Consider the following 60,948-nt stretch of genomic DNA (forward strand, 5'->3'; position numbering starts at 1 on the left):
TTCGTGTCTTTGTGTTTTTGTCTTTGTGTTTATGTCAGTACGTTATCTGTTTGTGTGTCGGAGTGACTGAGCCGTTGTTTGTCTGTGTGTTTGTTGTGCGGTGGTCGTGTGAGTTTTGCCGTTGTCTGTGTGTTTTACGGCTCTCTGTATGTTATTGTGTGTATGGGAGACGGCGTTTGCAGCTGCTGAGTGAGTGTTGTGTTATTTTGCCGTGGTTTGTGCTTATATACTATTTGAGAACTAATTATAAGAATGATACTCTCTAATATTAATAATACTGATGATATAATTTTTATCAGGCTATGTGCTTATATGGCGGTTGATTTTAATAATAACGTGTTAGCTTGTTAGTCTGCTTCTGTCTCGTGGCTTACGGTACAGGCGCATGTACGGAGCTACATTAGCATTTAATTCAGCAGTTGGCTTGTTACGTTTGATGTGACTCCGGCTCGCTTTACAGTTCTCATGGCAGATGTAGTTCGTCAATAAAGTGATGTTGTCATTTTGATTGTCTGTTACACGTAGACAGGTCGTTGGTTTTTACACACTGTGTCTGCAGAACAACTGCAGGCTGATTTTTTCCCTGGACAGCTGCGTCTGTGAGTTTACAGGAGGCGACACAGGACAGAAAGTTGTGGACCCGTTTTGGTGAGTTGGCCAGACATTGAACACTTCTTTATACAATGATTGTTATCTGTGACTTTTTATGGGGAACCGGTGAGTTTTAGTAATAATGCTAAATTAAAAGCGGTGTCTGAGGTTTTGTCGCACCTCAGTCTACTCCATTCTCTGCAGTGCTGGCCTCTATTTTGGTTGTTGATTAGAGTTTAGAACCACTTTGCAGGGTCATTTTTGTTTTGTTTTTTTTTTGTTTTTTGTTTTTTCTCTCTCCTGCATAAATGTTTGCTAAGTAAATGTGTTGTTGGTAGCTTTTCTATGGTGATTAGAATTAAGCCTGTTGATTTGTATAGATCGGATTACAAGTGTTTTGCCTAGTTCCACCTCTTAACAGAAAAAAAAACAGGGAGGTGTGATTGTCTGTGGATAGGATTGGATTACATTACACCAGTATTAAAATCCCTTCACTGGCTCCCTGTGGCTCAAAGAATATATTTTACAATACTGTTGTTAGTTTACAAATCACTGACCGGTTTAGCACCACAATACATCTGAAGATCTGCTGTTGTTGTATCAACTTTCCAGACTCTTAGGTCTTATGGCTCTGATTCTGGTTCTGATTTTGCAGAGCCAGAACCAAGAGAGGGAAGCAGCTTTCAGCATCTGTGCACAAACAATTTGAAGTTAAATTAGTGGGTGGCCTAGTTTCACACGTCATAGTCTGGTGCGGTGTCATATTGCAAATCTAATGAATGAGAAATATATAAAAGTAATTGTATAATGACTAAAATATTAGACTCTTGTGAGCAGAAGGCTGTCCCGTTTCTTAGACGTGTCTCCTTTGTCACACTGATTATCAGTCGCACCTCTAGAGAACAGATGTGAAACTTTGTTTTTGGTGTTGTTCCGTTCAAATAAGAAAGTTTGTCTTTTTGGACTTTAATACTGGTGCTGTGTTGTGGATTAATGTCTTTTATTTACTTATGAGGGATTTAAATTTGATTTGGGGGAATTTCAGATTTTTAGGTTCACCTCCAACTAAATATTTATGATTTTGTATTAAGCGCTAAACCTTCCATTTTTTTCACTGACCACACACATTTTTACTTGGTTTTGGCTGTTTTGGATGCGGACCAGGGGGGAAATTATTTTTCTTTTTTTTTTGCCGCGCTTTCAGTGTGTTTTACAGTTATGTGGGATTTTGAGGAACATCCCAAGGTATTTTTTGATAAGGCTGTGGATATGTGGCACAGGAAATCTGGTATACATCCGGCACGGATTTCCAAGATGCAGGAGCATTTTCTGCAAACTGTGTTGGCCGCCGTTCCTCCTCCTGTGGCTGGTTTGATGTCACAAAATCCTGTGTTGACCGGATGTGATCATGCAAAATGGGAAACATATTTGTTGCACAGTTTGCACATGTTTCAGGATATGAAGAGAAAAAAGGTGGACGATCAAGAAGAGTTGTCGCAGCACTTCCTTGGGCTGCAGTTGGAAGATGCTCAGTTCTCAGTGAATACACATAATAAACGGGTGACTATAGTTCCTGCTGCCCCTCCGAGGGCTACTTTTTTGGCTCAGGCTCCTGTTGCAGGAACACGGTTTGGTCCACACATCTATGATGCTCCAAATTTGCAGACTGAGGTTTCAGCTTGGCATGGTGGTCACAGGCAGGGGCTCAGATGGTCTGGTGTTAGGAGAAAGGGTGGACGACGAAATGCCTGTCGTCGCTGTGGCGAAATGGGACATTGGGCTCTGCAGTGTCCTCATAGGTCGCCGTCATCTGCGGACGATCCTGTCCAACGGACTTCCCCTGCTGAGCAACCTCCGAATGCTGCAGTGATCCCTGGCGGTGCTGGACGCCACCCTCACCATGGAGAATGCTGACATGCCCCACAGAGGCCTTTTGATCAGGAGCGTTGGCAGATCCCCTGATTAGCGGAACAGTTGATGGACATTTATTGTCATTTTTGGTGGAAACTGGAGCTCTTTTTTTTTCTTTCCACTATGAACACTGCCATGCTTTTTACAAGACTCTGATATGAATGCACAAGGGCTGAGGTTCTCTGAGGTGAAACAGACTCTGTCAGTGAATACATCTTTGGACACGGTGGGGGCAGATGGACTGATGGATCATGTCATGTCTGCTCTGTCATTTGCCTTCCTGGACAGTTTTTTGCTGCTGCTATAGGAGGAGCATATGGCTGATATGTATGGGGTCTAATTCAGCCAGAAAACACCTGACAGTGCCGGAAACCCTGGATTCTGACACTTGCACCGGATGAGTAGAAGTCTGTTTCCTCATGTCACGCTGTCTAAAAAATCTGAATGAAATCAAGAGCAATTGGTTGTAAATTTAGCGGGTTGGGACTGAATAGTAATTTTTTAGAATTTTGTGGACCCAGAAGTGTTGCTGCCGCAGTTTGTCTGACTGTGGTACAATTGGTTTAACATGCAGGACGAAGCAGTAACACATGTTTCTTTGGTTCTGTAACACAGCAATACAGTTCAGGACTTAGATGCTGTGGTAAAATGCCTTTTATATGTTTTGAATTTGAACATTATAGTTTCTCCTCCTCTATTTTTTCTCTCCATCGACTGACACGTATAAAATATAACAAACAAGAATTGTCTGTGTAAACACTGGTTTTGGGACGTCTTTTGCTCCCTGGTTATCACGGTCTGTTTGACATCACACCAATCACATTTGGTTTTACAACCTCTCCTCCCATTTGATTTACAGCAATTTCTGGAGACAGGAAGATAGGACAACTGGCAGAACACATGATTTGTAGAAGACTGTTTTGACTTTGGTAACCTTGTAGTGCCGGTCAGTACTTCTAGGTTCCTCTATGACTTATATTTTTATGTTGATTTTAATAGCGCTTTATTTAGTTTTTCTCTTGCTGGGGTTGTAGAGATGTTTTCTTTTCCTTACACAAGGTGACCGTTCGTGGTATGTACTTCTCCCACAGACGTTTGTTTTCTTTTTTATTTAGGAATGTTTAATTGGGTTTTGTAATGGTACTTGGCTAGTTGTCTATTTTTCAGTAGATGTGAATTTGGTTTAGTATGTTGATAATCTCCTGCTATCTGCTGCTGCATATTTGGCTGCACCTCATTATAATTTGCCGTTTAATTTGGATTTTTCTATAACAGAACTGATGTTCTTTGCAGTTCTGTTTCAGAAAAAGGGGGAGAGCAGATAATTCTCCAGTAAAACATGAGATTGAAATGAGAGAGCTGCAGAAAGCATTGCTTCTGTGGTGATTCATGCGAGGACTGTTGATGCTTAGATATAAAAGTTTGTAAATGGTAAGTATTGCGATTGAATAGGTGGAGCAGAACCACTTGGTGAAATCATTTAACATCAACAGAGTGTCGCCAGAAGAACTATCTATGGGGAAGGCAAGCAGAGCCATCATGAGATGACATCTAATTAAAGAGTATGTGCCATCCAGCCCGCACATATATACAAATATGCACAATCAATAACTTATTTTTGCAGCTTAAACGGAGACGGTTCATTGTGGGTGCACATGTGTGTTTCTCGTCTAGGTTGGCATGCTTTCAAATCTATTTTCAGTCAGACATTTTCCCAGGATTTCTTTTGGAGTGTATTTTAATTACAACTTTATTTATTATATTCTTGTATTATACTTTAATAGTTTATTTGAGTTAGAAGGAAGTGCTTAATTGCTTAATTTTTTGATACACTGAACAGATAGAAAATAAATGTCACTATAGTAATCTCTGGCCTTGGCCCATCATTTTTGGGTGTGGTGGCCCGAGTCATAAGAGAAACCGTCACAGGTCAGGTTGATAAGGTGATTCTCCCCGTAAATATGAGAATTAATGTTTTTCCAGGTAACACAGGGAACGACACAGGTAGGTTTTCACAGGTAGGTATTGAGGGGTTTTTGAAGCCATTTCTCAGGATTTTTTATATACAAGGAGTACAATTAACTGTCACAAGGATTTGATTACTTATTAGATTCCAGTGATGGATTCCAGGAACTTATGAGGTAGGTTGATGCTACATTTCAGGTATCAGGATCTCCAGGAAGTGGAACAAAATCCTGGGTTTGAATCATTTTATTTTTGGTACAATATATTATCCATAAGTTGCAGGCAAACGTGGGGATTGAATGGAACAAAATACAAAATTGGCTAAAATCTGTGTACAGACAAAATTTTAATGGGGTAGTTGCAGTGCCTGTTATATTGCCTGTTGCTTTGTTGTCTGTTAGGATGTCCATTAATAAATTTACAGGGCTTTTCTCTTCGTACGAGCATGAGATCAGAAGAAGATTTCCAGGGCCAGCCGTCAGAACTCCCAGATGGACAGGTAACCCTGTACATTTATCTCATAAAATTTTTTTGATGAGTTACAGTTAATAGCAGCGGAGTTTGTGGAGTACCAGGGGTCACAGGAGAGGTCGGAGAAGTGATCTGCATCAGGATACACCTGGGTGAGGCTGAAGGTCATCAAAACGGCAGTGGTCTGAATCCTGCTTCACTGAGCTCTACCAAGTCATGGAGAGGACGTCCGAGCCCTCCGACTGACGGTGTGATGAGAGACCTGGTTCTGATGGGGCCAGCAGAGGATCTTCACTTCACATCAGACCCAGAGGAGGAGCAACACTCTGGGCCAGAAGGATAGCAGATTTATTCCTGCTATAGGTTCTGGTTCCTGGAGTTCAACGTTTTGAGGCCCAAAACAGGCATAATAATCCTTTTTGGGTTTCTCTGATTGAATGAGAGGATGAAATCCCTCAATTACACTCACGGTGTTGGCATAATAATCCAATATTCAGTGAGCTTCGCATATTCAGGATGGACGCCTGCTAAAACTGTCGGGATCAAGAAGAAAGGAGTTGCCGATTATTGCGAACTCTTGCGAACTGTTGCGAACATTTCTTCCTATTTTTTCTCCAGTCTTTTTAATTTTTCTTCACCAAAGATTTTATATCTTTCAGGAACAATCGATGGACACGAAGCAACATAAAGAAGTAAAGACATTATTGTTTAATATAAGTGTGTGACTGTATGTATTTGTGTTATTTTTCTCTTCACAGCATTGTTGTGTTTTTACTGTTGAGTTTTACTGTTTTTATTTTACTATACTATTTTACTGTTGTGTTTTATTGTTTTTAATTTGGTGTGTTTTTCCTGCTGTTATTTTACAGGAATATTTGACTGTAAGGTTAGTTGTTGTACTGAGGTTAATTTTTATTATCTTTTGATCACCAGTGGATTCGATTTTCGATGGGCTTGTGATAGAGTGGTGTGAGGTATTTTTTAAATTTTTATTTTTTTTAGTCTTTAATTTCTTATTATATAAGAATATTGTTGTAAGACTAGTGGATCTCTACAGTGTTTCATGTTCTATTTTACTGTAGTTCTTTTGTTCAGGAATCATTTTTGGGAGTTGGTGTATATTCACGGGGTGACACGATGGCATTTGGTTTGCGTTATGTACACTGGAAGTTACAAATTCTAGTGTGTGTGGTATTTGGCCCCGTCTTGTTCGGAATCTGGTTTTTTTGGCGCTCTGCTGATGTGAGTGTCCCCTCTGACCCTTTTGTGCCCTCAGCGGGTTCAGTAAGGGAACTGGGGTTCCGGGGAAACATGACCTCCAGATATAGGCGTTCTTTAGGGTTTCTTCCTGACGCATGCCTCACTAAATACGGAGGTCTGGAATTTAATTATACTCTGGGTGCTACTGCTTCTTTTCATTTTGATTTGTGTGAAGTGATTGGTTGTTGGTCATCCCCTCGTTCATGGCAGACATATTCTGTGTATTTGTGTGGGGATCCTTTTTTCCAGCGCCATTGCATGAAGCAGGAGGACGGTTTTCACTCCCTGTGTCCAGGCTGGCAATCAGTTTTTCAGTGGTTGGGTCCAGACTGGAGACCACTCTACGGGTATAAATCTGTCACTGCCTACAACAAGGTTGATTTAAGGAGGGGTGTTCTTGGAGTTTCTCAAAGGCTGGGTTTGAATCCTCTCGTATTAACCATTGATACATTGTACAGTCCCTTTTTCAATAAGTTTCCCCGGGATTCTGCTGTGTATTTGGTTTTGGGGATTTCCCTGCGGGGGAGAGATCCTTTGGGGGTGATTAAGATAAATTTGGTAGTGCCTGATTATGTGAGAGAGGTTGCTCATCGGCCGGTTGATGTATATGCAGCGTCTTTTGATTTCACTGCGGTGACTCCTCTGGACATGGTTCGGGCTGAGACTGGTTTTATGGAAAATAATTTGTGGTTAACTTGGTTGGCACAGGTTGTTCAGGATGCTAATTTTGGGAATTGTGTAGCGTGCGCGACTGCTAGGCCCCGTCTTTATACGGAACCTGCCCCTTTGCACTTGGATGATGTGTGGGGTTTGAATTGCATGATTGCTCTAACCAGAGAGGCCACCCCAGTGAATTGTACTTTTCTTGCCGGTTTGTATCCACCCATTAGTAATCACACTAGGACTGGACACTTCGTGCCAGTGAAGGGTGCAGGTTCATATGTTTGTTTTAAGTTTACTCCCGTCGTTCCTCATTTGCTGGTGGGGGACATTCCCAGTGATTGGTGTAATCATACTCTGCCAGGTTCTTTGATTGGACATTGGGCAAGGTCCGGTTTGTACTATTATTGCGGGATTGATATGCTGTTTGTGCGTCTTCCTCCTCATGTTTTGGGTCTGTGCGCTATGGTTCGTCTTGCTGCACCGATCATGGTTGTGGGGGAGAAGCTTGACCCTGCTGACCGCGGGGTTGTGTCCACTCTTTTGACAAGAAGGAAGAGGCGGCTTGGTCGCTCAGCTCATTCTTTTGATTTAACAGCGGACTCTTTGACCTATATTGATGCGGTGGGTGTCCCGAGGGGAGTTCCGGATAGATATAAATTGGCTGATCAGATTGCTGCGGGTTTTGAGAATCTTCCTGTTATTTCAGCTCTGTTTCCTGTCACCCCGAATAAGAATGTTGATAGGATTAATTATGTTCATTATAATGTTTTGCGATTGGCTAATTTGACCAGGGATGCTGTTGAAGGTCTGCGGGATCAGTTGGCTCCCACTTCCTTAATGACGATACAAAATAGGATGGCGTTGGACATGCTGCTGGCAGAAAAAGGTGGTGTGTGTTATATGTTTCAGGAGACTTGTTGTACTTTTATTCCCAATAATACGGCGCCAGATGGTTCGGTGACGAGAGCATTGGAAGGGTTGAAAATTTTGAGTAAGACCATGCATGAACATTCTGGTGTTGATGGCGGTTTGGATCGATGGTTCACAACCATGTTTGGGAAATGGAAGGGCATCGTCATCTCGCTGATGGTGTCAGTGGCCACGTTTTTGGCAATTCTAGTTACGTGTGGCTGTTGCTGTATTCCGTGCATACGTTCATTGTTGATCAGGTTTATTGCTGTCTCCGTTGAAAAGGGGAGCGGCGCTACGCCGGGGCCGCCTCCTTATCAGATGCTTTTCCGTGGGGTTTTGGTACGTAGGCAGTAGTATTTTGGGTAATGCGGGTGAGGATATTTTTTGGTTGTTTTTTATTTCTCTCGGCTTCTTTCTTATGTATTTACTCCCAGCTACATATGGTCGAATATTTTAAGTGATCTCTTTTTGTTTCTAAAGAGATCAAAAGGGGGAATGTTGACATAGAATTTTAAGTTAGCACAATACTGCACAGGATAGCTTTGACACATATAAAATATAACATAGAAAGTTAAAGTACACTCTAGGTTCTAGGTTCATATAAATTTAGATGAAACTAAAAACAACGGCTCAATCTCTGAAACGCAGATAAATTCTTAAAAGGAGGATCAGACAGAAGAAACAGAAAACGTAGGCCTAGACTCCTTGGATCTCTTGAGATAAGGAGCCTATATGCCAGGCAATTAACAAATTCCTTAGCATGGTTCAAAAGTTCACTAGGATCTTAAAACTTTTTATAAATAATTTTATCTATATTAGAATTAACTATATTTCTTTAAGCATGTTTTTAAATAGTTACTTATTAGATCCAAACTTATAGTCATTATTTAGCATTACATTGTGTGCAAGCTTGGTTAAAATACAAACGACTTTTTTGTGAAAAACAGCTTGGGGAAGAGATAGCGCTGCAGCTGCACTCTATATCAAACTGGACAGCGGCAGGTACGAAAAGAGCCGGGCCATATATCTGCTTTTGGGGCTCTTTAGCAGGAGGTTTTAAAATTAACATTGAGACAGCCCACACAAAGGAAAAGAACACACCTCCTAATGCATATATTTAAATGAGGAGAATATGCAGTCTATAAAAAATGGTTTGTTTCACAGCAGAAGTTGGAATCTCTTTGTGCTGAGTGAGAGTTTCCCGGAGGATGCATCTTCTGTTAATCTGTTGTCTTTTTTACTCAGTTCTTTGTCTCTGTTTTGTAATATCTTGGACTTTTGCTCTAGGTGAGAGGCTTATTGTAAAGTTCTTCTTGGATTGATTTTCTCTGGATAAAACTCTGAATATCTGAAGTCTGACGTCGTACGATTGCTCTTTTCTCTCTGCACACTTACACAGACACAGGAATTTGGGACTAAGAATTAATTAACGAGCTAAGATCAAGTTCTTCATCTTTTTAATTCTTAACAGGTCCAAAGTTTTTCTAGAAACTTTCTGACATTAACCACAAAATTTATTTTCTTGCTGATTTTTATTTTTTCAAACTCAGGAAGTTTCCTCCTCCTTTCATGTTTTTTATCCACAAGGCCCTGAAACGCCGTCGCAGTGACAAACTGATAGATTTCAGAAGGTTTCAGTGGATGGAGGCCGTTTCCATCCACTGCTGACATCACAAACTGGAGAGGAACTAAAGTCATACACCGATCGCGTCACCGATCCTCAGCTGAATCACAAAAACCAAACCTTAAAAATAATCATGGAAAAGTTTGAGCTGCAGACATTTCTGAGGCAGGAAGTGATGAGAGCTGCTGCCGGTCTGACCTGGTGCTGAGCTGGAACGGCAGCCTGCCGGGGATCAGCGTCTCCGTCAGGTTGGAGCTCGGCTTGTTTCCAGGCCCGGCGAACACGAACGCGTCGAGAGGCTGCGTCTGCCTCAGCGGACTCCCCACCGGGAAGTCTGCAGCGCCGCCGCTGTAAATAGCCACAGCGCCAGACTCATCGCCTGAAGAGAAGCACAAACAGAAATGACAAAAACAGAAACAGATAAACAGTTTCCGTCTGTTTCTGAGGCTGAAAGTCATTTAATTAAGAAACCAGAGAAAATGCTGGAGTGATCTGAGCGTTTTTGGTCCAGAATGTCACTGCCCCTCCCCAACCTGCTGCTGCTCACGGGAAATGTCGCAGTTTGGAGATATTTTCAGCCACTGAGGATGTGAAAATGAAAACAGCGCCACCTACCTTTGTTAAAGCTGCAGTAACTTTGATAAAACTTTTTTTTTTTTACGTATTTGTTAAAACTGTCACAGATAAAAGCTACACAGCTACTAATTTTGCTAGTGACATTTGTCTGGCTGGAGTCCTCAGAAATTGTAATAGTTGTGATGTAATGATCATAAGATCATTAGAGGTGAGAGCTAATACTGGGCTTCTTTATTGTTGTCATAGTAACTCCATAGCCAGTGCCTGCCAAGATGGCCGTCAGTTAGAAAGTTTCAGGAAGTGTGACGTCACATGTACGTATTCAGGAATCTAACCTTTCATGAATTTCTTGTTGACGGTCATGAAGTTGAGTCCATTCCTGGAGGTGTCCACGTCCATGCTAACGCTAACCTTGTCTGTTTTCCCGTCCCACACCACCAGCACAACGGGCCCTGCAGCCGAGGCGTCCGTCAGCTCCACCGACCCGTCCACCTGTCCGCTGCCCAGCTTCAGCTCGTTAATAAAGGGGGTGGTCAGCGGCGCGGCCGGCGGGGTGCAGTTGTTCCGCTGACCTGGAGATGGCAGCGACACCCGGAAGCCCCATTGGTCGTCCGACAGCAGACACCTTTCCATCGACTCGTCCGCCTCGTGCGCCGCTTCGTCTTCAACAAACGCCGGCTCCCCGGGCGTCAGGACCTCCGCCAGGAACTCGGCTCCTCCGGAGCGCCGCGTCATGTAGACCACGGCGTCCACCAGCCCCACCGCCGTGACGTTCATCTTCTCCAGGTAGCGGGCGGCGGCGCTGCGGTAGAGGACCACGGCGTCCGGGCCGTTCTGGACCGTGTTTGGGGGAAGCAGGATGGCCGGCTTGGGCACCAGGTCCAGGGAACCGACCAGGAAGAAACCTCTGTCGTCCGTGCTGTGGTCCTTCAGGTCCAGAACCTTGTAGGCCACGTTCCCTTTGCCATTATAAAACACCAGGGTGTAGCCGTCCAGGGAGGCTCGCTGTCCACTGGTGTGGTAGAGCTCCACAAACTCGGTGGTGTCCAGTCCAGGGTTATCAGCGTTGATCTCGCTGATGATGAGGCAAGGGTCTGCACCGACCATCACCAGCAGGTACAAACAGATCCATAAAGTAACAAACATCTTCTATAACTTTTCTGGAAAGCTTCCACGGCACAGCAGCTTCTGGAAAACAGAACGCAGGATCATCAGCATATCGTATCCTTTAAAGAGTCAACTGGAGAAATGCTGTCATTTGTTTTAAAAGGTGACAATAAAAAGTACCAAAGACCAAATAAACACCAAGTTCAACCAAAAACAATGAGTTTAGTTTGAAATTGCAGAAAACACAGTTTGAGCATTTGGCCTGGTAGACATGAGACAGACAGACAGACAGACAGACAGACAGATAGATAGATAGATAGATAGATAGATAGATAGATGTTAATCGTTGCTAAATTAATTAACATTATTTCAACCTGTCATTTATCAGCATGTTGCTTATAAAGATCTCAGAGCAACATTATTATCACAATAATTACTGGGACAATTTATCGTCCAGCAAATTTGTTATCGTGACTTTCAGACGATCTCTGCATCACTGAAATGTTTTTTTAAAACATAAATCTATCATGTTGCTACAATAGCTGTATTAACAGATGAGCGGGTCTTCAGTGTGTTTTGCTCCCATTGACAGAAGCAATCCGCGTTTTATTCATGAGTCACCAAACGTTGCGAAACATAATGGAAACTTTGGCTTCAAATGAAGGAAAATCCTCAGCAGACTGGAGACAAAGTTACATGCAGCTCAGTTTTACACAGGATGTGACCAAATGTCCTACTTTTGGTTTCCCAGTGCGTCTTTTTGTGGGTTTATTGGTTTAAAGTTGCTGTTTGTGAAGCTGTGGTCCATTTTGGCTCGGAATGATCCAACAGTTATTCCGGTCACGGTCATGCATCTTTCCGTCGGAAGAAACCCGTGAAGCCCTGAAAACGAGCCTCCGGTACCGAGCTGAGACTCACCGGGCTCCTCCGGGTCGGCGGCGGCTCCGAAACATCCGAACTTTATGGTCCGGGAGGGAACATGGAGGCAGGCTGCAGGGAATAAAGCGTAAAGTTTGTTTTCTGCTCCCGTCATTCACAAAGCTCCGCTCTCTCTCCCCCCGCTCAGCTCCGCGCTGTGGGCGTCGCAGCCACGGACACAAGGAGCCGCTTCAGTTCCTGGGTTCCCACAAACCCACTGGAAAAAACACGGAGCAAGAAAACACGCAGAAACCGCAGGATGAAGTTTTAAGGCTGAATTGTGAAAATGTGTCTGCGAGTCGTTCATCGCCAGAGCCCCGCGGACCTGAAGGGGCCCCTGACCCCACTGTGCGCAAAGGTCCCGCCCATCACGCGTGACACATCCGTGTGAAGAGACTTGATTCACATCCTCACAGCGCGCGCATCAGCATTCACACCCACGCAACTTTTCACGTTCTCGCATCTTGTATGGAGAGAAATCTGGTCCAAAATGAGATAATGACGATGAGAATAACGATAAGAGGATTAGCATCATTTATCCACTGATCCGTTTGGATGTTTTACAACAGAAAACAACAAAAACAACAAAAACAGCAAAAAACAGAAAAAACAACAAAAACAAAAAAACAGCAAAAAACAACAAAAAACAGAAAAAACAACAAAAAACAGAAAAAACAACAAAAAACAGAAAAAACAACAAAAAACAGAAAAAACAACAAAAAACAGCAAAAAATTGAAAAAAACAGAAAAAACAGAAAAACAACAAAAAACAGCAAAAACAAAAAAATCAGAAAAAACAACAAAAAACAGAAAAATACAGCAAAAAAAAAAAACAAACAGAAAAAACAAAATAAAAAAAACAATAAAAACAAAACCAACAGAAAACAACAGAAACAACAAAAAGCATGACACATTTAGGATTTTGGTTTTCTAGAAAACAAACAAATCAAAACAAAATTTACCAGTAAAATCTCAGATATTTTCTTAAAAACTTTAACATTTCCAGAAGTCGACATTTGTGATAAGAAAAAATCTCAGAATATTTTACAAAAGAAAGAAAATTGTTTGAGCTCCAAAAGTTGAAAATGTACAATAAAAGACGTCAGATAGTCTAAAATTAAATCTCAGAAATTTTCTAGAAAAAAACCCCCAAACTGTCAACTCTATTTATTTTACTAATAAACTCGTAAAACAAGTTTGAATGGTGAAATAAAAATATTAAAAGAATTAATGCCTTGGACACTAAATAAGAGAAATAAACAACAGAAGCTCCGGATGCTTCCAGTTTCAGGATGACAGAAAAGTGGCTGCGCCCCCTGGTGGTAGGAAGAGGAAACTACAGATTCAAGGATCACATGTTTCCTTTTTTCAGTGTGTAGTGAAGCACGGCGGTGGCTCAGTGATGCTTTCTCTGCTGCAGCGCAGTGGCGTCACCAGCATTACTGATGTCAGGTTATAGACTCGGTCTCGGTTCAGTTTGAATGAATAATGTGAACACGAAGCGGACCGGAGGACTCTCCAAATGCAGGAAGTGGACTACCATGCAAGGCATTCTGGGTAAATGTAACCAAAACAAACGCACTAGCCTAGCACTAGCGGGAGAAAAGGGTTGAGAAATCCTCCAACTGCTAACCTTCGACGCTAGTCTGTTTCAGTTTACATTTTGTAATGAAGGAAGTTGTGCTCAAAGTCTTCAGAGGTTTTTTTTTGTTGTCATTTCCTTCAGTGTTTCTTGGTGCAGCTCCCCCACAGGCCAGGAGGGAAACAAAATTAATGTTTTTTTAAATTAATAATAACAATAATTGTGTTTCCTTATGTAAGTTAAGCTGGACCAGTGAGGGGAGAACCGCACTAGAGCGCCCCCTGGTGGATATTTTGTTATATTAATTAGTGACGCTAAACCAAAAGAAAACAGATCCAAGATGGCGGAAAGCCGGACCGATCGGTTAATGGTTTAAGCTGCTTGTTGTTCTTGTGCGTTGTGTTTCGGTTAATTGCGAATTATAATTTCTCCTTTGTTTTATGTAACTTTGGTGTAAATGTATGTTAAAGTAATTTAGGAAAATGTTTTATTTTAGCTCGCAGCAAAAAGGGCTCGTTCGTTTGTCTTGTATGTTTCAGTTTATGATGGTTGAAGTGGTGGCAGAGGTCAGAGGTCTCTCTTCAATAAACCACTAAAAAAGAAATAACTTTGGTTTGGTTTGGTTAGTTTGGTTATTGGAGCGTCGTTATTTGGCCGTCCAGCTGCTGAAGGAATGGAAAACTCAGGGCGAGGACAGGATGATAATAATATTAAATTAAAATATATATTTGTGATATTTATTCCAGCTGTAGTTCGTGCATCTTGTTTGCAAAATTAAAAATAATTCATGGCTTAATTACTAATTAGTTTATGGTTTTAAACAAATACTATTTATAAATATATTTTTAGAATAACAAAGAGATACAAATTTTGATTTGAACACATTTATTTTTCAATAAATATGCATTATAGCATCAGACTTTGCCATAAAAACATAATTTAAGAAGGAAAGAAAGAAAAGAAACGTTTCAGGGTCAGCTTGCAGCCCTCTGTCCTCGCCACCAGATGGCGCTCAGAGCGCAGGGTTTGATTGATTGTTTTTATTGCTGTGTGTTTGACAGGCTTTATTTAAAGGTCAAACAAAAACGTTAATGATGTGATTATTTTTATTTTCACAGCATAAACATCTCAGAGCAGGAAGTTGTTTTTCTGTTGATCTAAAATTTTCCCCTTTCTTGTTTTGTTGAGTCACAGTTTGATGTCTGAGTGGAAAACACTTTTATTTTCACAAGTTGCTCATTTTAAAAACCAATTTGGACTATTTCAGATAAATTACACGTTAGTCAAGGGAAGCCGAACCTCAAAGTCTGGTGTTGTTGAACGTGTCGCCACGACATCTTCACGGCGGTGACGATGATTGGACCCGAACGCTGAGTCATTTTACGGGCGGAGAGGGAAGCCAGCCTCAGATGACTCTGAAGGTCTTTGCTGGATGTTCTCATCAGAGAGGGGATGTTGGCCTGATTTACAGTGGTGACCCCGAGTGGTGGGGAAAAGGGGCCCACGGCCCCCCTGGAGCAGAGCTGCCCACCCCACTCGGCCCACAGAAAACCATTTGTTCCAACAAGCCTAAAATGATTTAAAACTAGATGTCTTTATTTTAATTTAGTAAATGTTGCAACAATAGCCATTTCCTACAATGAAACAAAATAAATCAGATGACATTATTGCTTGATTTTGGTTTTATTTTTCTTGACCAAAACTTTGTACATCTCTGGTTTAAACTATAATTTTCCTCAGAATGTGAAGTTTATTCAGTTCCTTTCAAACATCTTTCTCAAAATGTTTAGTTTATGTGGAAAAAGGCCATTTAAACACGTTTTAGTGTTCAGGTCTGCCACTAGTTTCATGTCTGAAATGTAAAGAAGGACTGAAGCTCTTTAAGAGGCAGGAAGCTTGCAGACGACAGAAGAAAAAACACAGTCAGAGTGGGAAACCTTGGAGACAAAGACACTAAGCGAACTGGAAACTAGACTGGATTACCAGGACATCAGCTGCATAACAAGGAGGGAATCAAAGAGTATATAATTACTGGGAGGGTTAATTAGGGAAGTGAATGGAGGGAAATTAATGAGAACAAGAAAACAAGTGGTGACATGAAAATCTGGAGTCAAGATAAGGACAGCAGAGAACAGACTGTGCAAATAAAACTTGTGGCATGCATATTTATTAGTTCCTTCGACTCAGATTGCTGTGATGTCACAGCTGGGTGACTTCGAGGAGCCAGCGTCTAGAAACTGAAATGTGCGTCCCATTCTTCTCCTGAGTTATTGTGTTAAACTGTAGGACTAAAAGTTTTTAAGGGATTATGTTTGCCTGAATTTGTTGTGATTTTCATATTATTCTAAAAGTTATTGTTTGTGATACCTAAAAACTCATAATAAAATTTTTTTTTTTTTGTGTTTATTATATTTTTCACCTGTGCAATGCATGCTGGGTCGATAACAGCAAGCATGAAGAATTTAGATCATGGAGGCCAATGTGGCGACAAAATCATCCGGATTCAAAGTTTAATGAACCGTTAAAGATCAGATATCTGTTGAAACAAGCTAACATGATGGCTTGTGATCTGTTTACAAAGGTAGCTAGTTAACACTGTTAGCAACATTAGCAGGAGCTAACAAGAAATAAACAGAAATTGGAATCTAAAGAGTGGATGTTCAAAGTTTCTTAAAATATCATTTTAAATTTGAGAAAATGTTTTGATTCTGTAAACAGTTTCACCGCTAGTGCTTTTCTTTCGGGTTAGCACCTAGCAGATAGCCGCACAAACACCTGAATCGATCTCTGGTCTGCTTGGTGTTCAAATCTGCGTTTGAACCGCACCAGAGTGGAAATGAACTTTGATTCAGTTCAAATGCAGATGTGAACGCCAAGTGGACTGGAGACCGCTCCAAAAGCAAGGAAGCAGACAACAGTACAGTGCATTCTGGGTAAAAACAACCAGAACAAATATGTTAGCTTGTGGAGTTTAGCCAAAGGCTAAAGAGAAATCCTCCAACTGCTGAAATCTGACACCTCTCCAGTTTTGTTTCAATTTGGGGGAAGAAGGAAGCTGCACTGTGTCTTCAGAAGTTTTCATGTCGTTTTCTTCAACGGCTCCCCCTACAGGCGAGGAGGGGAACAGGTTGGACCGCAGCAGCTGCAACTTTGGTCCCAATAGAACCGAATCTACCGAACTATCAGGTGGTAAAACAAGAGAAATACACTGAGAATACAAGAAATGAAACAAACGCTAAATATAAAAAGTTGTGCACAGAAGAGAAAAGAACCAAACAAAACTAAGATCAACTCAAACGAACAATGAAATGTCCTCACATACGTGACCATCTCAGGCTGCATGACAATCCAGAGCATGTAATCTGCAGCTGTGTCACAGTAAATAGCTTAGCATGCTTTTGACCCTAAAGGCCTCTGGCTAATTTTTCACCTCATTGGCCTGGGCAGATGTAAAAACTGGGACACTGAGGACAAAGGAGGCCTGTGTTCACATCCCCGGCAGGAAGGAACGGGCCGGTGGGAAGGATGCAGGCGGCGCCGCATCATCGGAACGCGCTGCTACGCCGCGCATTCAGGCTGCAAGACGATTAGTGACATGAACAGAAAGGGCAGCGATTCACCAGGGTTATTCCACCAATGTGAGGAATTATTTAACTGCACACGTATGAGGACAGAGGGACGACGATGAGAGACACTGCAAAATGAAAATGACTTTAATCTCAGAATTCTTACTTTTCTCAGAAATTTGAATTTTGTCAGAATAATTACTTCTTCTTAGAATTATGACTTTTTCAGAAACTACTTTTTTCCATAAACTAATATCTTTTTTCTGGGAATTCTGACTTTTCTCAATGTCTTTTCAGAATTTTAATGTTAATATCAAAATTATGACTTTAGAATTCTCAAATTTTCTAAAACATTTAACATTTTTCTCATTATCATACCTTTTCCTCATAATTCTGACCTTTTCCAAAATTTAACTTTTCTTTGAATTCTTTTTAGCTAAGAATAGATTTCTTCTCCATAAATCTGATTTATTCTCAGAATTTTTAATTTTTTTTCCTCAGAATTCTTAATTTTTCTCAGAAATTGTATTTTATTTGATTTTCCCCTCAGAGTAATGACATTTTTTTCCTCTGAATTCTGAGTTTCCTCAGAGTTTGGTTATTTTTCTTTAAATTTTCTTTTCTTTCTGATTAAAGTCAGAATTTTGAGGGAAAACGTTTTTCGCCAGTGGTTCTCATCCTCTAAGGTCTGCAGAAGTAACCAGCTACTTTTACTTGGTTACTTTTACGTGTCCATTTTCTTGGACAGATACTGTTTCCTCTTGAATAATCGCGTCTTTCTGCGAACTCTCCCTCCTCAGTGTTGATGTCTGGATTCTGTTTCTCTTCCTCTTTTCTCTCTCAGAAACAGAGGAAGTTTCTGCTCCAGGTTTTCTCATCGGTATTCAATGTGCATCTCACTGCCAGCATCTCATCACCACGTTTTTTTATGACCAGAAGAATCGGGGGAAAGGTCCAAAGGTTCTTCATCCCAGCATTCACAGGCAGGCAGGATATTTCGGGATTAGGATTTAATTCCTTCCAGCACATCTGGGTTATCGGACCAGATGCGCATTGGATTATGGACCTAAAGTGGCGCTTCTGCCGTAAAACCCACACATGCTTCTGTGTTTATATTTACATCCTGACCGGAAAGAGGAGAGAGAGAGAGAAAGGCGGGAAGAAGAAGCCTGTGTTGCTCAGTTCCCATGGCTACATGTATGGTGGATGTGGACAAACATGGCCGCCGTCAGGTTTTCCAGATGGTGACGGACCGAACCGACAGAAACCGGACCTGAACCGGTTCTGATCTCCAGGCTGATTGGAAACTCATTGAGCAGAGAACGTGGAGCTTCGTGTTTTAAATCCTAAATGTCATTTTAAATTAAATATCTACTTTACAAACTATATGTTCATTAGAAAACATTTAGTTAGCTCCATAAATATTAGGTTTGAAGTTAAATATTTAGTTCCAAACTAGATGTTAGTTAATAAACTATTTAGTTTGAAACAAAAATATTTAGTAACCAAGATAAATATTTAGATTAAATATTTAACAACCGAGCTAAATATTTATTTTGCAAAGAAATATATAGTTTGAACCTAAATATTTAGTAAACTACATGTTTAGCACCAAAAGCTATAATTGATCTACAAAGTTGATATTTAGCAGAAATGTGAATATTGTGTTAAACATTTATGGATTTTATTCTTCAATATTTCACTGTTATCTGAATATATTGTGGTTTATTTATTGCTCAGAAAAAGTGAGCAGATTTAAGATTAATTTCCAGTGTGAAAATATGTTAATGTCTATTTATTCTTTTGGAAATATTAATCTTTTTAGGAACAATAAATAAGGTAAAAAAATACATTTGAGATATTTCATTCTGTTGTCTGCTGATTCACAAATGTAGGTAAAAAAAATCATCCATCCAACATAATGCAATGTGCAGATGAGTCACATCAGTCCTGTTTCTACGTTTTCTGCTTACAGATAAAATCAAACAGGAAATCTCAGTTTGCTGAGAACAATTTCACAGCTGAGCACATTAAGCGGCAGGAAGTCCAGACCATTTGATGCCGTTAGCGCAGCATGAAATGCATCATCCTGGGTGAACGGCGGAGCATCTTCAGCATGGGAAGAAGAAAATGGTCCCCAGCTGCAGCTGCAAATAAAGACCAGAACCAGCTTGCTGTAGCTGCGGTCCATGTGAAAAATGTCTTATTTCCAATCTGCTAATGAAAGGTACATTTTTAAATCAATATTAAGGAATTATTGACTTTAAAAAGCTCCTGTAACTTACTGAAAATTTGTTTTGTCTTATTTTTAGTAAGATTTTGTGTTTTTGCAGAATAACCAAATCAGTTCATCTCACTTCGTGCTCTGCAGACGCTCTGTCTGTACTGATGAAGATTCTCTCGCAGCATTCATCCTCCATCTTTTCTAATGCTTATTTTTGAGAAACAATTCAAAACGCTTCACAAAAATCAGTTTCTGCTTCTTTAAGACAACCTGTGATGCAAAATTTGCATTTTGCACATTTTTGTTCGTCCATTTAGGATTCTGCTGCTTCTAACGCTTAAAAAAAGTGGAAAAAAAATAATTAAATGATTTTTGGTGTCTGGAAAATGAGCCGTTTCAAAACCCTCTTGAAAGTTGCTTAGCAACCCGAGCAGAGGTCCGTCTGTTACCTAGCAACCAGAGTTTGAGCTCCAGCATGTTTTGTTCGTCTGGCTTTATGTGCTGTACAATGGCTGCTGGAAAAGACAAAGTGCTTTCTTGTTGGCTCACCATCCAGAAATCTTTTGCTGAACACTTGCCGGTTGTGCAGGAGGCTCCACATCTGCTTTTCAAAGATGTTGGCAGCCATTTTCATGTGCGTTTACACGTTGCGGCGTGGTCAGCAGCAGCTTATTTGGATTTAAAGTGACAAAACACCTCAAAACAAGCAAAACTGATCATAAGGCCTTTGAATAGGCCGTAGCTCCATCCTCAGCTGTTCAAGGAAACATTTTGGGTCACCTTTAAAGATCTGAACTCGGCTCCTGTTCTCTGCGTCTTTCTTGAGTTCTGTTTGATCCGAAGCAGCCATTACCTTTCATCTTCATCCTGCCGCTCCTCTTCCCTCAGCTTCATCGATTCTGCCCAGACGGGGCCGGGACGGTGCTCCCCGCGGGGCAGTCTGGGTAATAAATCTCCCTCCTGTCTGCATGTAGAGAGGCTCCTCCTGGGAAGATCTCGGCCTACTTTCCATCCAGGCTAAAATATCCGCAGAATGAAAAGGAAAAGTGGGCCAAAAAAAGAGCAAGGAGGTGAAACTGAGTAATGAGTGACTTTGCTAAAATCTGGTCGGGTCTTTCATCAGCCTCAATGTTTTCACATCCAAGTCTCACTTATGCCAATTTAAAGGTGCAGAAACTGAATGATTTCTTTTCACAAACTGTTTTTCTTTGATGCAAAATGAAACAATAGATCATAAATGAACCGTTCCCAGAATGTTTGTGGCTGAAGCCGCAGTTTCTCTTCGCCCTTTAATTTTCTCTGAGGTTTCGTCTCTTTGTTCTTGGATTCTTTGAAACAAGTTTCATCTGCCAAATACACAGAACATGCAGAAGAAGGAGTTCCTGTGGTGGAAAGAATCAGCCACTCATCATCAATTCAGAGTCTGATTTTTACTTATTTTGATCTTAAAAGGGCAGCATTCAGTAAAATTTATCTTTCCATCGTGTTTTTATGTTTTTCCCTCCTCAAAACCAAACCTGGAGTGTTGCCTCCAGCTTCTGTGTGTCTTTTACGTTCATGTGTGATTTTATACTTCAATCGTGTTCGAAATAAATAAACAAAAAACAAAGTAATTTAAAATGTGTTGAAACTTTATATCTGGGGAACTTTATGCTCAAAAACATCATCCACAACCATCTCAACAGAGAATTTGGTTGATTTGACCTTTGAAGGCCAGATTTCAGAAGAAACATTAACAATCCAAATTATACTTTTGTATTTTTATAATAGATAATCTTCAGGGAAAGTAGTGAGCTTCCTGTCTGAACAACAGGTGACAACATTTATTTGACAAATTCCAGCTGGAAAGGATTTGTTTCGTCAGTAAACAAACAATTTTCCATTTCCATGATGCTGACAGAACCAATCTGAGGATCCATCGTTACTCCTGGGATTGGAACCGACTTCCTGTTTTACGCCGTCATAAAGTCAGAGACATGACTTTAAAAATGAACTGGCAGGCAGAACAGAAAGACATCTGCTCTTTAGCTTTATTACATCATTTCTATGATGCAAATCTTTTGGGCCAATCAAACTACTGATGTAAAACATATCAGATCATCGCTGGAGGAGGGAAGCAGCCAGGATCAGCTCGCTAAAGCTAACAGTTACTGATGACGGAGATCCACATGCCATGAATTTCTGTTTTTTTCTTTTAGCATTTCTGGTGAAAGATTTCTGTGAACGTCTCCTGGGCCAAAACACGACAGCTGCGGCGAAAATTAGGTCATGAAAATAAAGTCAGAGCAGAATGGCGCCTCGTGTGGCATCAGTGAGGAATGCGACGACGTGAAAAATCAAAACTGATTGGAAGATTTTGCTTCGGGCCGTTAAACTGCTGAACCTGTCATATCGGCTTTTCCCTCTGATGACAGCGCCGTTTGTAAAGTCAAACAGTAAAATGTCAACAGCAACACTTTGGTTTATTTGGTCAGTTAGAGAAAAATGGCTGCTATTCCAAGCTAAATATTTAGTTCACCAAGTTAAATTAAACATTTAGAGAGAAGATTAGTGAGACTCACTAAATATTTAGGTGATTAGCTAAAGTTTTAGATTACTAGTTATATACATAAATATGTTAAGCATTTAATTTGGAAAAATTTATAATTAAAGTGGAACTAAATACTTAGTTTGTAAATGAACAACCTAAATATATAGGTTGATATTTAGCTTTATAACTAAGCATTTAGCTATAATTCTAAATACTTAGTGTAAGTATTTTACTTGTAAAGTATTTTACGTGGATTATGAATATTTAGTTGGACTAAATATTTAATTTGGAGCTACATTTAGTTTGTTAACTAGCAACAAGAGGCCAGAAGGCGAACGTGACAACTAAATATTTATGTTGCTAACTAAATATTTAGCAAACAAGCAAAATATTTAATTAGCAGGCTAATCAAATATTAGCTTGGTAGCTATAATTAAAGTTGGTAAAGTTAGCAATTTAAAGTGTAACTAAATATTTATTTTTGGAGTTATAAATTTCATCTAAACATTTTTGCTTGTGAATTAAATGTGTAGTTTGTAACTATGGCATTAATATGACTTTGAAAACTGAACACCCAGTTGTATTTTTTCTCTTTGTCAAACTAAATAAACCAAAATTATAACTGTTAATATTTGACTGAATAACTTTACGAACAGATGGGAGACGTGCAGAGGGACTCGTTCTGGCTGTCGGACAGATTTTCCCATTTTCACCTTCCATGTCGGCTCTTCCAGCAGCTGCAGGCAGGAGTCTTTCCGCCTGAATGTCTCGTCATAATTAAAAATGGGATTTATCGTCCAGAGAGCAACAACTTCTCAGGCCTCATTAACATTTAATGTTTATTTTCTGGAAATTACATAAGACAATATGAATGTAAAACGCCACGAACAACGGAAAGAAACAAACGTGACTTGTGCTTTTTTCCCCAGACGATTCACTTCCACTGTGGGTAAAAGTCCCAGTGTTCCCATTTCGTCCCCCAGTTGCCCACTGGGACTGGGCCACGCTGATGCGCCACGTATGAGACGGCAACACAATTAGCCCAAAACGCCTCCTTCCTCCCAGAGGTGTCTCCTCCCTCAGCGAGTTATTTTTGACTTCCTGGCTAATGACGGCGTCCTCTGGGGAACAAAGGAAGACAACCCGCTTTGTGGGGAGCCCTTTGCTGAAACTCCCATCCAGTGACATTTTGTTTTCCTTTTCCACCTTACGGCAAAAGTCCAACCTGATCCGAGCGTTTTGGTTTGGAGAAGAAACCAAAGATCCAGCTGAAGAATCATCTTTTCTTACAAAGAATTAAAACCAAACCACAAGCAGCCAATTTTACCCTCAACTCAATAAAACTGTTACCTGACTAACAAATGATCAACTTATAATTGATTATCATGAAGTAATAATGCATGACTGCATTAAATTGGCCCCATTCGACCAGCTGATGACGTCCAAACGTTTCAGGACGGCGTTAAAAACAACAACAAACTTTTTAGTAGGTTTGTTTTTGCAAAAACTATTTTTTTGTTTTTTTCATTTTTACCTGAAGCTATAGTGTCAAAACAACATTACTGTTCATCGCGGTGCCGTGTGGACGGTTTATAGTTATTGATGATTTAGTCCCACTAATCGGATCTTTACCGGGTGAAATGCGGGTTTACGTTCCCCTACTTTACGTTCTCCGATGTTATAGGTTGTGGTTATTGGTGAGGATATGTGATGAAGGTCAAGAGGTGGGAATACTTCTTCAGTTTTCTGTGGTCATTTCCATGGTAACCTGAGCGATGATTATCCAATCAGAGCCGCCTAACGAGTCGTTGTAAGTTCGTTCAGAGCGACTGTGATTCCCATCCACACGTTTCTGACTGATTGCAACGTTTTGGTGTTTCTGATCGTTTCACCACCCAACACGCCGTTCATGTTTGATTAAAATCATCGCTGAACATCTTCACACGTTCTGCTTGCGTGATGCGGCTGATTATTTATTTACAGGTTTGCTGCAGCAGCAACCGTCCCAGCAGAGGGAAACCAGCCGCTTCATGCCTGCAGGAGGAAGACGACGAAAATATTTCCTTTAAACGTCAAACCAACAGCAACTTTTGCACTCAGTTCACTGCTTGTCTGTATTTTCTGAAAGGTTCTGTGCTCACATTACATGAATTGAACTATGTGTGTCATTTGTACAGTTACACAATAAAAAAAATGATTGCAATATTTAATGAAGCCTCTCAGAGAAAGATAAAAATATAGCTAGTAAGTTAAATATTTAGTTATGGAGCTAATTATTTATCTAGAAACCTAAATATTGAGTCTGCAAGCTTAAAATTTAGCTAGCAGCCTATAAATTTAATTAGGAGGTTTTATATTTAGTCAGTGAGCTTAAACTTAGCTAGCAACCAAATCACTTAGCTTGTGGGATAATTTATGCTTTAAAAGTGTGCTAAAAGAAGTTAGCCTGTCAGTAAAGCTTTTCAAGTCTGAAATAAAATCTCAGGGCTAAACATGTAGCTGCAGTATGCTAATGTTAGCATCCACAGTCCAGATTTCTAAGGTTTCATAATCAGGGACCAACAGAAGGCAGTAGAACCAGGATAACAAATTAAAAACAATAAATATCTTTGCTGTTGGGCTCATGTATAATTAATTAATAATTAAGCTGAATGAATTGAAAATTTTGCTTATTTTGACTAAAATGTATTAATTAATCACAAACTGCACAATTAACTCACTTAAAATTTATTTTTTAAAATAATTATCTTGTAAATAACATCTGGATCGCATAATCGGGTCAGTAAGAAGAAAATTTTCCCAATCAGCTGCAATCAATGCATTTATGTTTCACCTGTAAACGACCTGGAGCAGCGCTGCAGTCGCTGTGTGTGTGTGTGTGTGTGTGTGTGTGTGTGTGTGAGTGAGTCATTACGTCACTGCTGATCTCTCCATGCAGCTTCACATCTGGTTTGTTCCCTCGGTGTTTCCTGAAAATGGGTCAGGCAGGACCGGGAAGATGGAGACCACGGCTGGGCCCGGGTCGCTGCACACAGACACATCTGGGAAATCAATCATGAGCGACAGATCCACATTCAGGTGCCGTGTGTGTGTGTGTGTGTGTGTGTGTGTGTGTTCAGGGCAGAATGCTTAATAGGAAGCAGAATCCATTATTGTTTACTCACCTTCAGGATTACGTCTTCATAATCGCCTCGCTCAGCCGCCTAACTTAATTAATTTGACTCTTCATGAATTTGCATATAGACTAAAATATGCGTCAATATTTAATTCGTCTTATGTGTCAAACTGCAGGCATGGGGGCTGAATCCGGCCCGCCGGAGCTTCTTTTGCGGCCCATGGGCTCCAGAGATAAACATGAACAGAGCCTGCTGGACAATGTGCTTAAACATTATTTTATCCAATTAAAACTGTCCCTCCTGTTGGTCATGGCTACACAACAATGGAAATCTACACAAAGTCAACAAATCCCCGCATTTTGTAAATTAATATTATGGGAATAAAGTCGTAAAATTACAAGAATTAAGTTATAACATTAAAGAACTAAGTATTTAAAAAACCTAAAATAAAGTTCAAATAATGAGAATGAAGTCATAATTGTTCTAGAATCCATTGCAGTTTATTGGAAGTTTCATACAAAGATGGTCAAAATATTGAGTTAAATTGATACCAACTCCTAACAGTAGGGGGCAGTATTTCTGACTTGTAACAACTTTAGTTACAATCAGCCTGTAATCCATAACAATGGTCACATTTACCATCATAATGAACACGAATGTTTCTAAATTAGTTTAGCAAAAACTTCAATTTTTATTGAAAAAGATAAAAATCAAAATCTCAGAGGGACTGAAAAAATGTTCAGTATTATTTAATTCTAATGTTTCAACAGATTATCGATGAGTTTTATCAATACATTCTGGCACAACCTTTCAGAGCATTTATTGCTCTGATTTGTGCCAGAATGACGGTGGGTTTGTGTTAAGCAACGCGCAGCGGCGTCTTCCCTCTGCAGACGTGTTTCATATTTATGGCGGCTCGTCCAGGAAGTGACAGATGGCTCTTCCTCACAGCTTTTCCTTCGCATGCCTGACAGAAAACACGTCGCTGCTGCTGGGAAAACACAGGAAGCAGAACATGCAGCACAACCAAACACAAACCATCAGTTTCATTTTAGACTTTTCTCATTTTAGACGGACTGGAAACTCATTTTGCAAAGAAATAAAGAGCTAAGGTGAATCAGTGAGTCCGTTTTCCGTCCCTGGTGAGCGGATGTGGAGTATTTTTGGTTTTCTTTTAATAACTGGTGGTTTAGAGGAGATCCGTTGCTGGCAGACCGGTGCGTCTCTGACGCTGGTCGTGATGCAAAAGCCCCAGCGGATCCTAAATGAGCGATCCAGCATCTTTCAGCAGCAGAAACTCACTGCAGGGTTGCCAGGTTGGACGGGTTTCCACCCAATCGGGCTGTTAAGATTGACGCGGCTTTTCAAAAATGTTTGGCGGGTTTTAGAAAGTGTTGATTGGAAAATTCTGTCAAAATAGTATGACAGAGTATAAATAGTAAAAATCGAGTTTAAATTCATAATTTGAGAATAAAGTGGTTTAAGTCAAAATAATGCATCAATAAATTTGAAGTATTGTGAGAAAAAAGTTGAATGAGAATAAAATCAAAATAATCTCTGAAATTGTAACATCATGAGAATAAAGTTATGCAAGAATAGTGTTGAAATATTGCAAGAAAAAAGTCATAAAATGACCATTTCATTCCGATAATATTGTGACATTCCCTAAATGCCATAATTGGACGACAGCGCCGGGCATTCTGGGTAAATACAACCAAAGCTAACGTGCTAGCCTAGCACTAGCAGCAGAAATGGCTGGTGGTCATTAGCCACAGACTACAGAGAAATTAGTTGGGAGGATTTCCTGTTGTGTTTGGGCTCGCAGTTATTAATAACAGATTAATAAGTGAATGTTTCTTCTTTTGCAGTTTCAGGTCTTTTCTCTGTTCACTCACTCAGAGGCCGGATCTTCTCGTTGCCATTTTTCTTTTAAGATAAGACGAGCAATTAATGAGTCGAGTCCCAGAGCCGCAATTACTGAGCATCAATCAGTCCAGGCGCCGCTCGCCCTCAGCAACATGGCTGCTTATGTGATGATGCCCTCCTAATGTCATCACGTCCAGGAACTGTGTAATATGTGGTGATAAATTTATTTTCTGCGTATCGAGTGAAGGAGGCAGTCAGCCAAGCGAACATGCTTTCCCTACACGGTTCTGTTTTTACATCAATTCTTGCAGAAAAATTCTTGCTTCTTTAACTTTTCCACTTTGTAACCATGAACTTCTATGGAGCGAAATTGGTGCCCAGATGTTTGTTGAAACCTTGAGTTTGAAAAGAAGTTTTAAAAAATGTATATTTTCAGTTTACATTTTTTCTAAAACTTTTATTTCAGTTCCAAATCTTTTTTTAAGTTTGTAAATGATAAAATCTCTTCAGTAACGTAACAAACCCCCTGCTGTGTAAAATTAAAATGGAAAGTGAGATAAATGTGTCCGGATTCTCTAAACATAAATTATAATCATGTATTCAGAATCTGATGAAACTGTTTCTCCTTAACTTCCTGTCTTTTCCCCCCCGACGCTCCTGAAACCCAAACGAATCTCCCAAACAACCTTTAGTGGGTTTGACGTCGACGCAGACGCGTTCATGTGAGCAGGTTGTGTCGTCCCCAGGAGGGAAACAAGGCGGTGCAAAGCATGATGGGAAAGAGACAAAGAGAGGGAAGGTGGCACAGCAAGACGACGGCTGATTTACCACAAGCATTTCAAATTAAAGTCACGGTCAGAAAGCAGATGCACCAGAATAACCTGAACTGATCAGGAACTGAGATCAGATGTGATTATACACTGAAAAACATTTCTGTTGGAATAAAAGGCCGTAAATCTGCAGCTGCACTCTAAACATGAAAATGTTGAAGGCAGAAAGCAAAACTCTGGAGTCACAGACCTGCCCTGATGAGACGGATCAGAAAAAAACTGCAGAGTCATGATTATTATTTTCTGATATTTATGCAAGAAAACAATTAACTGCATTTCAAACAAAATTTCATATTAAATCTTTAGTTTGAAGCCAAATAATTGGCATGCTAACTAAGTTCAAAGCTAAATATTTACTAACTAGCAGAAATGGCTCATGGTCATTAGCCACAGACTAAAGAGAAATTAGTTGACCTAGAACCTAGCTTACTAAATAAGCTAGGTTCTTTAGCGAGCTAACTATATTGGCTACATATTTAGCCGGCTAACTAAATACTTCATTTGAAGCTAAATTTTAGTTCAAAGCTAAATATTTAGCTTACTAACAAACTATTTAGCTCCAAACTAAATATTGAGTTAAATATTTAGCTGGTGAAGTTGGGACTTTGGACACTTTACTGATCCAGTGGCGTTTAGAGAAATTTCCTCCTGATTGCTGCAAATTGGATACAATCTTCTGGTTTCTTTACAAAACCTTCCTTTCAGTTTGAATAATGAACTGATTCCTTGTCACCATTTTGAATCTGATTGTATTGATTATATCCCCGTAAATTAATTAGATGTTTTGTATTTGTTGTGACTCGGCGCCACATAAACTAACTGAACCGATTTGAATTAGACCCAACAGGCTACCTGAACCAGCAAATGAAGTTTCGTCTGCAACATTTTCCACCTTTAATCAAAATCATGTTGCGCTCGGTGTGATTTTGCTCAGTGGCGATGATTTCAGCCGATAATGAGGAGGCTGATGGCAGAAACGGCGCGGCGGGGCGCCTCCACATCAGCCTGAAGACGCTCATGAAGGCAGCATGAAAACACAATTATCAGATTTCCTGAACTGTCCTGGGCTAATCAGCGGAGCGGCTCAGATTAACGGCTGGGATTAAAACCAGCCAACACGGGAGACAAGAAAACATTATTATGGGAAATGCTAATGTAGCATGTTGCTTCTTTCACTCATGTTAGAAAAAAGAACACATTTCCAAAAGTATTCATACCCACTCATTTAAAACACTTTTTAACATTTTATTCTTCTTGTAACTTAGATTTAATTTTAATTGTTGTGCAAAAATGTAAAGTGCAGGATGCAGTTTGTAAAGTTACACAGTTAAAAATGAACAGTAATATCTCGCCTTATTTAACCCAAAATAAGAGGGAGAGTTTCAAACTAGCTTATCTTGCTAACTAAATACTTTGCTTGGATTTATAGCAATATGAATCCAAGCTAACTAGTTATAGATTTAACTAGTTAGTTTACCATTTAGTTTGTAAACTTCCAGGCTGAATATTTACCAACTTTAGCTAAAAGTTAGTTTGCCATCTATTCAAACTAAATGGTTACTTAACTAAATCCTAAGAGCAGCTGGAGGAAACCGACCGTCCAGAGGGCCAACCACCCCGAACATGCAGCCTGAGACATTATAGACGCTTACGTCAAGGCAGATTCATGGGTTACAATGGCCTAGTCAAAGTCCAGATCTTAGTCTGGGAATCAATGACGAGACCTACAACTTGCTGTTCTGAGGACACAAAGCAATCTGAGAGCTTATTTTGCTCAGAATGGACAAAAGTCAACATTTCCCAAAGTAAACGCCTGAAGAGGTGTGAATACTTTTCCAAGCAGATTTATGCGAAGCAGCAAGATGGCTGAACGTTTGGTCTTCGGCGGCTGCATGAATAAAACACGCGGCTGCGTCTGAGTGGATGAGGGAAAGCAGCAATTAGAGGACAAATGTTGATAAAGTGTGCAGCGATGCTATCAGGGAGAAAAGCTGAGCTGTAATTACGATGAAAGTTATCGGCTGTGTGTCTGTCAGAGCCGCCACGCCGCCGCCGCCTTATCATCGCAGCAGTCAGGGAACGAATCTGAGCCGGGCAGAAATGAGTCTCACAGCAGACAATACCTCTGATTACCTTCATCACGCCGCTCCCATCACGCCGCCGCCGCGGCGCAGGGCAGACGACACGTTCCGGGCGCATTCAGTTTGCTGCTACGCAACCAGATCCAGTTTTCACCTTATCGCTGCTGCTTCATGAGGCTTGAACGGGACAGACAAATCACTTTCCACATGGTTTTATATGTCCATTTGAGTTTCCACTGACTCTAAAAACAGCCAAACTCTTAAAACAACAGATCTAGCTTTTGCTTTTTGGTGTCTGGAAAATGAGCCGTTCCAAAAACCTCTCAAATGTTGAGTCACAATTGATGGGCACTGCACAGTTACCTAGCAACCCCAGCCCCGTCTGTTACCTAGCAACCCATTAGTTCTGCAAGAGGAACTCCAGCACATTTGGTCAGCTGGATTTACTGCGCTCTACCATGACTAGTATTACAGACATCCTAACAAGAAATAAAAAATACAAAACTTACAAAAAAAGAAAACAAGAATAGTCATAATAAAGTCGCAGTCGCACGGCTTTATTCTCGTAATTCTTTTTTTTCTTAACTTGGCTAATACTCTCTCACACAGTACAATGGCTGCTGGAAAAGACAAAGTGTTTCGTTGTCTTATCCAGAAACCACTTGGTGCAATCTTGTTTTTTTGGAGGCTCAACTTCTGCTTTTCAAAGATGTATGAATGTATAATGGCGCAACTGTTTGAAGCCATTTCCAAGTGTGAGTTGGAGGGGGCGTGGCCAGCAGCTTATAGTTGGAGGGGGCGTGGCCAGCAGCTTATAGTTGGAGGGGGCGTGGCCAATAACTGCTTATAGTTGGAGGGGGCGTGGCCAGCAGCTTATAGTTGGAGGGGGCGTGGCCAATAACTGCTTATAGTTGGAGGGGGCGTGACCAACGGCAGCTTATAGTTGGAGGGGGCGTGGCCAACAGCAGCTTATAGTTGGAGGGGGCGTGGCCAATAACAGCTTATAGTTGGAGGGGGCGTGGCCAGCAGCAGCTTATAGTTGGAGGGGGCGTGACCAACGGCAGCTTATAGTTGGAGAGGGCGTGGCCAATAACTGCTTATAGTTGGAGAGGGCGTGGCCAATAACTGCTTATAGTTGGAGAGGGCGTGGCCAGCAGCAGCTTATTTGAATTTAAGGTGACAGGACGCCCTAAAACAGCTCAAAATAAGCAGAATAATCTTGTGCAAAAACAGCTCATGAATATGCTTTGTATAGACCATTGATCTATCCCAACATGCTTAATGAAAGAGGATTGGGTCACTTTTAGGTTTCTGCTGGTGGTTGTCCGAACTCCAGTGTCTGCCCTGGCGTTTCTTTAGACAGATGTGTGCTAGCTGCGCCGAGGCTCCAGTGGGAGAACTCAAACAGGCCAAAGTACTTTACGAATGATTAAAGTTTAAACTGCTTCCTGTCGGGCTGCAAACTGGCTTTTAAAAACACGCTCACGCTCTGGGAAATCCAATCAAACGAAGCACCATCAGCGTTGCGTAACGAGCTGAAAACAGAACGATTGTGACTGAATCACGGGGATGTGAACCTAAAAAGCAGAGGGAGTCGCTTCTGCAGAAGCTGCTGTGGTTTATATTTCCATTCTGCTCTCTGCAGGATTCTCAGGTTGCATTTTTCTGGCCCCCTGGGATCCGAATGTACGGCCAGATCGAAAACAGATTGCAGTAGGTGGAGTTGCATCTCTTTCCAAACTCTTCTTCTCATGTAACTGGCAGCCTGGACAACTTATGCAATCAATAGGTGAAAGGTTTTGTTCTCATTGTTCTCCTGTAGAGGAGAAAATTCCAGGCAGGATATTATATAAACACACAGCATGATGAATACAGGACTTTGTCACAGCATTTTTATTATGGATGTTTTTCCTCACAGATTTGTTTTTTTTTTGTTGTTGTCAAATTTAAAGGTTTTATTTCCACAAACATATTTTAAATCCAAATAGTTCCAAACACGTGATAAAACAATAATTCCCTCCGTGTTAAACCATGAATTGCATTGAAGTAGCAATCTGATTGCTGCTTCTTAAATCAATAAATCAGTTCTCTGTCTGACATAGATCTGAAACAGCAACACATCAGTCTCACCTAAACATTTAAAGTGCAGTTAAATGCTAAATCAAAATTTATTTTGCAGATAAACTTTATAAATTGGTTCCTAAGAGCCAATTTCTAGAGTGCAAATGTTGATTTGTTTAGTTCTGTAATATTTCATCTAAAATCAAATCAGTTATCGCCATAAATGTCTCCAAAAACACAGGAAACACGTGATGGAATCGTGACTTTAGCTAAAAATCCTGAAGGAACTTATTATGATCTTAAGCCTTTTTAAAAGACATGAAGGTTTTGTAGTGGCCTAGTCAAAGTCCAGACATAAACCTGCCACTGGCTTAAGGAGGCGATTACTTATCCACATAAAAACCAGGTCGTTTAGAATTTTTCTTATTTAATAAATAAATCAACAAACTTCACTCTGAATTTCTTCAGGTTAATAGGAAAAAAACTATTTAATGTTAAAGGAATTTAATGAACGATAAAGACATCCGATTCCATGAGGATGACGGTTTGATTAAGGAAGCTGTTTTTCTTCACAAACATTACATCCCTCATTTTAGCTCCACTTTCAAAACAACAAAAACCCTTTAGAAAATCTCGTCACGCTGAGATAATTACACCAATAAACTCGCTGCTCTGCAAACTGAACTTGGAGAAAGTGGGATTTAGGATTAAAGCTTTTAGGGCAATTTTCTAGCATATCTGATTGGTTCTCAGCAGTGGACATTGGCTGCAGCAGTGGCGTCTTCTGTAATGAACCTCCATATGCTACATGTCTGTTGAGAAACGCGCTTCCCTGCAGGGAGAGATTCTTCAAAAAAATGCTTTCTTTGTTTGTTTTTGAAGAGTTCAGGGAAATAGTTTGGTTTCACTTTCCATATTTGTATGTAAAGATACATAAATTATGTATCTTTACTACATGTTTTAGCCTGATTAAGAATAAAAAAATGAATAAAATTGTATCGTTCTTGGTTTGCAGGTAGGGCCACAAATTTCCCTGGGGCTCTTTGGATACCATTGATGCAGGTAGCTAACAGCAGCTAACAGTTTTTAAACACATTCAGTCAAAAGTTGCTGAGGCTAACATGAAGCATAAGAACATCTGGATTAAGGGAAACTGAACCGTTAAATCAGAAACAACTGTTGAAACAAGCTAATGTGATCGGCGCCTGTGTTCCTGTTTACTATGTTCGCTAGAGCTAACGCCATTAGCAGAAGCTAACGTAAACTCAAAATAAATTATAGACATTTAATGAGACAACACACCATTCTGATATATTTGAGAAATATTTTGATCCCGGTGCTAACCGCAAATAGCTTGAATTAGCTCCTCACTGCTAACGGTCTCCGTCTGTGTTAGCATTTTCTAGCCGTAGCGGCACAAACACCGTGCTGCTATGGCTTTCGGCCGATTCTTCATCCGTTTGGTCCTTATTTTCATTCCTCTCGTCAGTTCTGCAGTCTAAACGCGCTCCAGTTCAAATTGAAAGAACTAAACTTTACTTATTTCGCAAAAATTATTTTTGTGGCTGGACCAAACTAGCACTGTAGTGATTAGCATGCATAATTTACCCAGGATGCATTGCAGCGTAAGCGACATGGCACCGTTATTTACGAGACTTGTTAATTCTTATTGTAGCATTTTCTGGATCAAACGTTTTAGCATTAAGGTGCAAGTTTACTGTTGTAATTTTTTATTCAATTTGCGAATGAAAAAAGTTTCTGTGCTGCTAATTAATGGAACTGTTATTAAACTACAAAAATGGCTGAATTGATACACAGCAGGTTCATTTAAAGGTTTTTTTATGTACATTTTGGTGTCAGAAACAGCAAAATTGCTCTGTAAATGTTATAAATTTTACATTAAAAAACAATTTACAAAATATTTTGGATTAGTTTTTGTTGTGCTGCTTACAGAGGATCAATCCTGCTTTTAATAATCTGAAAATGTATTAATTTGACTTATTTACATTTGTGTGAGTCGTTATTTGCCTCTGTTTAATTAACAAAGCTTCCTGCTGTTGAAAGCTTTTCTCCTCCTGTTTCTTCTCAGTAATTAACTGGCTGCACTATGACTTTGAAAATAACTATTTCTTTGGTATTGTTTTAAACAAATACTTTGTTTTCACCTCTGCCAGGAATTATAAACGTCATTTAATCTGATCAAAGTGAATTAATCAAAGTGTATTTGTCAGTCCACCTATATTATAAATGTGTTTGCTTTGATGATGTGTTGAAACTAAGCTGAGCTGAATTAATTATATTAAATAATGTGTGCTAGTCTGTATTTTCACAATTGAATGATCTACATTTTCTTCTTTTCTATGCAGCTTTGACTAAAATAAGTCGTCACTTCATTTCCTCTTCTATCACCGACACAAAGCGTTCAGATTGGCACATTTAGCAGCATGAAAAACGTCCTCTGAGCTGCCGGGTTTGCAGAGCATCTCATCTTTTTTCATGATGCATTATCTTTGACAGCGAGTGGAAGCTCTCTCTGCAGGCCTCCTGCTCACTTCCTCAAATCATTGTTGCTCCACTGTTTTTATTTTTTAACGACAGAACATGCAGTCATATCCTGTCACCAGCCAAGCTGTTTAATTGAGATTACCCAGGCAACAGAAGCGCATGCATCTCCACCAGATGCAATAAAAACTAAAAACACTTGACACTGCGAGGAACTTGTTGTAATCACTTCGGCAACACGGTGAAACTTCTAGGCTTTTTTGATTTTTCTTTTCTTTCATTCATGGTGGCGAGTGGAGGATGAGTCAGTCGGTCGCGACGCCAAAACGCTGCAGAAATACGTTTGAATGTTTTCACCTCATGTTTATTTCCAGACACATCCGAGTCCGTCTCCTTCTCTGAGCCGCGGGGCTGCAAGGCTCGCAAGAAACTCAAAATGTTGTGGCATCAATGCAGACGAGGGCTGCAACTAAAGATGATTCCAGTAATCGATTGTTCTGCCGATTAATCGATTGTTCTGCCGATTAATCGATTGTTCTAACAAATCTGAATTACAAACACTTAGCCAGCAAGCTAAATATTTATCTTACTTGCTAAATATTTAGTTTCCAAACTAAATGTATAGCTTGAAAACTAAATATTTAACTTGCTTATTAAATGTTACTAAATGATTAATATTTAGTGAACATATCCAGCTTTCTAACTAAAATGTAGTTAGTAAGCTAATTAAATTAAATATTCAATATGTAAACAAAACGTATAATTAATTATAATCAAATGTTTAAATATTCAATTTACTTAATAAATATTTCATAAGTCTATCTAGTTTTCTAACTAACATTTTGTTATGAAGTTAAAATATTTAATATGCAAATACTTAATTAGCTTGTTAATTAAATATTTAATAATCAATATAAATATTGCATATTGCTGCTAACAGTTACACTAAACCATGTTCAATATTTAGTTTGAAACTGTGACATGTATAAATGAACTATTTTCCTTTGAACTTTCTATGAATGTTTAGTTTGAAAACTAAACATTTAGTTAGTAAGCCAGATATCTTGTTCACACTCAAATATTTTATTTAGTAAATATTTAGTAAGTCTATTTATCTTGCTAGCTAAAAATAGCTTGTAAACTAAATATTTAGCTTGCTAATGAAATATTTAGTTTGAATCTGACATCTGTAAGTGAATGTCGCCATTTTCTTCTTCCACTCAACATTCTATGAATGCAGAATTTGACCACAGGTTTCTTTGGCTGTGGTTCAGAGCAGAACATGTTCTATAAGAGATTTTAGGCCAATGTTTTGTAACTTTGTAACCTTAGTCGAGACATGATATGTTTGTCATATTACAATAAAGCGAGAAAAAAAAAGCATTTTAATTGAATAATTTCCCACTCTTTGAAAGTTGCTAACACATTGCTACAGAGATTTAAGATCAATGGAGGTGAAATGCAAAGACCAGCAGGGAAGAAAACACCTGAAGCTGTTTTTAGCTAACCCCCTGCTTGACTGTTTTCTCAATAATATAAAATCTATATCTCTCAGCAGGAGCAGTACATGCGCCTCAGACTAATCAGAAAACTGACTGCAGGGTGGTCACCCAACATGGCTGCTCTGGACACATCGATTGGGTATTTCAGACCCATAGCCAGCTGCGAAATGTCAGAGCTATTAGCGAAGGCAGCCTGAGCTCAAAGAAACCACATCCTGCTCGCTTTGTTTCTATTTATAAACTCAAAATGATTCATTTTCTAAATCATCAGGAGAACATTCAGAAAACGGATCAGACGTCTGTCTTCTCGCTGTACATCTTGTTCCTGGTGACAGAAACTCATTACTGCAGATTGAAAGTAAAGACACTTTGATTAAGAGGGATGTTAGCGTAGCGTAGCAGCTTTAATAATATCTGGATAATCTATACCAGAATCCAGCAGGGAGCCGTGCTGCTCACAAGCGCAGCAGCAAGAACATAATTGGTTTTAATTACTGGGTTTTGTTCTCCCTCCATATTGTTCTGTTGCATCACATTTGCTCTGGCTTTCCTCATCGTTCCTTTTTAGTCTCTGTCCTGCTATTATTTTAGTCTTTAAATAGTTTCATTCTGTGGTTCAGTTTGGGCTCCTTCTTCTTTTAACGTCATACAGTTGAATGAGTTAAGTTTCAGCTGCTCTCTGTTCAGCAGCTCCATTATAATAATGGGAAGAGAAACACACTTAGTTTTCTAATTACATACTTAGTTTAAAGCTAAATATTTAATTAGAAAACTAAATTCCCTGCAAAATATTTAGAAAACCAAATACTGAGCTCCAAACAAAATATTTAGCAAGTGACAAGATTTAGCTAGATGACAAGCTAACTTAATTATTTTGTTTGCTAAATATGTAGGTTACAAATACTAAATATATTTAGCTCATTATTTAACAAGATAAATATTTAGAATACTAGCTAAATATGTGGTTTGCAAATTAAATGTTTAGCTAGTTAGCAAGCTACATATTCAATATGAAGCTAAATATTTAGCTTGTGATATAAATATTTAGCCTGATAATTCATTTGATTATTTTGTACCTAAATAAGCTAAATAATTGCTGTTTTTTGTCCATCTGATGTCTTAATTTACATTTGTTGGCATAGCAACAGCAAGAAGATTGAAGGTTTCAATCCCAGCTCTGGATCTTCCTGCCTGGATTTTGCTTTTGCTGATTTTTCGTCCCAACATTAATTTGAACGGATGTCAAGAGTTTCTGAAGTGATCTCAAGTTGCCGCCATGTGAACACAGCAGCTCGTCTTCAGGCTCTGCATCGTTTTGAAGTTTCTCTGCAGCATCACAGCTTGCTGATGCGGCAGAACGTTGGTGGAGTCTCTCCTCAGGCTCCGGGCGTGAAGACACTGAAGCATGGCGGATGGCAGATGTTAGTGGGTGGCACACGCAGGTCTCATGACGGCACATGTTCAGGCTCCAAAACATGCAGGGAGAATTTCATTTCTGAGTCGTGCGAAACAAGAGGACCGGAGCGAAACGGTCCTGGATGACAGGAAAAATCTGAATTCACGCAGCAAAACAGAAATTAGAGGCAAAACCTCAGATAAACCTCTATGGATTTTATGTGATGGACCATCTGGTTGATTATTTCATCTACACATCCGATTTTTATCCTGACAGGTTCATCACAGAGCTGGAAAAATATTCACATTTCAAATAAAAATAGAATAATATGAACTTGTATTCCACCCCTCTACTTTGATACACTTGAATAAAAGCTATTTGTCCTCCGTTAATCCATTTAGATAAAGAAAGATATTATTCAAGGGGCAGTATTATGTGTTTTCAGGCACATAGTGACATTTTAAAACACAAGAAAGCAACTGTTACCTTCAGCTGAAATTATATACATATCAAAAATCACTTAAAGGAAATTTGAATTCCTGATTAACGTGTTGAAATTTCAGAACTTCTGCTCTTTCTGAAGCTCCGCCTCCAGGAAGTCGTCCCAACATGGCTCCTCTATTAACACTTTAATATTTTTACCAGCGTTGCTCTGAGCTGCAGCTGCTATAACGAGCTCAGCAACTGTTTGCTAATTGCTGCTGGCTAGTCTGAAGAAGCTGAGAGGGGGAGGAGCTACGCCTCGAAGGCGGTGCTAGGTCCAATCAGCTGAATGTAAAATACATAATATACTGCTCCTTTAAAGAAACAATGATTGCTCATCTTCTGTAATTAATATTAAATAGATCCTGTATTAAATACTAGCTTAGATGTTATATGTATGTAAGTGGATAAAGAGTGGGAACATTGGTAGATTTATACTTCCACCCATTCTATTGTGAAAAGCAAAAGTTTTGACATTTTGTTACATGCTGTAAATATTATTTATTATTATGATTTAAACATTTTTTGTGCATATAAAAAAAAAACAGATTTTAAATTAAATCTTAACACAAGTGCTCGGCTTTATGTGGGAAACTCTTCAGCAGGCTGTGATTTGTAATTCACGGTTTTATGGTGAGCCATCTTCCTGCTCCATAAACTATTTTTCTTTGTGCTGGAGACAAAAACGCCGTCTGCAGCACAAAGAGCAGCATATTTCTGCAGCACAAAATGACAACAACACATAGCGAAACATCGAGTCCTCGCCCAGCAGAGAATACGTGGGACGCCGTTTCTAAAATGAGACCCAGGATCTCACAGCTCCTCTAAATTAAGGAGAAAAACAGAAAGAGAGGAGGGAGAGGGATCATCTCCGTTGCTGCAGCAACCGTGGCAGACGACCACGCTCTGTCTGAGAGTTTATACGCCTCAACATTTCTCTTACATGCCACAAGGAAGAAAAAACTGCAATCTGAAAGGCGCCAACGCAGATGCAGGCTAAACATAGCTGCATTAAACCCAAGAGGATTTGATGCATGTAGCGCTTTGTTGCCACAAAAAACACGATTCCCTCGTTACAAATCCGCCGTTCCGTTCAACGTTTACAACTTTTCCTTACAAAATCATTCAGCTGTTTCCCAAAAAAAAGTATGAATAGAAGAATTAAAAATAAAACTACAGCCCCGCAAGCATTAATGAAGTGATTCATTCATCTGGAGGTGCAGAGGCAGGAAACTGGGTGACGCAGGAGGGTTAATATTGGACTCCCTGCGGTGCCAAAATAAGCAGAGAAGATGTGCAACGTGTGGGCGAAGATGATCAAAACTTCTGTTTCTATCAATACCAACACAAGTGTGGTGCAGTTTTAGAAAGTCTGGGAAGATGATGAGTTTTAAATAGAAATTCTTTGCTGCTACTAGCAACAAGGAGGGAAAAAACTGAGGACAACAAAATAAAATAAAATAGATGAAAACATGAAAATTCTGCCAAGAAGAATGAATATGAGAGCTTTTTCAAGAGGACAAAGCAGAAGATGAAATGCTTCACAAATAATCCTTGGGCTTCATTAAAAATATGTTAACTTTAAGAAAACAAAATGCAAGAAATAATACTTCAAAAATCAAACTAAACGAGAAGCATGTTGCTTCCTTTAAACAAGAATGGCTGCACACTTTACACTGATCCAGAAAAAGTATTAAAATAAATTAATTTTTGTTACAATTATAAAATATTATATACCCAGTTAAATATCCAGCTTGGTAACTTTATAAATGAATGGAAAAATATGGCAAAAATATAACTCTGAAAAATAGACACCCTTTTTTCTGCTAACAGGCTGCAAACCCAAATTACTGCTGTTAATTCTTGTTTGTGTAACTTTACAAACAGCATCACATTATTTTTATTTCTGCTTGAGTAGAAATAGGCTGAAATAAATCTACTTTAAATTAAGTAACATTTTTGCTACTCTAGCCACATCTGGTTTCTTTGCGTTTGAAAAGTCAGAAATTTAGAAAGAAATGTACAAATGTTGAGATTAGTTCCAGAAACTTTCAAGAAAAAATTTGCAAAAGTTGAAAATTTCAGATTTTTTTTCGAGCAAACATTCAAATTTTGGAGATCAGAAATGTTCTTTCTTTCTAGAAAATTTCTGACATGAATTGCGAAATTTTAGAAATTCCCAAATTTTCCACTTTTGAAACTACAAAATTATTTTTTTCTTTAAAAGTTCTCAGATTAATCTCAAATTTTCTGAGTTTTTTTTTTTTTGCAGAAATCTACTCATTTTTCTATCAGCACCAGCTAATAGAAACATATAACTTTAAATTTAACTTACATTTTACATTATTTAACGGCCTTCCTGTTAGACCTGAATTATTTAATCCGAAATGTTTTTGCTTTTGTCACATAGAAGATAATGTTCCTCCATTTCTGACTCTTCCCCCTGAAGCCTCCCATCACCTCGTGTTGCCTCATCAGCGGCGGCTCGCAGCGGGGATTTCACAGCTGTTTCCACTGGAACCGCCTCTCCTGGACCACCAGCCGCAGGCTTAACGTCCAGCTTTCTCCGTTACTGCTGGGAAGCAATTAGGTTTTAGCTGGCAGTCATATAAAAGCTGCGGCTAAGAAATAATCCAGCAGCAGCGATTCGGGTCACTTCCGCCCGATCAGATGAACGTGACTCTGGCGTTACCTGACATGGCGGTCCCGTTGTCGCAGGTGACAATCTTGACACATAACTGGCGGTGAAATGAAATCTCTGAGTTGTGAAATCTGCTGTATCACTTTTGACTCCACATAAGCAGAACATTGCCACCAGGCTGCAGTAGATAAAGGCAGAGATATGAGAAAAGACACTAACATGAAGTGTCATGGCTGACCTTTCCTTCCTCTGCCACTGTCTGAACCCATTAGCTTTGCTAACACACCAGCGCTCCGCTACCGCTCTCCAAACCCGTCAGAACTTTTTCTATCTTCGGTACCGATTTTTAATCTTACCCTGTAAATAATTAACAGGATTAATTTGGGTTATTTAGATTATAAAATTTGTAAAAAATGGCAGTTAATTTTTCAAATTAATATTTTACTCTGGTTTCAAACTATTTAGTTAGCTAGCTAAATATTTCGCTTGTCAATTAAACAGTTGCAAGCTAATTATTTAGCTTCAAACTAGTTAGCAGCCAGAATTTTAGTTTGACTTTAAATATTTATTCCAGGGATAAATATCTACACAGCTATGGGCTGAATATTTAGCCAACATGCAAATTAACTTGCCGATAACCGGAAGTGGAGTACCCACATAAAAGCTATTTTCCACATTTCTATATAGCTTTTATATGCTTTCAAATTGCTTTTTTTTAAACATTTCAGCTTAAAGGCCGAGTCTTTTAAAGGCAATACAGACATTTACCAAAAATCAGCAGCGATGCATCACCAATGATTGTTGGCCCAGCTTTTATGTTAATAGTTCACTTCCGCTTGTCAGCACGTATTATATTAGCTCAATATTTAGCCGTGAGCTAGCTAAAGTGGAGAAAACTATATTAACGTCAGCCATATTTAGCTCTGCGTTAGCTAAATATTTAGTTTCTAAATTACCTCTACCTAGCCCCTTTAAATATTTAGTTTGGAGCTAAATATATTTATTTCTAAATATTTATGGAGATAAATATTTAAATTGGAGCAAAAATATTTAGCTGGCTAACAAAATACTTAGCTTGCTAATTAAATGTTTACATTGAAATTTTTTTTTTTGCTCTTGACAGTCTAAACAGCCCAAATTAATCTATTACTTCTATTTTTTGATTGTATCTTCTCCTTCTTAGTGGTACATTAGCTGACAGGCAGCAGAAAGAGGGACGGGTTCACGATGACGGCTCCCAACCCCGGCGCCATTTTCTGTTCGTCCTTGAACCTCTTTGCTGTTAGAGGATAGCAGATAACTCCTATCTCCAGATGTGTTAATTGGTCTTCGGCTCCATTACACCAGTCTGGAGGCTCGGTGGAGGGACAGACGAGGAGCTGACGCCTTGGGAAATCACATGTGATCCAAGCTGACCTTCATCTAATGGGATGGGGACTTCACAAGGCTCGGCTGAGACTTTGCAGAGGGAAAAAAAGAAAGTCAGTATTTGCAAACATGCCTCAGAAATGCCCAGAAGCAATAGGATGTGGTGCATAAATTTATTTCAACATATATTAACATTTTGTTTCTACCTCTTTTAAGGACACAGCCTGTACATTTTTATACAAATAGATTCTAAGACTAATTTAAGGGCAGAAAAATTGTCCAACACTGGATCAGGATACAGAGGATAAAGGGAAGGATAGCCTGACCAGATCTCAAATTAAATTATTTTTATGATTTCCTGCAATAACAGTCCATCAGAAAGAATAGTTCACGTCAACTAATGATAGTCATTTGTTACAAAATGGTATTGATGAAAGCAAAACCAAAACATTGCGGGTCAGATATATTAGTATTACAAAATACCTTTAGGTTTGAATGCTGTTCATTGTTGCACTAAAAGTAAGACACTCCATATAAAATGCTTTTTTATACAAAGTTTGAGGTTTTGTAATGGCAGCAAATGAAATAACCTTTGTTTTCTTTTTGTAGTCCCAGTTAACAAGCAAACACTCTTAAGATCTCAGGGAAAGACGGAGGACCCTGGGCAGCCCAACAACCAACATGGCCGACCCCGGGCAGCCCAAAGGTAACAACCAACATGGCCGACCCCGGGCAGCCCAACAACCAACATGGCCGACCCCGGGCAGCCCAAAGGTAACAACCAACATGGCCGACCCCGGGCAGCCCAAAGGTAACATCCAACATGGCCGCCACGCTATAAAACATAGCGAAACTCTACGTTAACTCCTCTGAGAGTCTAAATTTTACCCTCACATATTTTTGGTGAAAATGTTTCTTAAAATTTCAAAGCATAAAATGGAGACAAATACATTGTTATCATCTTAGCAATGCTAACTGCAGTTAGCACCACCACTATTAGAAAATCCAAAATATTTCTCCGACTTGAGAACTGTGGTGTGCTCCATTTGTAGATGGAAATCGGAAATATTTCTTAATACAATTAAATTTTTCTCATAATTTCACAACTGTCTTAAGGTAACATTGCGTCATGTTCTCATAATATTATGGCTTTAAATCTCTTAAATTGGGCCCAATCCTCTATTGTACAATAGAACTCATGTCAATCTGTGTGAAAATAAAAAGTAGATTAATAGAAATCAAAACCAGAACAGTATGGTAGTGAACTAACAGAAGACGCTACACTGTTATAGATCACCCATCGAGATGTTTTGATCGATGATGGTCATTTTTGCTACATACACTATGAACTGGAAACGCCTTCACTGTTGTAGAAAAAGAGTTCAGCTACATTGAACTACCTGATTATATGGTGCAAATATCAACCAATGTACAACTTAGAGTCATAACTTTCTCTAACAGTAATTACTAATAAAAAAAGACGTTGTGCTTTTGAAACTTTAGACACACCGAAGATTTCTCCTTTTTCGTCCAGAGTGCGACATCTCTGTTTTTGTAGCGTCTTGCAGAGTCATTGAAAAGTGCCAGCTGCGTCCTCCAGCCTCCACACGAGTTTCCATCAGTGATTAAACAGGAAGTTTTCCACTGAAGAGTCCTGAGTTGATTCTTAGCGCTGAGAGTCCGTCTCTCGAGTCTAGACACCGTCATAAAGACACGTCTCATCCAAGCTGCTACACTGAGGGTTTTATTTCTTATCTGTTTTAGTAATTCTTTCCCTTAGATAAATCTGGTTTTATGCACTGGAGGTCAACAGGAGGTCTCAGAAATGGCAGTAAAATGCAGTTACCACCTTAATTTGTTCTCCTGACTTGTTTACCCAAATTACTGTTAAATCTACAATATTTTGTCACATCAGAACCACAAACTTCAGCGTAGATTTTATGTGATAGATTGGGTGGTGGCAGCATCATGCTTCAGAGATCATTTTCTTTCTCAAAACAAACAAAAACAGAATCTCTAAAAGTGCAAACCTAGCAGGTTTCTTCCAGTTAGGGCTGAGTGATTAATCAGCTTCATCAGTTTAGCAAATTTTGGGTTTTTCAAGTTTTGATTGTTGGAAAATTAAATTTTTTTTTCCACTAATTGCATTTCCACTTGGACTTTGAATTCGGGTTTTAGGGTGAAGCTATGATTTTATTTTCCAATTACGGCAATGAAGTCGTGATATTAAGAAAATACATGAATAACTTATGAGGAATAGTGATTATCTTCTGAAGTTATGGGTTTTAAAAATAAGGAAATATTTTGTCTTACTACAAATTAGTTTCAAATTATCATCACTCGCTGATCTTTGAGATAAACTGACTGAGCCGCTCATTCAGATTAATTATTTAAGTACTATTTGTAAATTTAAAAATGTTCTGGTCAAACTGGATCTTTATTTTGCAAATATGACATTATTAAACTCTTAGTTTAATAATTCATTGCACAGAAGGGATAATTGTAATAATAGAGATAATAGATGATAAGTTTATTGATCTATGAAGAGGGTTGAGTGTTTTTGTCACAGAATAAAAAATTTAAGAAAATCAAATTTAGATAAATAATAAAAGCCACTTGTCATTTGCATACATGAAGTAAAAGTAAAATAGATAAAAATGAGATTTTATTTTCTTATTCTCGTTGCCCAGTCCTACTTTCAGTTCACATAAAATCTCAAAGTTTGCAGCTATAAAGTGACAAAATCTGACTTTACTGTTACATTTTACTGCAGATAAGCAAGCAGTGAAGCTCTGGAACATGGAGGGAAGCTAACTTGAGCGTAATTAGCACCACCACAAAGCGTTTGGGCCGGAAATGTCCGACTGGCTGAACGAGGAGCGGCGCCGCCTGCATGGCTTCTCTGCTCAGGAATCGGTCTTTGGTCACAAATCAACCCCAAAAGGAATCGAGTTTCACTGACAGGCTGTCCGACAGTTCGCCGCTGATTGATGGCGTCCATTTCCCCCAGCGTGGGTTTGGATCCTGAGCTTCACGTCTCTGGAAGCCATTAAAGGAGGCCAATTATGCTAAACTCACCTTTTACATGTTTTTATACTTCCATTTGGGTTTCTACTGCTTTTAGAAAAACAGAACAAGATCTTTAAAAAAATCTAATCAAATAACCATTTTTCTGGCAATAAGTTCAGTTTTTTTAGTGTTTCAAAAACCTCCTTGTTGTTAAGTCACATTGAAGTAACCTAGTAACCGTTGTCGAGCCCTGTTACCTAGCAACAGCTGCCGAGCTCCAGCACGTTTGCTTCACAGGTTTTACCGCTGAAAAGTGTTTCGTTCTTGACTTAACATCCAGAAACCTCTTGCTGCATTCTTGGTGGTTGTGCAGGAGGCTCCACTTCTGCTTTTCAAAGATGTCCTGTTGTATAATTGCGGATCTGTTTGCAGCCATTTTCACGTGAGTGTAAACGTTGAGTTGGGGGGCGTGGCCAGAAGCAGCTAATTGGGATTTAAAGTGACAAAACAGCTCATTTTGACTAAAATCACCTTATCCCAGAGTGATTTTGTTCAAAAAAATGTAATAAACATGTTTTGTATAGGCCATATATTTATCCTAAAATCTTTCAAGAAAGCATAAATAGGTCACTTTTAACGTCTCTTCTCTAAAACGCCACATCGGGACCATTTAGATAAAAAAAAAGAGAACATTTCCACCAAGAAACTCAGAAATTTTGAGTTTTATCTCAGAAAATTTCTGGAAGAAACTGGGAAATTTCTGAGACTGGAACTGAGAAAATTTTCAAAACAACAACAACAAAAACATTAATCTGAGATATTTTTATCAAAAAACTTGAAATTTCTAAGTTTCACAAGTCAAAAATTTCAAGAATTTAAAAAGTTGAAAATTCAGGTCAGCTGCTATTCTTGAAAATATTTTTGGTTAATTTCAAGATTTCACTTTTTTTTAACCATATTTTCAAATTTCAAAACATACAAATTTCCAAGATTTTTCAATGCCAAACATTCTGAGAAAAATTGAAGTTTTGAGGTCCAAAAATGAAAATATGCTCGAAAAAAAAACAAAAATTTATATTGGCCCCCAGAAATTTTCTAGGAGAAAGATAAAATTTCTGAGTGTGAAAAGTGGAAAATGTGCAACTTTTGGAAATTTGTTTTCGTTTTTATCATCACATTTTTGACTTTTGGAGCTCACAAAATTTGATTTCAAAATTCTTCTATAATATTTATTCAATTATTCTCAAAATGTCTGAGTTCCTGCCATATTTTTGGTCATTTATTCAATCTAAAATGGCAGCTTTATGCCGTCAGACCTGTGAGCCATCAGTGCTCAAACGCAGATTTCGATGGCAGTCGCCATGACCATCTGACTCTTGTTCTTGTCTCGGCCCGGGGACTGGTGCTGCCCGGCCTCGTCTCTGGGAGACAGCGGGTCGGACAGGACGCTACGTTTGAGCGGCGCCGGGCGGAGGCAGGACGTTCCGGGGGGCGTGGACGGCTCCGGGTGTCTGATGGAGGAACGCGAAGACGACGCGGCGCAGCTGCCGGTGCACACTCCGGAGCTGGACCTCTCGCCCCGTTTGGCTCGGTAGGACGCCCGGCGCCGCAGCTCGCTCACCAGCTCGTACTTGATGAAGCAGAAGATGTCCTTCACGCCGCAGCGCTTCTCCGGCTCGGCGGCCAGCAGCCTCTGGAACATGCGCAGCGCGTCGTCGGTGAAGCGGCGCCACTGGGACGGGTAAGTCCCGGCGGGGAAGCCCGCTTTCTGCCAGCGCCGGAACTCCTCGTAGAAGGCGTCGGCCGGCATGGCGGCCTCCCAGGGGAAGTTCCCCGTCAACATGCAGAAGACCAGCACGCCGAACGCCCACACGTCCATGCTGGTGGTGACCAGGAAGCCCTCGGCGCGGTTGGCCCGGCAGACCTCCGGCGCCGTGTAGGGGATGGTGCCGCTCACCCGCTTCACCCGGCAGCCGACGCGCCGCGTCATGCCGAAGTCGGCCAGCTTGATGCGGCGGCACTCGCGGTCGAACAGAAGCACGTTTTCGGGTTTGACGTCCCGATGCACCAGGTTTTTACTGTGCATGAAGTCCAGAGCCAAACCGAGCTGCTGCATGCAGCGCTTCACCATGTCCTCCGGCAGGCCGACCTGCAGGACAGATGGAAAAAACATTTCTGACGGTTTCCTCAACGCTACAGATCAAGATGATTTTAATATCAGAGAAATAATCTCGCCAAAACAAACAAACAAACAAAAAAACTGTTTTCAAATGAAAAGCTAACCAAGAACTCCTGTCTCCAAGATTAACTACCGCCTGAAAACTACGGCAGCATCAAACCACGAGAGCATCAAACTATGGCAGCATCAAACTACGACAGCATCAAACTACGAGAGCATCAAACTACGACAGCAAAACTATGAGAGCATGAAACTACGGCAGCATCAAACCACGAGAGCATCAAACTACGAGACCATCAAACTACGACAGCATCAAACTATGAGAGCATGAAACTACGGCAGCATCAAACCACGAGAGCATCAAACTATGACAGCATCAAACTACGACAGCATCAAACTACGAGAGCATCAAACTATGAGAGCAAACTACGAGAGCATCAAACTATGAGAGCATCAAACTACGAGAGCATCAAACTACGGCAGCATCAAACTACGACAGCATCAAACTACGACAGCATCAAACTATGACAGCATCAAACTACGAGAGCATCAAACTACGACGGCATCAAACTACGACAGCATCAAACTACAGCAGCATCAAACTACAGCAGCATCAAACTCTGGCAGCATCAACTGCTACCAAAAGACAAGCCAGCTTTTGTTTTTGTAGTCCACTGATCAGCAAGTGAATTTCAATATTAGCTAAATATTTAGTTTGAAACTAAATATTTAGCTACTAGCTAAATATATAGTTTCAAGCTTAATATATAGCTTCCTTGCTAATTATTTTTGTTTGGACATAAATTTTGTTGTAGGCTAACTACGTAGCTTACTAGCTAAATATTTACCTAAAAACTTGATATATTAGGTTGCTACATTAAATATTTAGTTTTGGATCTAAATATCTAGCTTAAAACTAAATATATTGCTGTCTAAATAAAGTATTCAGTATTCACAACAACAATGAGGCTAAATATTTAGCTCTGAGCTAAATATTTCCACATCAGGTTAATTTGGTTCTTTTTTTTCCTTTAATGAATGAAATTCTCATTTGAACATTTTCTATTTTCGTGGGTTATTTTTTGTCTCATTGACATTTGCTGAGGATTATTTTTCTCAGAGCTCTCCTGCAGAAGTGACAGAGGGAGGAGAAACTAAATGAAGACGCGGTTTGGAAAAGAACGTCGACATGCTGATAAAGGAATACTAAAATATGGATTTTCTTTGTAATTTTTCCTGCAATCAGTTGTAGCGCCTCTTTAAAGCAGCCTTGAAGTCCCTGCACATCAGCTGGATGGAGCGACTGGAACCGTAAAATCTGGTGCAGAAGGAAATTCATCCCCAGGAGAGATTATTAAAACTTCAAACATTATGACCGACTGCAGCGCTTCGTTTCGGCCGAGATGTCCAAACTTTTCTCATGTTGTTCAAAGCTGCCGACTCAAAAGTAATCAAACCAAACCAAAAAACCAAACCAAAAACAAAAAACAAACCAAAAAACAAAATGAGAAACATCAAGATGATAAAGGTTGATTTTTTTAAAGTTATCTTTTCACAATGGATATTTATTATTGATCCAATTTATTGTTGGGTCAATTTCCGCCCAAAAGCTGAAATTTTTTAGAATTACTTCTAAAATTTTCGAGAAAAAAACTGATAATTTTAACGTTTAAAAAATATATATTTGAGAGAAAAAAAACTTTGAAATTCCTGAACTCCAAAAGTCAAAAAATTTGAGAGAAAAAAACCTGGAAATTTTAGAGTTTCAAAACTAAAATAAAAAAATTGGACATTTTGAGATAAATCTCTGAAATATTCTCAGAAAAACGTGGAAAAGAAACATTTCCACGTCTGTTTTCCAAATTAGAAATTGTTCTAATTTGACATTTTTGAGTTTCAACATTTGAAACTCTTTGAATTTCCAGCAAGTTTTTCACCAAAAATGACCCAAAAACGCCAGAGCGGATTTCGAAGGTTTGCTGAATCAATAGAAAGGTTTTTAGTTTTCAGTTTCTTTTGGGCTCAATTGAATAAAATTATTTTCAATAAGAGCAGGATTAAGTCTCATTTTTTCAAAAAGCTCGCTATATTCAAGTTTAATAAAAAATAAAGATGATTTTGGTGCATAAAAGCAAAAGTTTCAGTATAATCTTGGTTTTACTTTTTGTTAAAGCTGTATTATAAAAGACAAATACTTTCTAAGAAAATTATTTAGATATTAATTTTAAAAACTAAAGTTGGCGACTGATGCAGGGCGTTGTGCTGGCGCTACCTGCGGCGGTATGATGTCGAAAAGGTCGCCGGCGGGGGCGTACTCCTGGCCGAACACGTAGCTGTCCTCCGTCTCGAACAGAACGTCCAGGACTTTGATGATGAACGGGCTGCAGCTCAGAGAACCCGTCAGGCTGAACTCCCGCAGGAAACTCTTCAGCTTCGTCTTGTTCTTCGTCACGAACTTCAGCGCCATTTTGGTGCCTAAAAAACCAGGAGAAATCGTTTCAGATTGCTCTGCTGGATCCCTGCAGAGGAAACCTTAAATGTTGTGAATAAGCAACTCCTTACATTCGTCACATTAGAAACAAAAACTTGTGTGTTTTCCAGCTACACAGTGCGATTCTATAGCATCAGGTTATTGTGTTACCTTCTGTTATAAAGCTGCTGTATATATCAAACGTGAGTTCAAAGAAATTTGACCTGCTCCGTCGTCTTAAAATTGGGCCTCTGTCTCTTTAAAAACTTCTGCTGTTTCTGAAGCTCCGCCTCCAGAAAGTCGTCCCAACATGGCTCCTCTATTAACCCTTTCATGGTTTTACCAGCATTGCTCTGAGCAGCAGCTCCTTTAATGAGCTGAGCAGTTCCACCTGCTGTTTGCTAATTGCTGCTGGCTAGTCTGAAGGAGCTGAGAGGGGGAGGGGCTGCGTCTCGAAGGCGGAGCTATATACACCCAGGCGTTTTGGATTGCTGAATGGTTGCCATGGAAATGAAAGGATTTCTCAAACAAGAATTTCATTTTTACTCACGTTCCGTGTTCATGCCACCAAATTAACCATGAAGAAACAATTTTCTGAGATTGTAGTCAGATTATTATTATTTTGTCGATCTGTGGCACTAATGGGCTCCCGTACAGGGTAGTAACTCACCCTGCGTGCGGTGAGCCACCAGGTCCACCTTGCCGTATGTTCCCTTCCCCAGTTCCCGGATGTGTTCGTACTGCTTGGCCACGTCCGCGGCGGACAGCGAGCTGATGGCCAGCGCCTGCATGTCCTCCACCGGCACCGCTCCGCAGTAGCCCGGTTTGGACGTGGGCGACCCGCCGCCGCTGCCCGCTCGCCCCGGCCCGGAGGGGGAGAGAGACAGGCTCGCCTTGACGCTCTGCGGCACGCTGGTGGGAAAGGAAACACGGTTAGAATCGACGTTTCTCCAACATGGCGGCTCTCGGGTTTCACGCTGTCGATTCGGGGCGAGCACCGCCATCAGGAGAACTTTCAGTAAATGCATCAGACTTCCTGCTGCGCCCAGACGGCTCTGCTAAGCTTTCAGGCCTCAGACAGCACTTACTGGCAAGCAGCTACCGAAAAATCAATAGCAGAAAGAGGAGCAAATGGCAATAAATCCGGAGCTGACAGCTTCATGCGCGCTTACAAGAGCAGGAACTACATCTGCATTTACAGGGAGGCCTGCAGAAACAGAAGAGATGCTGAAAGTGGAGGTTAAAGGTCAGAAAAATATAGGGCTCAAACGATTAATCAGATTAATCGTAATTAATTGATTCTTGGAACTGAACTCTACCAGGACAGTCTATATTGCAGTTCTCATAGAAAAATATTGGAAAGTAAAACTAATTATTTTCATTACTTTTATTTAGGACTGAAATGATTAGTCCAATTAATCATGATTAATCGATTTAATCATGATTATTATTACAGAAATAATATTGACTGGCTGAACTCCACCAACACTGCTTATGTTTCTGTTCTCAGAAAAAAGGTTGAAAGTTTAACAGCAAATTAAATGTTAATTTTGAAAAAGGAATTATTTGTTTATTTACACCTTTCAATGTATTTTAATTTTCTATGAAAAAGGCTGAAGTGGTCAAATGTAAAATCTGTAGAATGTGCCATTTTTAAATTGGATTAATCGTTAGAATAATTGATATATCAATCTGAAATGATCATCAGTTGCAATTCTAGAAGAACTAAATCAGGAAGCTTCACATGAAGTGAGATTGCTTCTGTCTCAGTTACTGTTTGAACAACAGCGAAACTAAAACAAACGACACACATCCCACTAATGATCTTACCCACTGTCTCCATCTCCTTAACTCAGCCTCCCTGCACAACCAATCAGATTTAATCATCCAATCATGCACAGCATGCACACACACAATACAAATGGCTCCAAATCAGCACAAGCTATTCTGCTCATGGCCTTTTTCATCCGTCATTCAGAGCTAAAAGCTTCTCTTTTGTTCCTTTTTCTTTCCCTGCAGCCAATTTCACAGCAGCGCTGCTTTAAACTAGGTTCAAAGAAGAGCGCCCAAAATGTGTCTGCCACTCACTGGTGGAAAACCATAAATTAACGAGGCGCTTTGGAGGTGAATGTAGATGGGAGAACATGGATCAGAAAGTTTGGTTCAGGTTTTTGGAGGGAGAAGATCTGGTAGGAGGAGATAAAGTCGAGTTGGACTGAATCTCTGTGGTTTTGTTATGAAAGGAGAAATCTGGAAACAGGGAGAATTATGGCGTGGTATTAGTGCCAAAATTAAGACTGTTGTGCACCCAGTGGTGACTGTTTCCTTGTGGCAAGAAGCTATATCCATTCTGAAGCAACTTGCTGATGTGATTAATGATCAATAATCATGACTCAGTTACCGACATTTTTAACTCAGAGGAATGTTAGCTTGCGTTAGCTTTGAAGAGGCTCCTCCATCATCAGATATAGACAGGTCTTAATCTTGGACAGGCTAGTGTTAGCATTGAACAGCGTAGGGTTAGCATGGGCTTAGTTAGCTGCTTTTATGCATATAGTTTCTTTCAGTGTTTCTTGGTGCAGCGCCCCCACTGGCGAAAGAGGGAAATGTGTGCGATGCAACAAATATTACAATTTTTGTCTCAAATAAAACATAACAAATCTTGTTTTGGAGGACAATCACCTCCAAGTACTGAAGTTTTTAAGCAAGACGAAATGAAAAGTAGATGGAATTAGGCCTGTAACAATAAGAAATAAATCAATTAATGACGATTTAAAACAAGCTCAATAATTTTCATGTAAGTGATTATTATTTATTTTTTTTGTACCAAAAATTGGTTGCTTAAACTCTTATGTCAGGGCTTTGGTTTAAATCAGACCTTTTTTGAAGGTTAATTTTGTTTATAGAGACTTCATTATTCATTTTATTTGTTCTTTTGTTTGTTTATTTTGATTAATTAAAATGTCTTTCAGATCTGGTATTAAATGTTCATTAGAATTTAAAGTTTATGGATATTTGAGAATGTGTTTTTGCATTATTAACATTATATTACTTGAAAATTATCTAAAACCAACAATATTATCATTTATCATAGCTTCTGGGACAATTAATTGTCCAGCAAAATTTATTATTGTGACAGACCAAGGTGGAATTGCCCTGTAGACATGTAATGAATTTTGGGACTATTACTGCTCCATAGAAGATGCTTTGCAAATCACAGCCATGAAAGTGAAGATAAAAGACGGTGTGGATTTTTCATCCTTTAAGTGTTTGTTGCAGTCCAGACCGATCAGTGGTTCTGGTTGGTGATTTAACGTTAATCCCAGAAAGACAGAGCACTAGCATGTTAGCATGCTAATGATTAAACATGTTAGCATGTTTCCTGTTAGCGCCCACCCTGCATGGCTCACAGAGAGCCGAGTGAAGCTGCTCGACTGTCCCTACACTCAGCCCCAGCTCCTAATCTCATTACCCACAAAAACAATCCCGCCTCCTCGGTTTCCCTGGGAAAAACTGGATTAGGAGTCTTGAAATGTGACGAGAAGGTTGGTCGTCTCAGGAAACACAGCACAGAGCCTCGGCGGTGTGCCAGTGGAGTTGGGTTATCTGAGGGATGATTGTGTGGAGGCTTTTGGCAGAGAGCGGCTCGGTCCGGCGTATCGGAGGCGCCGTCAAAGGCCCTTTGTGCTTTCACCTCTCACAGGAAGCAGCTGCAGGCTGCAGCACAACTGCAGCGTTTGTGGCTAACTGCTGCTTCATCCGAAAGAAAAGGTAGCAATCACACGCTCCACATACAGACCATCCTGTTTTAATACCTGGAGGTTCCAGTCCGACTCAGTCCGACCCAAATGTCTCCAAACGCTTTAAATACGCCCACTGAACTGCTGTCCTCCGAGAACAAGGCGCAAAGCTGTCATTTTCATTGTTTTTATTTAGGGCCGAAATGATTAATTGGACTAATCGTGATTAATTGGACTAATAGTGATTAATTGGACTAATTGTGATTAATTGAACTAATTGTGATTAATTGAACTAATTGTGATTAATTGAACTAATTGTGATTAATTTGACTAATTGTGATTAATTGAACTAATCGTGATTAATCAATAATTGAAGTAATCCTGACTGAACTCTTCCAGCTCTGCTGAAGTTGCTCTTCTCTTAGAGAAAAGGTGGAAAGTTCAACAACTGTTATTTTCATGACTAAATAATTAAAATAATTGTCAACTAAATTAGTAATCGATTAATCGCGACCGGAGTATAGACTGAAAAGCTTTCTTCTTCAGGAAATGTAAGCAAACATGGAGTGGAATCGAATTTTAGAGGTTGTAGGATTTCTCTATTATGTTTAGCTAAAGACCATCATCTATTTCTCCTGCTAGCGTTAAACTAGCACATTTGTTTTGGTTGTATTTACCCACAATGCCCTGTGCTGTAGTCCACTTCCTTTTGGAGTGATCTCTGGTCCACTTGGTGTTCACATATGATATCAAACTGAACCAGAGTTCACTTCAACCATCCTGGTTTGGAGGACCAGAATTCAATGTTAGCATTTAAACCTCCACAATCAAACCGGACTTTCTGGACAACCAGAATGGAGTCGGATGAACATGGCTGGCGTTAAAACATCCTAACAGGCTGAACTCAGCAGCTACTGATCCGTTCCCCGTCTGCATGTTTCTACAAACACAAACTAAAAAAATAAATAGACTGCAGACTCTCGCCACGTCTTCACCATCTCTGCTAATAGACTAGCCGCTTTGCTCTGGGCCAAACAGCCATTATTAATGAGGACCGATTTCTCAATTAGCTGTCAAAACGCCCAACATGCTTTGCCTCCAGCTCACAGAGAGAAACCCAGCGAGACCAAAGCCGTTTCTGTCTGCAAACCAAACCTTTTGGCTTCATCTGTTTCTGTCAGGTTGTTTTAATGGGCTTCCAACAGAACCAGCCCGTTAGAACTGAAACTGGTTCCAACTGAAACCACGGAGGACGTCGAGTCCATGAGAAAAAATAAATACTGATTTTAATCTCAGAGTTCAGGATTTTCTTTCTGAGTCAGAATTGTTTCGATTGTTTTTGCTCCATCAGGCAAATTTGGTGTTAAAACTGAATTTGAGGCGGCTTGCAGTCTGGATAACGAGGAGAAACAGTTACATAAATATTTACATATTCTGACAATATCGGTGAAATACACCAAGAAATATTTGGTTATTTAGCCGGATTTTGACACAGAATTCTGAGAAAAACATCAGAATTTTGAAGAAAAGTCAGATTTCTTCCTGCTTTCTCAATCCTCTTCCTCATGAAGTTGACATCCTGTGCAGAAACCAGGATTTCAACTGACTTTCAGTTCTACATGGTACTTCAGACGAGCCCATTTATTTTTGTGCGACGCGCTAAAACAACCTGACAGAAACAGATGATGTCTAAAGGTCGTTTTTTTCTGCTGTTTGTCAAACCCAGTGAAAGAAAAAAGCTCCTTCTGCTGCGCTGCTCTCGGAGCCACAGACTCTCACTTTGACAAATCACCTGCTCTGAGCTGGGCCTGGCTCCCGTACGGAGCCCTGCTGTTAGCGCTCCAGATTCACCTGGCCTCCTGCTGGGAGGACCAATGAGCCAGGAAGGACGCTGGCCAAGGTGAAACGTCCCCAAAACTTTGAGAGCGGAAACGTCCGCAGTGACACTGGAAGGACGAACGGAGGCGACTCTGACTGGACGGGTTTGGTTCAGCGCTCAGCAGCAACAGCTTAAAGATAAAATCCCACATTTTTTCATAACATATCCACTTTTAATCTATTTTTTTGTTTATTTTCTAAAAAGATAAATAAGAACTGACTGCAATAAAAGCCAATCCTCCATTCCATGAGTCGTACGTAGCAAATTATGAAATCATATATTCATAATTAAGAATGTAAACAATTGACTTACAATTAATTGTCAATTAATGGTTTATTTGATTAAAATGAGATGAACTAATAATGTCCATTTAGACCACAGGTGTCAAACTCCAGTCCTGGAGGCCTGGGTCCCTGAAACCTTTAGATGAGCCTCTGCTCCACCACCTGAATACAATAATTAGGTCATTAAGGCACCGGAGAACCGATCTGCAGATCTAAAACCTGCAGGACGGCCAGCGGCCTGGAGGACGGGAGTTTGACTCCCCTGGTTTAGAGCTTCTTGCAGTGATGCAGTTTGGACGCCATCCAGCAGAGGGCGCAGCTGGTCATCCTTAAGAGGAGCCAGTTGATACAGAAACAAAGATGGCAGAAGGATACCAAAAAGAGAAACGATACCAAAAAGAGAAACGATTCAGACAGAGTCCAGTTAGGGTCTTTGTAGGTAGAAAATTTAAAAAAATAAAAATTCTACTAAAAAAACAGAAACATTTTGTTTAAAATATCAAAAATGTTCTAAAAAAAACGTTACAAATTCACAATATGCTCAATATATTTTTTTATTTTTTGTTAGTTTTTATGTTAGAGTTCTCAGAAAATTACTTCTTCATTCTGCTAAAGTAGTTTATTCTCCTAATATTACAGCATTTTCCTTATTTTAGTTTATTTGATAAGGACAAACACACAAACTGCTCAAAACAGCAGTCCCATGTTTGCATCATAGTGCAGCTAATTCGCAGCATTTGGGCTTTTTATGACTTCATAAATATTGCAGCCTGAGCCTAATATTCTGCCGTAAAGACCAAATAAATATAAGCTGTAAAACAAGATGGCCGCCGTGACATCAACCAAAGGAATGCCAGATTTTCCAAATATGTAACGTTCAAAAACCAACAAAACAACAAGAAGTCATTCAGTTCAATATAAAGTGTGCAAACAGCCATTCCAGGCAAATGATGCACAGACTTGTCCACCATCTTAAACTTTGAGCTTGGTGGCCCACAGTTATCCTTGCACATGTCCACAGCCTTGTTTAATTGGCCAGGTTGCCATCCCTTCGGTTTGTAATGCAATTAGGAAATGGCATTCAACAGAAACCGGAAAAGTCAACCCGAGACATGGCAGAAAACCTTCTGAGATCCCGACTGAGGAAGCCGAATCCGTCCCTGCAGAAACACCTGGGAACTGCTGGGTCATTAACCCGAGCAGCAGCATTTGCATGAATGTGACCTTCGCAGAGGAGAAGCTGAAAAATGAACATTCAAAATGCAAAAGCAAAAACTGCTTCAGGTTTGTGTTCCTGCAATCAGAGGAAACATTTTAAACTGAATCCTGAGTTTATTCTCACATTAAAAAGATAAACTTTCAAATCTTCTATTGGGATTTTATGTTTATTCTTCTGAAACAGAAGAAAATTAAATTGGTACTAGAAGGTTGTGGTGTATTGGAATGGAAGTTAGCGCTTTAGCATTAGCTTCTGCTAAATACGGTGTTGGTATTTAGCTTTAGCAGAACTAAAGTTTATGATTAGTGATTTAGGGTTAGCACAGCTAGTCTTTTATTTTCTATAAAAATACATTAGATTTGGACCAAATACTGAAAAACTTAAACCAAATAATCTCAAACAACAGGAAGAAACTTGGGGGGGGAAATCAGCCCAACGAGAAAGAAAGCAGCTTTTATCCACAGCAACTTCTTAACTTCATGCTTTTTGGAAATGAGGTCATCTTTCACAATCTGATTAGGACGCATGTTGAAAGTGCTTTCCATTGATTTGCATCCCACAGCATTTCCTCTGGCACTTTCTATCATCATCAGAGTTTAAAGATTAAAGCTCCAGCTGCAAAAACTTTCCCCTGCGGCATCTGATTATGGACGCCAATCATAATAAGTGTCGTCGCTGCAGGACACGCTGTTCCCACCGACACCATTATATTCACACTAGCCAGTAACCTCTGGCTGCAGCAGGGAGTCGTCGTCCGAGGAAGAAGACGGGAAGAAATCCAGCGAGGCGCCAACAGAACATGGAGCGCGTCTCTTTGATGCTGAACGCACGGGGGAAATCTGATGCTAACATGAGCTCAGTAAAATGGGGTGTCGCTAAATGATGCAACGGCGGCATAAGGTGATTAGTTCTGCTGGAAGTGGCAAATGTTGATTCGCTAAGCTGCTCCCTCCTTCACTTTGAAACTGAAAACCAGTTAGGGATCAACTGAAACCGTGTCAGCTCGAGCTGGAGCGGGCATTGAAATGTTAAATTATCACTATGACGGTAAATTAAACGTAATAATTACTGAATAATGAACAAAAAACCTTCTTAATGTTGATGTTTCTTTAAATATTTTGTGATATTGTCTGTGCTAAGCTAATGCTAATGCTGTTTGGGGGAACAGAAACGTTGGGAACCTCTGATATAAATCACACTTTGTTATTGGTTTGTTTATCAATAATCAGGTCTCTTGAGATGTGAAAAGAAGTAAATAGTTCTTATTACCTCTTTTACAACAGTCCCATAACGTAGCACCAATTCACAAAAAACATCTTCTAACGGAGAAAAACATGATCAATTAGTTTCATCAATCAGTTCTTACTGAGTAAATAAACCCAGTCAACTCATTTATTAACAGACAGAACATCTGAATTTGTCTTAAAGATTAAATCTTTATGTTTCTGTGTACATTTTTAGATTTTCATGGAAATTAGTTACATTTCAGTGCTGCCCTCCTTGGGTTAAACGGTGGTACTGCAGTTGACTTTTCCTATTGTTCCAATAATCAATGGTTGATGTTTACATCACCCGCTTTCCGGCTGCAGATATTTCTGTATATTTCAGTTTTTGTGTTCCTCTAATTTAATAATAAAGCTATTAAATACCAGAAAAATGTTAGCATGGTGCTAGCACTGTTAGCACGGTGCTAGCACTGATAGCACAGTGCTAACACTGATAGCAGGGTGCTAGCACTGTTAGCACAGTGCTAACGTTCCCTGTTGCTGCCTGGGAATGTTGTTCGTTACTCTTCCAAAGGTGATCAACGATTGCAGAAGTTAATGCTCCAAACCTTGTAATAAATACAGTAATAATATCAAAATGTCATTATATTTATTTAATGCCTGATCATTTCAAGCCACATAATCTAAAGAAATCTCACTAAATTGACAAAACAGTTGAGATTTGCTTTTAAAAACAGCTCAAATGAAGGGACTTCACAGAAATGAGCTATTTAAGTCAAGAAAAGGACAACATTTGTTTTCATTCATTATAACTTATTTACATGCTTGCAGGATTTGTTTATTTCCCTCTGCAAAGTGAATCTGCATTTAAAACAACCAGCGTAAAAAAAAAATCCAAACATTTCCCTTTTATTTTCAAGTAATAATCATAAACATTTTAATTATGCATGTTCATTTCTTTGAGTCATTTGGTTTGGAGGGAAACGGTTTGTTTATTCCAGCTGGAGTGGGTCAATTTCCTCTCTAACAGCATGAAAACTCATTTTTGCTGCTATTTTCTGCCTGAAACATTTAACCGAGCTGCATTTAGAGGAGACAATTTCAGAGAATATGTGAGGAGCATGTTTCCCCCAGAAAAACTGCTCATCAGCTGTCGATTCTTACTGGGAAATCACCCTGAAATGTGAATTATTAATGCAGCAACCAGAGGCTGCTTTGAATATGAATTGTTTTGGCCTCTTTAACAAAAAGCAGGTCTGCAGAAGCAAACAAACACGAGTCGCTGGTCCCTCTGCCGTGTTTGTGACCCATTTGCAGCCTCCAGGTTTGGCTTTTTGCAGGAATTTTAAAGTCAGATGGATTTTAAAGTCGTTAAGATGCATTAGAAATGAGATTCCACCTATCTGGTCCATTTTTCTGCATCGGCTAACAATAGACATGAGGATTAAAGAGCAGAGGGGAAAACAAGTGAGCAGCTGTTCAGGAAAAATGATGCGACCAAAGTTATGAAAATGCATCAAAATTATGATTTTTTTTTAACCATTTTATGTCTCTGAATATTGCAACAAATCTGTTTTGGGGCTAACAATTATTTTAATAATTGATCATTTCAACAATTATTCTGATAATTGATCAGATTTTTTAAAAACGGCACATTTTGCTGATTTTTATTGAATCACCTGCAGCTTACTGTGTACAGTATCAGAAGTAATTAAACAAAAATAACTCAATTCCTTTTTAAAATAAGAAAATAAACATATTAAAAGTTAGTGAAAAGAAAAGCCCTTCAATTAAATTCAACACTGATCTGGTTATTATGATCTGAATAATTAACTAACATTTGGGGAGCAAAATGTGTTTAATAGCAGATTTTCTTTATTTGAACCAAGTGAAGCTAAAAATAAAGTCGTTAAGATGCAACTTAATGAGTTCTGGGTAAAACTTAACAAAGATGTTTTTTCATATTAAGTACTAAATATTTATATTTTTGTACAGTTTTGGCTCAATAGCTGCCTTTGTTGTGTCTATGCCAAAATATATGATTATTTGACAACTAAAGTTTGTTGAAGGTTATTTTAATTACAGACAAAGGTTTTTCATGTTAAATGCTATTTTTCTATGGCTTTGTCTTAATTACCAATAGCGATTATTGGACTTCAGTAAATTAGCTGAAGGTTATTTTAATAACATTCATCTGAATAATTATTCCATCCTTAATTTCTCCCAGTTTAGTTTCTCTGGTTTCCTTTGGATCTTACATTTTCTGTTGGATTAATTTTTCTCTTAGAAACCGGAAGAAGAAAACCTGAACGATTTGCTGCACAAAACAGAGTAAATTCGGAATAAGGGTCAAAGGGTCAGAGGTCATTTGGTTTGAATGATGAATTGGAGTATTCGTGGACTGGATTTTCCAGAACCACTGCTTCTGGACCCAGTTGAAACTCCTCATCGCGGGTTGCTCACCTGCTGGCGACCTGCCTCTCTCCTCCATGGTCCTGCATCTGCTCGGAACCGACTAACCGATTCTTCGCTTTCGAATGGCAACAATATTTCTCCAGAACAGAGGAGTTGGAGCCCCGGTTCTGTCCGTCAGTGTGAGATTTTGTTCGGGGGAATCAGAGCCGCATGTGGAGCGCGAGAAGCGGGATGTGGGAGCCGTTAACCGGCCAGGCAGCTGCGGGAGGCTGCGTGTTTATCTCCCGCTCCTCCGGTGGTCCGCATGACCCACTTCCACTTCCACACGCAGGAGACGCGCAGAGGAGCCCGTTCATTCACTCCGCCGCGGCTCGGATCTCTGAACGAGCCTTCAGGCTGAGCCCGGGTCGTCGGTGGCCGTCGGTCCGCCCCGGTCCGTCCGTTCGTCCAGCGGGGCTTCAGAGGCGGGGAGGCGGGTTCAGATGTTCTGCATCTGCTGGTCCTACCAGTCATTGTTCACCGGCTCCACCCTCTGGACCACTACAGGAGCTCACGTGTGCTGGGTCCTAGCGCCGGGACACGGTCAACCTCAGCGGCGAACACAAGAGGGGGGTCAGAGGGGGACATGGACCCGGGAAATAAAGCTGCTCACCCTGCTGGCCCCCACAGGGAACTAAATATATGTAGCACAGACAGACCCACTGTATGTATGTATGTATGTATGTATGTATATATATATATATATATATATATATATATATAGATAGATAGATAGATAGAT

The 60,948-nt window shown here is 39.7% G+C and overlaps 3 protein-coding genes and 1 long non-coding RNA gene across 7 annotated transcripts in view; 1 reads left to right on the forward strand and 3 right to left on the reverse strand.

The window, feature by feature from the left end:
* Window positions 1-10,500, forward strand: part of LOC129377780 (uncharacterized) — a 10,513-nt gene extending 13 nt beyond the window's left edge. Inside the window, exons 1-3 of one of the 3 annotated variants that reach the window (XR_008607972.1) lie at window positions 1-648; window positions 10,220-10,287; window positions 10,415-10,500. The exon at window positions 1-648 is cut by the window's left edge and continues 13 nt beyond it. Coding sequence is in view for 1 of the 3 variants with exons in the window: in XM_055057933.1 (XP_054913908.1) it covers window positions 6,076-8,127 (2,052 nt within the window). In the remaining 2 variants the exon portion in view is untranslated. Of the gene's footprint in view, window positions 649-5,871; window positions 9,127-10,219; window positions 10,288-10,414 lie in introns of those variants that run through there. The other 2 variants (XR_008607973.1, XM_055057933.1) reach the window with 2 other exon arrangements.
* si:ch211-183d21.1 (uncharacterized) overlaps window positions 1-12,385 on the reverse strand; it is a 27,780-nt gene extending 15,395 nt beyond the window's left edge. The window contains exons 1-3 of the mRNA XM_055057931.1: window positions 11,999-12,385; window positions 10,309-11,161; window positions 9,596-9,776 (exon numbers count right to left, since the gene is read on the reverse strand). Coding sequence (XP_054913906.1) covers window positions 9,596-9,776; window positions 10,309-11,119 — 992 coding nt within the window. The 5' untranslated portion in view covers window positions 11,120-11,161; window positions 11,999-12,385. The remainder of the gene's footprint in view (window positions 1-9,595; window positions 9,777-10,308; window positions 11,162-11,998) is intronic.
* Window positions 12,386-25,683: 13,298 nt separating this feature from the next.
* Window positions 25,684-40,708, reverse strand: LOC129377804 (uncharacterized). Of its 2 annotated transcripts, none has more exons than XR_008607974.1 (3): window positions 40,430-40,708; window positions 40,198-40,309; window positions 25,684-26,004 (listed from the first exon to the last, which is right to left on the reverse strand). It is a non-coding gene; the product is annotated as an uncharacterized LOC129377804 (long non-coding RNA). The 2 variants fall into 2 exon arrangements; XR_008607975.1 differs by having other exon boundaries at window positions 40,198-40,312.
* Window positions 40,709-41,905: 1,197 nt separating this feature from the next.
* On the reverse strand, window positions 41,906-60,696 carry sbk1 (SH3 domain binding kinase 1). Its single transcript, XM_055057942.1, has 4 exons — window positions 60,216-60,696; window positions 50,075-50,316; window positions 49,207-49,409; window positions 41,906-46,904 (listed from the first exon to the last, which is right to left on the reverse strand). Exons 1-4 carry the CDS (start codon window positions 60,251-60,253, stop codon window positions 46,089-46,091), a joined length of 1,299 nt encoding a protein of 432 aa, XP_054913917.1. The 5' UTR covers window positions 60,254-60,696; the 3' UTR covers window positions 41,906-46,088.
* Window positions 60,697-60,948: the final 252 nt, after the last annotated feature.

This window comes from Poeciliopsis prolifica, unplaced genomic scaffold (genome assembly GCF_027474105.1).
Source record: "Poeciliopsis prolifica strain line A6 unplaced genomic scaffold, Auburn_PproV2 SCAFFOLD049, whole genome shotgun sequence".
Lineage (NCBI taxonomy): Eukaryota > Metazoa > Chordata > Actinopteri > Cyprinodontiformes > Poeciliidae > Poeciliopsis > Poeciliopsis prolifica.

What these genes read in the sequence shown, in the direction of transcription:
- sbk1 (XM_055057942.1), bottom strand. Translation starts at nt 60,253, where the DNA reads ATGCAGGACCATGGAGGAGAGAGGCAGGTCGCCAGCAG. An exon ending in GGTGGCTCACCGCACGCAGG is followed by an intron (nt 49,410 to 50,074) that starts GTGAGTTACTAC and finishes CTGGTTTTTTAG; the next exon opens with GCACCAAAATGGCGCTGAAG. An exon ending in TCGACATCATACCGCCGCAG is followed by an intron (nt 46,905 to 49,206) that starts GTAGCGCCAGCA and finishes TCTGTCCTGCAG; the next exon opens with GTCGGCCTGCCGGAGGACAT.